Source organism: Oryctolagus cuniculus, chromosome 1 (assembly GCF_964237555.1).
Source record: "Oryctolagus cuniculus chromosome 1, mOryCun1.1, whole genome shotgun sequence".
In the NCBI taxonomy this organism is placed as follows: Eukaryota; Metazoa; Chordata; class Mammalia; order Lagomorpha; family Leporidae; genus Oryctolagus; species Oryctolagus cuniculus.
This window is the reverse complement of record NC_091432.1, coordinates 155,859,202-155,931,290: the sequence shown is the minus strand read 5'-3', so window position 1 is coordinate 155,931,290 and position 72,089 is coordinate 155,859,202.

Genomic DNA, 72,089 nt, shown 5'->3' with positions numbered 1-72,089 from the left:
TAGTTTATTTTATATCACTGCAACAAATACCTAGGGCTGGGTAAATTATAAATAATTTTATTTACCTCATGGGTTTGGAATTTGGAAGTCTCAATAGCATTGCACTTGATCTGATGAGCCTTCTCCTTGGTTGCATCGCACCTTAGCAGAGGACATTATGGAAGGTGTGTGTGTGAGGGGAAGAGATAGCATGGCAAGGCAAGAAGGCACAGAGAAGGGCCAGTCTACCTTAATCCTTCTTAAGGCAGTGCCCTCAGTGACATAATACCTCCTACTAGGCCACGACTCTTAGGACTCTCTCCACCTCTGCTTATCACCACACTGAGGACTGTGATTCCAACATATGAATTTTGGGAGAAAACACTTAAGGCATTTCAAAAAACAGCAATCTTCATTTCAAAAATTGCTAATTACCCTAAAAGATCCAGATGCTTTTTTCTCCTGTAGATATCATGAGCATAGAAAAGAGCCATGTTTCTTTTTCATGTTGGTGTCTGCAAAAGTTAAATCAAGTTTTCTGTTTTGGGGAAGGGTTATGTAATACATCTAATTTCCTTTATACTATTAGTCTCATGCCTGACTTTGTTTTGTTGTCTGTCCTTTGGCCAAAAGTTTATTATTCTTCAATATTTCTCTTATTTTCTTTATCCAGAGAAAACTCCCTCTACTTCAAGTTTTATCAGGGGATAGGTCTGATCAGCTAGATGTGAATAGGTGTGTCCTCTCTTGTGTTCCCTAGAACACAAAGAGTGATAAAAGGATGAAAGTGCAGAAGCTTTTGGAACGGGTGTAAGTCCATGGGATCAAGCCAAAGGATAAAGAGGAATGAGGTGTGCAATGTGTAAAATGCTATTTCAATAATACAAAGCTGTTTGCTTGGCAATTACATTTCTTCAATGCACAGAACTATCCAGACCAGATACAAGGAAACACTGGGCTATGAAGAATCTTATGAGGGATACAGTAGGGTACATTGAAGAAGAGCGAAAGTTGGGCTTCCTCAACTCTTCTATTTCTCCTTGCTACAAGTTGCCCTATAGAGAATTAACCATATATCTTTCAGGTAGGTATTTGGTCTAGTGCCCACATACCATATCACAGCACCTGGGTTCAAGTCCTGCCTCTACTCATGATTCCAGCTTCTTGCTGATTCATGCCTGGGAGACAGTAGACGATGGCTCAAGTAGTTGGGTCACTGCTATCCACTTGGGAGACCTGAGACTTGGGCTTATGACTTTATTCCCAAGTCTAGCCCCAGCCACTTTAGGAATTTGGGGAATAAGCCAGCAGATGGAAGCTATTTCCCCATCTCAAATAAATTTTTAAAAAGTAAGTTTTTCAAATAATAAATGCACATCTAGATTGCATTTGGCCTTATGGTCAGGAACTCAGGGCAGCAAATGCCAGGCCTGCTGGTGTTGTATTTCATCTAAGTTCAGATTTGGTGAGAGTAGAAAATGTACTTGTAAATCCTAGCTGATCAATACCGACCAGAGAGGGACCAGCTTTTTCAGGGCAAAGAACTCATCTGCCAGATACACATCTGCTTGAATTAACAATTGGTCAAAGTGAAGCAAAAAGCTAAAAATCACAAAACCTGAGAGAATATGCGTAGCTACAACAAATACATCATGACAGAGTGATGTGTGTAAGTATTAGTCACTTCCTTAGGAGGAAGCTGCTAGCCCTACACACTCTATTTGATCTTCCTACAGACCAAAATTTAAACAGCGATACTGAACAAAACAAAAATGCAGAAAGAACCAAGTCAGTTGATGCCCTCATAGAAGCTCACTACCCTAAACCACTTACCTATCAGTGATAAACAAATTTCCTTCTCTTTCAGGTATCTGTGTAATTGTGCCTTTTGGTTTTATTGACATCAGCTTTTTTAATTTTTTTCTTTCTGTATTTCATAACATTTTAACTTAAACTGCCTTGTGACATCATATGTATCTTTATAAATAGAGTATTGAATTTCTTTTGGGGACAATGTGTCTTTTGTCATCTGTTTGCACCCCACCCCTGCCTTCCTTGCCATTGACAGATGACATTCATTGGTTTCTTTGCTCTTTGGCTTCCAGATAGACTTGGCAGTGAGAGGGGCTAGAGTTGTGGCACACCAGATGCCGGTGATGCTGGCATCCCCTATGACACCAGTTCAAGTCCCTGATGCTCCAGTTCCAATCCACACCTGGATAATGCACCTGGGAAAGCAGCAGCAGCAGATAGCCCAACTACTTGGGCCCCTACCACCCACATGAGAGACCCAGATGGAGTTCCTGGCCCAGGCACAGCCACTGGGGCCTTTTGAGGAGTGAACCATCAGACAGAAAATTCTCCCTCTTTATGTCTCTCTCTCTCTCTTCTCTCTCTCTAACTCTACTTTTCAAATATTAATCTTTTATTTTAAAAAAATTCAACAATAAGGAGGCCAACAGGAAATCAGAGGTGGGTAGACAATGACAGTAAGACATTTGTCCCCTGGGATTACGTCTCAGTTTGGCTGTATTTCTTCACTGAAGGAACCACTCCTCTTAAGAAATCCCTCTGGCCAGCGCCTCGGCTCAATAGGCTAATCCTCCGCCTGCAGCGCCGGCACACAGGGTTCTAGTTCCACCTGGGGTGCTGTATTCTGTCCCGGTTGCCCCCTTCAAGTCCAGCTCTCTGCTGTGGCCCGGGAGTGCAGTGGAGGATGGCCCAGGTGCTTGGGCCCTGCACCCGCATGGGAGACCAGGAGAAGCACCTGGCTCCTGGCTTCGGATCAGCACAGTGCACCAGCCGCAGCGGCCATTGGAGGGTAAACCAACGGTAAAAGAAGACCTTTCTCTCTGTCTCTCTCTCTCTCACTGTCCACTCTGCCTGTCAAAAAAAAAAAAAAAAAAAAAAAAAAAAGAAAGAAAGAAAAGAAAAGAAATCCCTCTATAAAAATCAGCTTTCTGGGTTCTAGGAACCAACTCTCTACCCTTATTCCTCTAGGCTTGCAGGTGGTACTAGCTCCAAGGTAACTAACTCAGCATTACTATACTACTTCTTATAGTATTTCTATCAAACACTCATTCTGCATGCAAATAAATTTTTCTTAGAATATTCTCAATTTATACCTGACATGTGTTTCCTCTTGGAGCCTTAACTAGAACAAACAAATCAGTGTGAAAATGCTTAAAACCCCTAGATATCTCTTTCATTCCTTTCCCTTCCATCATCCTCTCTCTTTTTTCTTTAAAAAAAAAAGATTTATTTATTTATATTTGAAAGGCAACTTACAGAGAAGCAAAGGCAGAAAAAGAGAGGTCTTCCATTGGCTGATTCGTTCCCCAAGTGGCTACAAAGGCCAGAACTGTGCTGATCCAAAGCCAGGAGCCAGGAGCTTCTTCTGGGTCTCCGAAGTGGGTGCAGGGGCCCAAGCATTTGGGTCATCTTTCCCAGACACAGCAGAGAGCTGGATTGGAAGAGAAGCAGCCAGTACTAGAACCAGCACCCGTGTGGGATGCCGGCACCACAGGCAGAGGATTAACCTACTGTGCCATAACGCTGGCCCCATCCTCTCTCACTTTTATTAGCCCTTGATGGCTATCATGTTTTGTGGAAAATAGAATGAAAAGTAACATAAGCAGCATGGTCTCCTACTGCTTTTCTGACTCACCTCTGATTTCATATAGTTTTTGCCTTCTTCCCACATTTATATAAAGAAAACCCATAGTTAACATCACTGTAAGATATGCAGAAATGATGTTAGTTTCCATATATTTATTTGATAAAGTTATTCTTTAAATAATGAAGGCTTATAGCAGTTTTGACTTTACCCTGCCTTAGCTGCCATGCAATTTTTTTATATTTTCTAATTTTTAATTATTTTAACAGATATAATTTTGTGAATATTATGATATTTCTTCCCACCCTCTCTCCCTCTTTCCCCCTCTGTCCCTTCCAACCTTCCTTCCTTTACCATTCTTTCTTTTTTTATTATTTTTTGAAATAACGTATATTAAATTTACATTACAATATAAAGTTTAATGTTTCACCAAATTAGAAGTTTAACAAGTAAAAAGACCAAGTTTAGTGGGAATATAAGCAATGGCTAAAAACAGTGATTGGAAAAATGATCATTTCACCAATATACAGTAAATTTTAAAGTACTCACAGATCATTAAAACTACAGCAGTGAGGCTGGTGCTGTGGTGTAGCAGGTATAGCCTCCACCTGCAGTGCCAGCATCTCATATGGTCACCAGTTCGAATCCCAGCAGCTCCACTTGTGTTCCCCTTAGGAACAAATGACTACTGTCAGTTTTCAACTTGGTGCAGAGTGGAAAATAACTTAAGATTTAGATTATTACAAATAATAAAAATTTTATTTTGAAATTATCAGACAATACACTAATAAACTACTACCTTCCCTAAACCAGCTGGACAGTGTTAATAATCATTTCTAGATGACAGAACTGTTGGTTTGGGGCCAGTGCTGTCAAGTGGTAAGTTAAGCCTCTGTCTGTGGCACTGGCATGCCATCTGGGTGCTGATTCGCATTCTGGCTGCTCCTCTTCTGATCCAGCTCTCTGTTAATGGCCTGCGAAGGCAGTAGAGGATGGCCCAGGAGCTTGGGCCCCTGCCCTCACATGGGAGATCTGGAAGAAGCTCCTGGCTCCTCACTTCCTGGCTCCTGGTCCTTGTGGCCATTTGGAGAGTGAACCAATAGATGGAAGACGTGTGTGTGTGTGTGTATGTGTGTGTCCCTCTCTCCATCTGTAATTCTGTCTTTCAAATAAATAAATAGATAAATAAGTTGGTTTATCATTGTAACTTCAGTATCTAGCACTTGACAGTTGACCCATAATAGGCATTCAGGATATATTTGTCACATAAAAAATAATTAGATTTAAAAAGACCCCTTTCCACCATTTAGATCATATGCAGCATATGTTGATCTTCTGTCCTAAAAAATTTCTGGAAGTTTAAATTCAAGCTCTTATATAAATGAACATAAAATTAGTAAAATAATTTTCTAAAGTAAACACTTAATTGTCCCACTAAATGTATATCCAGATGCAAGTAAGTAATTGCATATGCAAAACAATAATTTGCAAGTGAAATGACTTACTTGCATATGCGAAGACATATTTTCCAGGTGCAATTTAGGTGCAAATGTTTGAAATTTTGAACCCAGGCATTCAACCAATCTAACACATTTTTACTGTGATGTGAAGAATAAACTAGAAACACTGCTTTGGTTCTATAAGTGTACTAGCACCTAGAATGCTTTATAAAGAAGCTTAATACATTAGAGTATTTGTGCAGGAGGAATTAAAAAGAATATCAGAGTTATTTCATTTGGGAATATGGTACTTAACCCAGAATTGCTTTAGTTTTGAATTCCAAGTAAGTTTTCTCAGCAACTCATCCTCTCTCCTTTTGAACTGCCTGCAAGTAAATCAAGGAGGATCATGCATATGTCCAGTTACTTGTATTTTGGTCTTTTATTCTTCTGATTTTTCTTTTTCCTAGTATCAAAGTCATACTTCCAACAAAATCTCCAGTATTTAGCTGACCTTATAAACTATTCAAATCCAAAGTACCTCCTATGAAAGATATTTCTGACTCTTCCTTCCCAGATCAAAATAAACTTCTATACATTGTCAATATAATGGCTAAATTTGGCATGAATAAAATTATAAGGTAAGCCTATTAGAAATACTGATTTTTCAGCCCACTTACTACAGATTATGATTCTGTAAGGCTGGGAAGGGGCCCAAGAATGAGTATTTTTAACAAGCCATCCAAGTAGTCCTGATATAGACCAAAATTTGAGTAAAATGGCCTTCAAAGTTCTAAATCACTTTCCAAAGTAATCTTTGTCAAAAATTATAAATAAAACTATTAAAAATTAGTACTCCAAGGCTGGCGCCGCGGCTCACTAGGCTAATTCTCCACCTAGCGGCACCAGCACACCGGGTTCTAGTCCCAGTCGGGGCGCCGCATTCTGTCCCGGTTGCTCCTCTTCCAGGCCAGCTCTCTGCTGTGGCCCAGGAGTGCAGTGGAGGATGGCCCAAGTCCTTGGGCTCTGCACCCCATGGGAGACCAGGAAAAGCACCTGGCTCCTGCCTTCTGATCAGCGCGATGCGCCGGCCGCAGCGTGCTGGCCGTGGCAGCCATTGGAGGGTGAACCAACAGCAAAGGAAGCCCTTTCTCTCTGTCTCTCTCTCTCTCACTGTACACTCTGCCTGTCAAAAATTTTTTTAAAAAAATTAGTACTCCAAGATAAATTTTAGTATGCAGATTAAAAGACCCCAATACTGTAACTCACATAAATGAGGCCATCCAGTATTCTAGAAGATAAATGAATTATGATGTTAGTTGAGTTTATTTTGAAAATGCACTGCAGGGCCAGTGTTGTGGCACAGGGAAGTAAGCTTTCCTTGTGATACCAGACTCCTCCGCTTCTGATCCAACTGGCTGTGAATGCAGCTGGAAAGGAAGGATATCCTGGCCCGAATCCCTGGGCCCCTGCCATCTACTCAGGAGGCAAGGATGGAGCTCCTGGATCCAGGCTTTGGTCTGACCCAGCCCTGGCTGTTGCAGCCATGTGGGAGTGAACCAGCAGATGGGAGACTGATTTCTCTCTCTCTCTCTCCTCCTCTCTCTCTCTCTGCCTTTTAAATAAACAAACAAACAAACAAATAAATAAATAAAAGAAAATGTGCTGCTTCCATATCCGACAATGGTTAAGTTCCAGAACTTTTCCTTATAAATGGATTTAACATTCCTTGCCAGATTGGTGAAGGCTGAATGGCAGTCAAGAAAGGAATCGAAGCAGCACAGGAAGCAGAGTTCTCTCCCTGATTGACAGTGAGCAGCTGACGATGTCCCGGGAGCCTGGAAGTGTCAGGATCTTGGCCTCAGAGATTCTACATGTAGAGATAAGGAACATATCAGTGGTGTCCTGGGTAGACCAACTCAGAACCAGACCGCTATAGGGTTCAGCAGATTTCAGTAAAAGGAATTCGGTCCAGTGCCAAGCAACTCCCAAGGTCCACTGAGTCTGAGTTAAAACAGACCCTGAAAATAAGAGTCCCAGTTTGACTGATGTCAGATGGATATAACTGACTGAATGAGGGTGGTTCAAAATCGAGATTAAATTCAGTTCCAGCAAGTATAAGAGTTTCATTTATTCCATATCTGGGGTTGGAGCTAAGTGGTGTCCCTTTCGTGGGAAATGTGTTGGGCAGCTTTCTTTCCACAGAAGATGTGTTTAAGAAGCCGTGGTCTGTGTTCCTAGCCACCGACAGCAGGCTGCTCAGGAAGTAAAAGCAAAGGTGGAATAGGGCATCAAGCCGGTCGTTCAGTGCCCTGGCTGACATGGAAGCATCAGACAAACTGTATCAAGAAAGAAAAGGAAAAATGAATGATTTTGTGCTGGCCACCTTGAGAGTTTTGTAAAACGTGGCCCTTGCTCTCTGAAAATGAATAAGGAAGACAGAGAAGAACAGACCTCATAGAAAGTAGCTGTTGATCAAAGCAGGCTTCAGAGGTAAATGATAGCCTGGAAGGAGTGACATTTTCAAAAGAAGAGAAAGACTAATAGGAGACTGGCCTGGTGTAACAGTTTAAGGATGATTAAAGTACTTTATCTAAAGTTATCTGCCACCCCCAGCAGAGCAACGCCATGGAGCAAAGCACCATTTCTATTCCTCTCCCAAATAGGTCAAAGGATAAAAGCACATGATTTTGAATGAGTCGTCCCTGCCCTAAGACAACATCTGGGGCACTGGATGGGCCTGGAAAGTCTGTGCCTGTTTTTCCTTTTTTTTTTTTTTTTTTTTATTCTTTCAATAGGCTGATGTTATTGTGTCTGCTTAATGCAAGGAACTCAAGGCTCAGAAATGTTAACAGACTTGCCCAAAGTCACAGAATCAGCTGGGTTCCATTGAGTCCAATTTGACTCTAGAAGCTATTATATTTTCTGTTGCTGGCCCATGATTTTGTATGAAGCCCATGAGCCAAAAAATAAGAATCAAGTTACCCGCCTCTCTGTGCAGCTTTTACCTCCTTTCTTCTCTCTCCATCCCAAAATAATCCCATCCCTTTTTCTACAAAGTAATGTATCCAAGTACACCTGGTATAGACAGATTATATATGATTATAGATAGATTGATTGGTGGTAGATAGATGTTAAAATGAATAAAAATTAATAAACTAAAAATAAGGAAATCAGGAAAAATTGCTTTATTGCAAATATCAGGTGTATTTGTTCTTGATTATTCTAAATTTTACTGGGAAGTAGCTTGTAGTCTGTGGGAAATATTTCCAATGTTACTTTCTTCAGCTTCTTTCATTTCCATCCTTAAAACATGAGACAGGCTTATATCTGTATCTTTTTTTCCAAAAATATTTACTTTCTTACACTAAGAACACAATTCCAAATATTTACCTTGAGCTGCTGCTGAAAACAGAAGCTTAAAAGTGAAAACAGCCACCACTAACCTCAAGAGTGTGGCATCTGCCAGTGGAAAATACGCTGAGTTCCATTCAGAACCTATCACTTCCTTTTAGTGTGTGATTTCCATTGACCTCCTTCCTACAGGTTTTGCTGGGAGTGAGAATTTAGTCCCGCATTATATAACAATGGGTAAATGTTACATTCCATGCCTTTCATCCCTTTACCTTTTACAAGTGTTTGCCTATCCCAACATGAATCACCTTTTTATAAATGAAAAACTGATGCTTGGACAATGCCATCCATCTCACTCAGGGCCACACAAAGCCAAGAGTGAACTACAAAGCTAATGGTGGAGTCAAGTATTCCTTTCCCTTGAGTTTACTCTTAGATATCTCTGATCTTAAAACTTATATATATTTTAAAAAGATACTTTATTTAGGGCATATTTTCTCCTAAGTTCACTATTTGGCTGTAAAATTCTTGAGGGTAAAAGAAATTATGCTGATTCTTGGTACCTAGCGCATATACCTAATGGGAATTATAGCTGTAAAATTAAACATTTGTTTGTATGTCTTTATTTCAGAAAGTATCTGGAAAATTTTTTGAGGGCAAATAAACATCACTACAGGCTTAAAACTGTACATATGAAATATATGAAATCTGTTCTTTTTATATAAATAAAAAAGAAAAAAGTGAAAGTCAAAAAAATGTAAAATGTAAGATATAGAAGCAAACTATAAGGATATGGTTAGAATATGTTTACCATCTTGCAAAATAGTATACTGATTTCCCACATTTACTTTTAAACTTACTAACTGCAGACAAGAAAAGAGAAATTTAATCAGTTACCCAATTCAGAGTCTCCTTAAGAAATCAACTACTGCCAAAAAGAAATAATCTTCACAATCCTGCAAACACATATAGGAACCTTACAATGGATGTTAAACATGTGTCCAGTAACTTACCATGACTGAATGTGCTTGGGTTTGTTTCTTTGCTTTCTACATATGCCTCTGCCTTTAGGAACCTGACAAGTCAACCTGCTAATAAATGTATAATCTAGTAATACCCTAAGCTGAACAGATTTTCTAACAATAAATTTCAATTAAACCATGCCAAACTTTGTCTCTTTATGCCTTGTGAAACATTAAAATAACAAATTTCCCATGATTAGACTCATTTCTAAGGTGTGATAAATAATAAATATTCTGTTATCTGTCTTACCTACTCATTCTGCCCTTGGAACACATAGCACCACAACCTTCACCTCCCCTTTCCTACAAAAATCTGTTTCTGGAATTGTCCCTGACATAAGTAGGCAACAGCCAGGCAAGAAAGCAGTAGTGCCACCTGGTGCTCAAAGAGATCAGAGCCCCATACATGCCTGCTCTCTCTACCTCCTACCCTACCCACCATTTCCTATAAATAGCATCCCTCTCTGGGCTTGTACACTTATCCCTCAATATACATTTTGCAATACCTCCTTCCAGGCTGCCTTTGAGGCTCATATTGCTAGTTTTCACTTGTAAACATATCCAATGGTGGGAGGGCAGTCACATGACATGAGTAACCCCAGAATCCTGGCTGATACCAACTCCAGTGTTAAAATAAGGATGTACCAAAGTAAAAATATTTATTGCATTTTTGGGCATTGAACATTGAAAGGATTCCAAATATCAAGGACCAGGGAGGAAATAAGCACAGATGCCGCCATGTGGTGGGTTGTTGTTGTTGAACATTTTAGACACAAAATATAGTAAATGTTTTACAGACATAGCTGCATTACTTTGCATCCCTTGACATACTGTGCTTGTCACTTTATTATTTAGCATTTATGTGGTATTTTAACTCTCCTATACTGTTTTTTTACAAGCCTGTCAAATAGACTAGATCTATCTGAATGTAGAATCTGGCCACAACTGACCAGAAATTAAACTTCCCTCTCATCACATGGAAAGTTCAAAGTTAAAGCTCGAGATAATTTCAATGCCTTATTCTTTGGCTTCTATAACTAAGCTCACCTATTCATACAAAGGCCACTGAAGTCCTAATATGTTTGAGAAGGGTACACGGAGATGATTCAAGCAGCCCTACCCCAACTGAGATTTCTACTCCAGTATAGCAAGTGAGTAGTAAAAGTAAAACAAAGGTTTGCATCACAACATGAGTGTTCTACCAAAGCTTATAGGGTGTAATCGTTTAACTTGCTCGAAATAAGCTATACAAGTATGGCATCCTATTGAGGGAAAGAAAAGAAAAAGCAACAATTTAAACAGTGCAGGTAACTCTCCACAATTTCTTTCAAAGAACATATACTGTAGAACACGCACATGACAGATGAAGAGGGCCGATGGTTCTCATGATGAGCCTCAGTTCACCTCTCCATGTGGATCACTAGAATGTGCCTAGTTTTAAAGATACACAATACCTTAAAGATGTATAATACCATGAAACATAAGATCATGAAACAGGGCCAGCACTGTGGCACAGTAGGTTAATCCTCTGCCTATGTTGCCGGCATCCCATACAGGCGCTGGTTCTAGTCCCAGTTGCTCCTCTTCCAATCCAGCTCTCTGCTGTGGCCTGGAAAAGCAGTGGAAGATGGCCCAAGTGCTTGGGCCCCTGCACCCGCATAGGAGACTGGGAAGAATCACCTTGCTCCTGGCTTTGGATTGGTGCAGCTCCAGCCGTTGCAGCCATTTGGGGAGTGAACCAACAGAAGGAAGACCTTTTTCTCTCTCTCCCTCTCACTGTCTGTAACTCTAACTCTCAAATAAAATAAATAAAATCTTTTAAAAAAATAAAGATCATGAAACAAAAGCTTAACATAAGCCAACTGCTTTACTTGTGCTTAATTAATGAAATAACAAACTGCCCCAACGTCGGAGGAAAAACGTTGCTGTGTAGCTACAGCTCAGAGAGCCATAGTATGTTGATCACTAAGATGGCTCACATGTTCAATCAATGGGCTTGTCGAGGGCAATTATAACTGTGTTGTCCACTTGGTACCCTCATTTCAGACTCTTATGCCCAAGGAGGTGTAACTCAAATGTCTAAGTTGGTCTGGGTTAAAGTAGGTCAAAGGAAGTCTGAGCCTTAGAGAACAACCAAGATTTCCATTTAAACTAGAAGTCATGTGCATGGGCAGAAATGTCCGAAATAAACGCACTTTCTAAATTTTCTAAATAACATAATATGCTCAAAGATTAAGGTACCTGTGGAAGAATGTGCTGAAACTTTGGATTTTACACAGCAAGACATTAGGGGTAGCTGTTAAACAGGGAAGTAGAATAATAATTGTTTACTGAAAAGGGACCATCTGGTGGTCGGTCCTGTAAAGATGGCATTTGAAGTGGCTAAGCAGGAACAATGATAAGTTTGGAAGTTGTTGCCAAGTTCATATGAGAAATTAAACTAAGGTAATGACAATAGGATGGAGGGGAATGATCGATTTTTGAAGAATATGAGAATCAGAAATGACAGGATTTGGATGCCAGATAGGATGCAGGTGATGGCATGATTCCCCATTCAAAGATATCCAAGAGTACTAATTTCGTCAAGCCCTGAATAAGTAAACGAAATTACGTATTTTTAAATTTGCTCCAATTCACAAAAGACATGTGTAAGTTAGAAACATACCCAAAAGCCCCTCACCAGTTACTGCTTCTGGAAGAAAATCCTTCATTGATTTTTCAGAGTGTTTACAAGAAAACATTTTCTTCATTTATTATAAAACAATAACTTTTATAAGCCTCACCTATAATGTAGGTCAAGTTCCAAAATATTGCATTGAGCAATATATAATATTTTAAAATTTCATATATATGGAAACATTGTCTCTACAAAGGAAATTTTCTTTTTTTCTTTTTTTTTTTTTTTTTTGACAGACAAAGTGGACAGTGAGAGAGAGAGACAGAGAGAAAGGTCTTCCTTTTGCCGTTGGTTCACCCTCCAATGGCCGCCGTGGCCGGCGCGCTGCGGCCGGCGCACCGCGCTGATCCGATGGCAGGAGCCAGGAGCCAGGTGCTTTTCCTGGTCTCCCATGGGGTGCAGGGCCCAAGCACCTGGGCCATCCTCCACTGCACTCCCTGGCCACAGCAGAGGGCTGGCCTGGAAGAGGGGCAACCGGGACAGAATCCAGCGCCCCAACCGGGACTAGAACCCGGTGTGCCGGCGCCGCTAGGTGGAGGATTAGCCTAGTGAGCCGCGGCGCCGGCCAGGAAATTTTCTTTCTTAATAAAAATACATGAAAGGGGCCGACACTGTGGCACAGCAGGATAATGCCTTGGTCTGAAGTGCTGGCATCCCATGTGGGTGCCGGTTCTAGTTCCGGCTGCTCCTCTTCCAATCCAGCTCTCTGCTGTGGCCTGGAAAAACAGTGGATGATGACCCAAGTCCTTGGGCCCCTGCACTTGCATGGGAGACCTGGAAGAAGCTCCTGGCTCCTGGCTTTGGATTGGTGCAGCTCCAGCTGTTGTGGCCAATTGGGGAGTGAACCATTGGATGGAAGACCTCTCTCTCTCTCTGCCTCTCCTGTACCTCTGACTTTCAAATAAATAAATTAATCTTAAAATAAAATAAAATAAAATTATATTATCTTTTTTCCTCTGGTCACTAGGAAATTCAAAATTAAATTTAAAATCACTCTTAATACAATGGTTATGAATGTTAACTTAGATAAGCCATGGTACCCAAATGTTTGCTCAAATATTATATTGGTTGCTTTCATGAAGATACTTTTAGATTGGATTTTCGAATAAATAAAGCAGATTACCCTCAATAATGTGGGAGAGTTTCACCCAATCAGTGAAAAGCCTTAATTGAAAAACACTGACTTCCCTCAAGGAAGAGAGAATTCTGCCAACTAAACATATTTGGACTTGAACTGCAAGGTCTCCAGCCTTCTAGCCTACCCTGCAGATACCTATATATACTTGTATAGATACACAGATTCATGTATCTATGAATATATATGATAATGGTGCTTCTTCTGTATAAAACCATGACTAACACACAAAGCGACTGCAGCAGTCTTGAGTTTACAAAATCTTAATTTTTTGTTCATGTTTATGTTTGTTGTATTTATCTTCTTGAAAACACATTATGTTTTGAGGATGTCTTTTAAAACTATAAAATGTGCCTTGAACTGTGAACACATTCAAATCTGGTTGTGCTAGTTTCTCTTATTTTTTATGTTAATCTTTAAAACAACTCTGCATAATACGTGATACATTCCCTTAATAAAGATGGGAAACTGACATTTAGAAAATTCAAATGACGTTTTCAACTTTTACAGCCTGCAGATAATGGAGCTGTGATGGAAACCAAGACTCAGCTGATTCCAAGGGACTTCCTGCTAAATAATGCAGCTTCTATACAGGAAAGTAACCCAACAGAACAGAATTACTGAGGGCTCCTGCTGGACTCATCTTACAGAAACCTCTCGTGCCTCAAGTTAGCGCTTTGCTGGAAATCAAAACTTCTAAATGAAGCATCGTGTCTCTGTCAGTTCTTTTTCTTACAAAGAGCAACAATCCATCACGAAATGGGTTAGACTTAAAGAAGACATTCTCATGAATCCTCAAGCAGAATCCATCCAGAACTCAGATACATCTGGAAGCAAGAATTCAAAGACTCTTAGACCTTTCTCTCTCTATTTCTCATTTTTGCTCCTCTAAAAATAGGTTTGCTTCTTCTCCCCTTCATACAAGGTTTCTGATTTTCTTAGACCACATGGCTGAAAGTGGCCAATGACAATAGTACGTGAGTTTATAACCCATCACTTTCAAGAGTTAGGTAGAACAAGATAGACTCTTTTTCTTTCCTGAAGTCAACTCCAAGACAGACATCAATTAGTCTACAACTAGTAGATTTAGTGGAACAATAGGATTTGGGTATGGAGTAGACATCAGATGTCATGTGATAAGCAAAAATAATCAAGCATGCTCCACAGAGCCTCTTAACATGTTTGGACAATGATCCAGTTTGGTAGAGAGGAGAGAGAGCAGGACAAGAGGGTAGAAAGAGAGAGGGGTGACATTGCTCTCTTCTCCCAGTGGAGGGTACTGCACTTGTTCTCAATTTCCAATGGAAGCAGCAGCCCTGCTAAATTTCTCTGTAGAAGAATGTCAGAAAGAAGAACAGGCCTTCTCAGTTACTCTTGGCCTTGTCACTTTTTCCTTTGCTTAATTAAGCCTATTCTTTGAACCAAGTTCTCAAAGTAGTATTCCTAGATCAACAGCATGACTTGGGAACTCATTAGAGTTATGATTATTTGCACCAAACTCTAGGCCAACTTAAATCAGAAACTTAGTGTGGAAGGAGGTAATGCCCAAGATCAGTTCCTGTGAAAGGAAAGACAGGCATCACAAAGGTCCTGCCAGTGTTATGTGTAAAAAGACCTGCACCTGTAGTGTAAGGTTTTTGTTCAATGGAATAATTAATGTGGTCTCAAATAAGCAAAAGTAGAACTTAAGGGAATTTAAGGAAGGGCAGTGAAGAGTTGAGCTTTATCAGGAAACATGAAAAAAACTGAATGTGGAGGGAGAGGAGCTCTGGAGAAGAGGAGGGAAGAAGCCAGCAGGATGTTACATTCCTAGGATACAAAAGACCAGAAAATTTGCACGTGTGGCAAATTTCCTTTGGATGACTGGGGAACTTGATACAGCAGGAGATATAAAATTGAATATTAAGCTACATACTTCCCTGAGGTGTAACCACCTATTTCTTCCAAGACGCCCCACAAAAAAAAAAAAAAAATCTGATAAAGAAAATCTGATAAAGCTGCCTTATTTATAATGTCTTGCAATGAGGTGGGGGGGGGGGGGGTAGTAGCCAAAGGCAACAAGTGGCTAGAATGAAGTAGCAGCTAAATCAACCTCATCTTACCTTTAGGTGGCACTGATACTGATGGTTCTCCACTGTCTAATCCCCCTTGGACTGATATAGGATATAGAAGAGCAACAGCCACCAGATGCAAGACTTTAATGAAAGAAAGAAATTCACATGGCAGAGACAGAGAATAGAAGAATAATTCTGGGGGCTTTGTTGGAATGTTGGCCTCCAAAGAGAAAAGGGAATTGCTATTTTATTTAAAAAGTAAAGAATTGTGGCCGGCGCCGCGGCTCACTAGGCTAATCCTCCACCTAGCGGCGCTGGCACACCGGGTTCTAGTCCTGGTCGGGGCGCCAGAGTCTGTCCCGGTTGCCCCTCTTCCAGGCCAGCTCTCTGCTGTGGCCCGGGAGTGCAGTGGAGGATGGTCCAAGTGCTTGGGCCCTGCACCCCATGGGAGACCAGGAGAAACACCTGGCTCCTGCCATCAGATCAGCGCGGTGCGCCAGCTGCAGCGCTCCAGCCATGGCGGCCACTGGAGGGTGAACCAACGGCAAAAGGAAGACCTTTCTCTCTGTCTCTCTCTCTCACTATCCACTCTGCCTGTCAAAAAAATAAATAAATAAAATAAATAAAATAAAAAAATAAAAAAAAGTAAAGAATTGTAAACATTAAAGAGCCCTAAAAGAATGAAGAAGTCAGGAAAGCACAGGCATCTAATTCTTGAGTCAGACTAATCCCAGAAAGTCTCCTTGAATCCTGAATCTTGTTTTCTTGCAGCACCACGTAGAACTGCAGAAGCTGCTAGAACTCTACTCCCTCAATTCTATCTTTACATCGACTAGGGAAATGTTCAGTGTTCACAGTTTTGTATTACACAGGTTTTGTTACAAGAGATTATTCTTGGTCCTATATAATTGTGTATAGGATAACCCCAAGTGTGTCCAATGATTTCAACAAAAATTAATTTTAAATTTTACTCATCCCTTAAGTTTGGTGGTACAAGACTGTGATCTTTTAGTGTTTCCACATCCTAAACACCAGGTTATATTATTAGTCTACAGATGACATGGCTTGTAGATTACAGAAACAAAGTTTAGAGATCAAACTAGATAAATCATTCTATACGGAAACCAGATGGATTTTGTTTACTCCATGGAGCTGCTAAAAAAAATGAAAGCCAACATGTACATATATCAGGAAACAGACATAAAAGTCTTGATTTCTTGCTTCTTTAGAAAAATCACAAAACCTGACAAACTCTCAGTGAAATATACACTGCTCATTTGCCTCAAGCAACCCACTTTGCTTATTTTGGGTTTACCTGCCCAGGAAGTCATTTAAATTTTTCTACTGATTTAACTTCTTGGACAAGTCCCATTTTGGAACCTTGTCTGTCTTATAAGGCAACTCAATCTGTTATTAGACTGTTCAAATTATTAGAAATATTGTCCTCATATTGAATAAAACTGTTTTCATGAAACTTTAATTTATGAAAGGTTCACCTTATGTTCTCAATTTTACCTCCAAAATTTAAATGGCATCACTTTAATTATTAACAGAGGGTAATCAGTTTTCCCCAAAGAATTCTCTAATACAGACTATATATTCACATTATTTTAACCATTCCAGTCAACATCATCCATGCCAGTGATTCTCAACCTTTTCCCCTTCCTGACCATTTTCTTCTAGAAATAATCCAGACTTTAATAACAAAAAGAGAGTTGCCACCATCCCTTGGCATGATAAATTGGAGTGGAAGTCATCATCTTCCATTATTTACATGAATTTTTCTTTCTTTTGTACACTTATCTCTGACGCAATTCCCTGCCAGATATGCTGATATTCCTAAGATATTATTACTGTCAGGGATAAGCTCCATGTACTTTTTTTGTCCATTCCATATCCATAATGGGTGTATCATAAGATGCCCTCTGAATGTGATTTATAAATAATTAAGCACATAAGCAAAGCTGGTAAAATGATATTTAAAGCAGAGTAAGTTGATAGAATCAATAATTGATATTAGATTAGTCAAGATAACATAAGTAGAAGTGCGTTTTGAGGCACAGTGGGTTACATTGCCACATGGGATGCCCTTACATCTCACAGTAGAGTGCATGGCTCTGCTGCCTATCTTACATCCTGCTAAGGCATATTCTGGGAGGCAGCAGATGTTGGTTCAAGTACTTGAGTCCCTGCCACCCTCATCAGAGGCTCAGGTTGAATACTCATCTCCTAGCTTCAGCATGGCCCAGCCTTAACTGCTGCAAGCATTTGGGGGAGTGAACCAGCAGAAAAAGATCTTCCTCTTTCTTTGTCCCCACCCTCTGTAGCTCTGCCATTCAAATAAATAAACATTGTTTAAAAAATATGGAAGGGTTTGTGTGTAAATACAAAAAGATTTTGTCTATCTTTGTATATAATTTGTGTAGGCTTATTGGGAAGTTAAATGTTAGAATCTTAAATGGGTTTAGGAAAATGACAGCTTGAAAGTATGAGTGACCCACCCATAGTCACAGAGATGATTACTCACAGAAGCATATCTAGAATCCAGATTTCTTGACTGGTATTGCCTCTCTTTCCAACATGCAATATCTGCTCTGAATTCCCTTCTGTAGTTTCTTGAGATAAATATATAATTAATGTACTCAAGTATTTTATAGGTTCAGAGATTCAAAATCTGCAATAAATTAAAGTTAACCAGTTTATAATGAGGCTGTGTACCCAAAATGATTTAAACCAACATCTTACAAGCCATCCTCATCTATCCAATGTTCCAAAGTTCAGCAGAGGGGCTGGTATCATGGTGTAGCAGGTAAAGCCGCCACCTGCAATGTTGGTATCCCACAAGGGCACAGTTCAAGTCCTGGCTGCTCCACTTCCAATCCAGCTCTTTGCTGTGGCCTGGGAAGGCAGTAGAAGATGGTCCAAGTCCTTGGACCCCTGCACCTATGTGGGCGACTTCGAGGAAGCTCCTGGCTCCTGGCTTCAGATCAACTCAGCTCTGGCCGTTGAGGCAATTTGGGGAGTAAACGAGCAGATGGAAGATCTCTCTCTCTCTCTCTCTCTACCTCTCTATGTAACTCTGATTTTCAAATGAATGAAATAAATATTAAAAAAAGAAAAATCGATCTTCCTGTTATATGTCACCACCTAAAGCTAAAATAAGATCGTTAACTACTATGTTAAGTTACTGCAAATACTTCATCGGCTACAATAGTGAATAAAGGTTTCCCAACAGCCAGTTGCAAAGAATGATGGGTAGAAGTCAGTACATTGGCCTCTGAGTTACAATCAGGTGCCACTACAGCATTTGATGTACAATGTAGATTTCACTACAAGTTGGCACTAAAAAAATCCCAGGAACTAAAAATAATTTCTTTGCTCTTGAAAATATAAATTATGTTAGTGAAGAATACTCCTTTGCTTACCTGATTGCATCATCAAAATTCTCCCACCTGTTAGTAAAAAAGTGAATCCTGATTTAGGGGGAGTCACTCTTAATTCAAATTTAATTCTGCTATCATATTTCTGGGTACATTTATGATGATGCATTCCCAAACTTAATTCTGATTGGATTAATGATACACCAAATTACTAACTAAAAAGCAGTGATTCCACAACCAACAGAGTTAAAAGGCAACACAGGGAAAGGGAGGAAAGATTTGCAAGTAACTGATCTGATAAGGGCTTGATATCTAGAATATATGAAGAATTGCAGCTCAACAACAACAAAAGAATCAGATTGAAAATAGACAAATGACTTGAATAGGTACTCATCCCAAAAAAAATAAAATCATCACTAAGTACTTTAAGAGATGCTCATCATTGTTAATCCTTAGAAAAATGCTCAAGATCACAAATTAAAACCACCATCCATTATGCTAGTTACTCTTTTTTAAAAAAATGACAAAAAATAGCCAGTGTTGACAAGGATATGGATAATCTGGGACTCTTATGCATTGTGTGGGAAAATGAAATGGAGCCAATGTGGAAAAAATATATTGATTCCCTCCACAATTAAAAATACAATTATCATATGATCCAACAATTCCACTTTGTTGTATATGACCAAAAAATTTGAAAGAAAGGTCTCTAAGAGATATACGTACAGCTATGTTCATAGCACCATTATTCATAATAGCTAAAGAGATAAGAAACCGAAGAGTCCATCAAAGAATGACTTAGTAAAGAAAATGCAGTATATGCACAATGAAATACTATTTAGTTTTAGAAAGGAAGGACATTTTTTGACACATGCTTCAGCGTGCATGAATCTTGATGACACCATGCTAAATTAAATAAGTCAATCACAAAAGATAAATACTGTATGATTCCACTTATATGAGATGACTACAGTAGGCAGATATACAGAGACAGAAAGTAGAAGTGTGGTTGCCAGATCCTGGAGGGATGGGGTGCTGGTGAAGTGTTGCTTACTGGGTACTGAGTTTCTTTTGCAAGAAGAGAAGAGTTCTGGAGATTGATTGCATGACAATATGAATATACTTAACAATACTGAACCGTACACTTAAAAATAATCAAGACAGTAAATTTATGCTGTGTGTATTCTGCCAGGACCTAAAAAAATGACAATAGTCTAACTAAAAACAGAATAATTTTTTTATTATTGTCTATTTTAGTAATAATGGCTACCACGGATTAAGACTTTACTCTTTGGGCACTACACACTGCGTTCTCTCTTCCAGTCCCCCTAAGAAAAGCCAGCAACAAGGGCATCATTACTGTTTTCTATTTATAGATGAAGCAAATGAAAACTAGAAATTAGATAAGCTGATCACATCTAAGAAGTTAATATAGTAATTAAAAGTATCCCAAGGGACAAGAGTTTTGGTATAGCAGGTAAAGACACCGTCACTGCCACCTGCGTTCCATATGGGTGTCAGTTTTAGTTCCAGCCACTCCACTTCCAAACCAGCTCCCCTGCTAATGTGCCTTGGAAAGTAGTGGAAGATGGCTCAAGTACTTGAGCCCCTGCACACATGTTGGAGACTTAGATGAAGCTTCTGGCTCCTGGCTTTGGACCAGCCCAATTCCAGCCTTTGTGCCATCTGGTGAGTGAACCAGCAGATGGATTACTCGCTATCTATCTACCTATCTGTCAATCATTTATCTATTTCTTCCTCCTCTCTCTGTAACTGTCTTTCAAATAAATAAATAAATATTTTTTAAAAAATCTGAAACTTAAAGGAATAAAATGAGTCTAGCAGGCCTGAAATCTTGATAGGTCAGAGAAGACACGGGTTGTCTCTGCCTCAGCATGTCCACAATCTCAGATAAATGACTGGAGCTGCAATACTCTAGAGGCCTCTTCACTAACACATCAGGCACCTATTATGGAGACAGACTGGGCTCACCAGCGCTGTCACTCAGAATGCCCACAAATGGCCTTTCTATGGAACTTCCACTTCCTCAAGCATGGCTTCCTTTGGATAACTGAGCACAGTGGCTCAAGAATCCAAGAGTCAGTGTTCCAAAAAACTGAAACAAAAGTTGCATGGTCTTTTATGACCTAGGGCTATGGTTTGAGATTGTTCCTAAAGTTCATGTGTTGGAAACTTAATCTCCTAGAACAATGCTGAGAAGCCAGACCTTCAAGAGGTGATTAGAGCCTGACAATTGGATTGATGCTATGATTGTGGGAGTGGGTTTTTACAGGGGAGTGGGTTTCTGATAAAGTAATGAGCTTAATTCCTATCCTTTTTTGCCCTTTGACCTTCTGCCATGACAGACTACAGAATCAGGGCTGCCACCAGTCACTCAGCACTCAGTGATGGACTCCCTAAGTCTCAAGAACCACAAGTCAAACATAGGTTCATCATAAATCATTCTGTCTGTGATATTCTGTTATACCAGCACAAAACAGACTAGGACATGTAGGATTCACAGTCACACTCACTGAGTATCTCTTTTATCATTCTCTCTTGATCAAAAGGCAGAAGCCTAAGCAGATTCAAGAGTAGAGGACCTAGAACACATATCTCTGTCTCTCTCTCTCCCTCTCTCTCTCTCAAGATTTATTTATTTATTTGAAAGTCAGAATTACACACAGAGAGAGGAGAGGCAGAGAGAAATTGAGGTCTTCCATCCACTGGTTCACTCCCCAATTGGCCACAACGGCCAGAGCTGCACCAATCCAAAGCCAGGAGCCAGGAGTTTCCTTGGGGTCTCCCACGTAGGTGCAGGGGCCCAAGGACTTGGGCCATTTTGTACTGCTTTCCCAGGCCATAGCAGAGAGCTGGATCAGAAGTGGAGCAGCCAAGACTTGAGCCTGCGCCCATATGGGATGCTGCTACGCCAGAGCGCCAGCCCCTAGAACACATCTCTTAATGGAAGAAGTGTTGAAGTGTTTGTGGCTATATTTTAATATTATAGACTTCAAAGCCCTCATTCCAATTTGGTATATTATTCTTAGTCCTGATGATTTATGGATTGTTATTACTTGAGAACATAGAAAAGAATGGATAGTTGATACAGAGATTTACTCTAATAAAGCAGTCTAAATAAATGAAAGCATACATAACTTAACAGCACTTTCATTTGAAACACAATATCAACTGAAGAATATTTTTTAACATTTGATTCATAGTAAAGCATAAAATATTTATGTATTTTGTTCTTAATGAGAAATGCACTTAGAATAAAGGAAAAACCACAGCAGGGATGAGTGCTGGGGTGTTGGTTTCTGACTAACAAAAGGACAAGAGATGATGGATTGCAGTATGTATACTAGCAAGTACCAAACACTGCTAATAGTCACTTGCCTGCTCTGAAGGGCAGCACTAAATTTATACCAAAGTCTTTACAAAGTAGAGAGACAGTAGATAAGCAAGCAGAACCCCTCAGGATTTATAAGAGAATAGCAGGGTTATAAACAGAGAAGCTGTAAACCCCTCAATAGGCAAAAGTACATCCATCAACAAAGCTAAAGATATGAAAATGCAATTCAAAAATCCCAGGAAAGAAAGTAGGATCCTAGATTACATGATGAAAAGAACCACAAAACGTTAGGCTATTCTTCCACATGAAGAAGACCACTGAAGAACCTATCTTCAGTCACGCAGAAGAGAAATGGAAAGGGTTTTGTTTCCATGGCCCACTGAGAATATCTTCTTTGAAATTTTAGAAAATAACTATAAAGACAAATGGATGAGCCGGCGCCGTGGCTCAATAGGCTAATCCTCCACCTTGCGGCGCCGGCACACCGGGTTCTAGTCCTGGTCGGGGTGCCGGATTCTGTCCCGGTTGCTCCTCTTCCAGGCCAGCTCTCTGCTATGGCCAGGGAGTGCAGTGGAGGATGGCCCAGGTGCTTGGGCCCTGCACCCCATGGGAGACCAGGAAAAGCACCTGGATCCTGGCTCCTGCCATCGGATCAGCACGGTGCGCCGGCTGCAGCGGCGGCCATTGGAGGGTGAACCAACGGCAAAGGAAGACCTTTCTCTCTCTGTCTCTCTCTCTCTCACTGTCCACTCTGCCTGTCAAAAATAAAAAAAAATAAAAAAATAAAAAAAATAAAAACAAATGGATGGATGATCACAAGGTGTTTTTGTTTGTTTTTACTTCAAACGGAAGAATGACATAGAATTATAAAGTTGCAATTAGTGATCAAATAATCTTAAAAATAATGATATAATGATTTATAAAGCAGGGTTAGGGATGAGTGTTTGGCATAGCAGGTCTAGTCACCATATCCCATGTCAGAGTGCCTGGTTCCAGTCCCAAGTACTCCATTTCTGACCCAGCTTCCTGCTAATGCATATCCTGGGAGGCAGTACATGATGACTAAAATACTTCAGTCCCTGCCACCAATGTGAGAAACATGATTGTTTTTGCCTCCTAGCTTTGGGCTGGTCCAGTCTTGGCTATTGTGGGCCAGTAGATGAGTTACCTCTCTCTATGTGGCTCTCTGCTTTTTAAATAAGATAAAAATAAATAAATAAAATTCTAAAAATTAAAACAGAGTCTTTTTGTCAGTAACACTGAGTAGAAAAATAAAAATCATAGCTTACTAAAAAATTCTGTTCTTTTCCAGATTGTTTATTTTCATATTGGAGCTATTTAACAACTGTTCTAAACTAGCCTGCCTGAAATTAATTTGTTCTTATGATCTACTCTGCAACTCAACTTAAGCAACAGGAAGGAAATAAATGTGAATAGATACATAAAACAGTGACATTATTTAGATTTTATCAACTACAAATCTGTACTGAGTCACTTCAGTATCCTAATACTCAGTTAAAGAAAAACAAATATCAAATGCATGCACAAAACACAGTGCGGTTACTCACAATGACTACAAAGTTCTAAAAGATAGTGAAGCAACTTATGAATCACCTAAAGAAAAATAAGAAAGGCAATCTAATGAAAGACTACCAAAGGCATCAAATGCCAGTCTACAGCATTTAAGTTTCATTTGATGGGCAAAGGGGAGGCATTGGAATTATTTGAACAAGGCCATGACAATATCAAAACAACTTTGTAGAAAACTTAATCTGGAAAACTTAATCTAGAAAACTTAATCACCTTATAACAGGTGATTTAGACTTTAATAAGGGAAGCCAGGAGACCAGGAAGAAAGCTGTTGAAATTATCCAGAATGAGGAAAAAGTTGCCTGAATTGGGTATTTTTATCATAAAAGGGCAAAATGAAGGAAAGGCAAAGTCATGTGGGGATATAGGATCATAAACCATCTAAGCTGATGGATGTGAGACGTGTGGTGCTTCAAGGAGAACAGTCCTGGGCAACTCAGGATGGTTGGTAATCTTAGTGGGATATTAGCGGCAGAGGAACAGTCATTATTTTGGGGGAGTACGGGGTGGGGACAATTATTTGAAAACCCCCTGATAAACCTTTTTTTTTTTTTTTTTGACAGGCAGAGTGGACAGTGAGAGAAAGAGACAGAGAGAAAGGTCTTCCTTTTGCTATTGGTTCACACTCCAATGGCCACCGCGGCCAGCACGCTGCGGCCCGCGCACCGCGCTGATCCGATGGCAGGAGCCAGGTACTTATCCTGGTCTCCCATGGGGTGCAGGGCCCAAGTACTTGAGCCATCTTCCACTGCACTCCCTGGACACAGCAGAGAGCTGGCCTGGAAGAGGGGCAACTGGGACAGAATCCGGCGCCCCGACCGGGACTAGAACCCGCTGTGCTGGCGCCGCAAGGCGGAGGATTAGCCTAGTGAGCCGCGGCGCCAGCCAGATAAACCTTTAAATTATCCAAAATGCCCCTGTTTAGAGCCTCAAAATCATCATCATCATCACCAAAAATGTGGAGTAAAAGGTATTAGTATGGCAAACTTACAGAAGCTTTTTTTTTTTTTTTTTTTGTATTTCAGCTACTGAGAGCAGTGACAGAAGACAGAAACCCAAATGAGGTAAGTTATAAAAGAATAAGAGAGCAAATATTATATACAATTCAAAAGATGAGACAGTAGTTTAAGGAATAAAGACAATATAAGCTAAATGTACCAAGATGGGCAGGCTAAGAGCTGAGGATGATTTGCGAGGCTGAGCCAGGGAAAATCAGGGAAGGTGTGCATTTGGCTCGGTAGTTAAGACATCTAAACCCCATATGGGTATCTGGCTCAATTCTCAGCTACTGCTCTAGCTCCTTATTCCATCCTTTCAATAATGTGCACTCTTGAGAGGCAGAAGATGATGCCTTAAGTACATGGGTTCCTTTCACCCATATAGAAGACCTGGATAGCATTCCTAGCTTCAACCCAGACGAGTTGTGGCCATTGTGAACCTTTAGAACACTTTGCTCTGTGTGAGTGCATGTCCTTTGCGCTCTCTCTCTCTCTCTCTCTGATTTCCAAATAAATAGAATTTTTTCAAAAGAGAAAAAAATGAACAAAGGCAAAAGGGCAGGAAAAAGCATTTCAGGAATAAATACATGCAGGGGTAGTCAGTGTTCAACCCGTTGTTGCAGGAGTGTGCAGTTCTTTCAATTCATGGTTTTCTCCACCAAGTTCATGTCTCAGGTTCTTGAAAAATGAGAAGTACAGACATGGAGAATATGTAAAGAAAAGCAGAAGTGGTTTCTTAATGAAAACGGAAGTGAAGGAGGAAAAAATTCAGCAACACTAAGTGGGATTCCTAAGGAAAGCAAAAATTGGAAAAAAATAAATAAAATACCTCCCAGCAACATTGAGAGGCATCCCTAAAGGGGGGGAGCCATTTGGAAGGCTGATTGTCTGGGGTTTTATAGGTTGTAAAAAGGTACGTTCTCGGCCGGCACCGTGGCTCACTTGGCTATTCCTCCACCTGCATCGGCGCCGGCACCACGGGTTCTAGTCCCGGCTGGGACGCCGGATTCTGTCCCAGTTGCTTCCCTTCCAGTCCAGCTCTCTGCTGTGGCCCGGGAGGGCAGTGGAGGATGGCCCAAGTCCTTGGGCCCTGCACCCGCATGGGAGACCAGGAGGAAGCACTGGCTCCTGGCTTCGGATCAGCGCAACACGCCAGCGCACTTTTAGCAGCCATTTGGGGGGGGGGGGGGGGATGTGAACCAACGGAAAGAGGAAGACCTTTCTCTGTTTCTCTCTCTCTCTCACTGGCTAACTCTGCCTATCAAAAAAAAAAAAGGGTATGTTCTCATGATTGGCCTGGGAAAGGGACAGTTTTCATTGGTTAACTGGATGATAGTTCCAATCAAGTTTCAACAGAAAACATGAAACTTTTTCCCAAAACAAATAGAATTGCCATTACCTAGATCAGTTACAACAGCACAAAAAAAACCTTTATTACAAGGACTAGCATAGGAAGTCAACATCTCAAATATAAGCTGGTTGCTTGAATTTTCTTATCTCCAGATAATGAGAAGGGGACCCCTGGTCCCTGCCTACCTAGCCAGGAGTCTAGTTCTCTATCATCTTCACCAAACTTCCTGGTATTCAAAGACAGCTTTGATTTGAACAAGGAATGACTTTAAACCAGCTAGGAGGTTACTGAAATAATCCAGAGTGAATAAATATCAATATTATCCCTTATTTACTTGATTAAATAAACTAGTTGTTTAACCATTCAGTTAGAACACTATTCTCTTTCCATTTCCTCAATAAGGAATTACAAAAAAGAATGGCAGAAGGTAGGAAGAGTGGACTTCTATGAATTACAAGCATCTAGATATCTGGAGGAAAACAGAGATTTTTAAAAAGCATAGATGATGGTAATGAATGAAAGACAGAGAGGGAGAGAGGGAGGAAGGGGGAAAGGCAAGATATAAGGAAGGAAGGAGGGTAAAGGAAAGGAGGAAGGGAGGAAAGGGAGGTAGAAGGAAGGGAGGGAAGTAAATCTAGATTTATAATCTCTCCTCTGTCCAGATTCTGGGGCATGAAGTTAAGAGAAATGATACTGTGAGGAACTAAGGAAGAGTAGAGGAAATTGGATGACTTGATGGGCTCAGTCTCAGGCCTGGAAAGATTACAACAAAGGAAAATGTTGCATTCAGAATCTTCTCTTTAGCACCAACTGAAGTGTGCACTGTTTCCAAGCAAGAGCTACCACCATCACCTACCTCTTATTCTAGCTAGAAATCTGGAGAAAATCCTTGACTATACCTTTGCCTCTTGCCACATCCTAACCTTGTTGACTCTATTTCTTAAATGCCTCTTAAGTTAGCCATCTTACTACCATCCTCACTATCACTGCCTAGTCCATTCACTCACTCTTGTTCAGTTCATGCCAGCTTGTGCAGTACCTATGCCATAGCAATTCTCCAACTGACTTGTCTGCTGTCATCAGTGTTTATAACCAATAAATTAATCTTGGTAATAGGCATTGTTGTTGACTGGCATATTGACTTTAGCTGAGACTGACCCACTTCCAATTTCAACTCAGTCTACTCATCTGTAAAAGAGGTTAATAGTAATACCTACTTTATCAGATGGTTTGGAGGGTTAAATGAGTTCATATGTGTAAAATGTGCTCCTGCTATATTTTGTTACCCAGTAAACCCTAAAAAAGGATGAACCATCATCACTGTTATTATTATTAAAATTATAAAGTGAAACTCTTTTCCTGTCACTTACTTGTCAAATATTACAGTGTGAAATTAGAAAATGATTTGTTTGAACCTAGGTAGCAAAAGATGAACTAACTTGCACCAAAGAGAACTGTTCCAGAACTCAAAGCCAAGAGTGCTGCTGGCTGCACAGGCTCTCAGAATGAGAGTCTGGGGAACATTATGAATCCAAGCCAGTTGCCTTCTTTTTTTAATCTAAGCCCACTTGGCTTTTGCTCCTGAAAGTCACCTGTATCTTTTACTTTTATTTAATGAATATAAATTTCCAAAGTACGATTTATGGATTACAATGGCTTCCCCCCCATACCGTCCCTCCCACCCACAACCCTCCCCTTTCCCACTCCCTCTCCCCTTCCATTCACATCAAGATTCATTTTCGATTATCTTAATATACAGAAGATCAGCTTAGTATACATTAAGTAAGGATTTCAACAGTTTTCTCCCACACAGAAACATAAAGTGAAAAATAATAGATGATTTTTTTAAATGATGATGAAATCAGATCAGATCTATTGTCATGTTTAATCCCAGTGAGAGTCAAGTTGGGAGTTGATAATTTCTTTTTTTTTTTTTAACAGAGGATCAGTTTAGTATGCATTAAGTAAAGATTTCAACAGTTTGCACCCCCATAGAAACACAAAGTGAAATATATTGTTTGAGTACTCGTTATAGCATTAAATCTCAATGCACAGCACATTAAGGACAGAGATCCTACATGAGGAGTAAGTGCACAGTGACTCCTGTTGTTGACTTTACCAATTGACACTCCTGTCTATGGCATCAGTAATCTCCCTATGCTCCAGTCATGAGTTTCCAAGGCTATGGAAGCCCTCTGAATTCTCCGATTCTTATCTTGTTTAGACAAGGTCATAGTCAAAGTGGAGGTTCTCTCCTCCCTTCAGAGAAAGGTACCTCCTTCTTTGAAGACCTGTTCTTTCCACTGGGATCTCACTGGCTTTCTCTGCTAATTTTTCAGACTTACAACATCAGGTAGGTATCCCAAGATTCTTGTAGATGGGTTTCATTTTTGAGACTGAAAATTATTGGCCATCTTGGGCATTTGAGCATCATTCCTTACACAGGAAGGGCAGACATCTGAATAATATGTCTGTTAACTCTGACCCCAAACCATTCTTCTAATCATGCCACTTATCACTTCCCTGAGAAATAGATTTCCCAGCCATTCTATATTACTCACCTCCCACAGTTGCTGTCATTTTTTATATGCCTATGTCCTTCCATATGGCTCCTTCTGTCTGAGTGTCCTTTACAAGCTTCTCCTAACTTCTACTCATGCTCCAGCTTCACCAAAACCCCACCTCACTGATGATTCTTTTACTTCCCTTGTTTGAAATGACTTGGTTTGATTTGTATTTTCTCCAATTACAGTTTCCATTATATTATAGAAAAACATCATATATTATATTTTTTCTATGAGCTTTTTCAGGGCAGGTTTTATTGGTTTATTTTCTTCATCTTTGTATTTTCAGCATCTATAAAATTTGCTGATTGAACATTTAAATGAAAATTGTGCATTTTTTAATTACAAATTTATACTAATCCAGTCTATTTGGGAGAATTAATCTAAGCCTGTGAAAAGTCTAAATTAATTAATATTCCAATATATTTGAAAAACATTTTTCTGAATAAAAAGTATGAAACTATAGCTCATAATTTATTAAAGAATGAGTATTCTGATATATCTATTTTAATTAACAGTCATTACATATAAGCATATTTGCTTCATGTACATAAATATTACCAAAATGGCTTTAATATTTTGTGGAAATTGTTTATTATATGCAAATTAATCATTTTCTTGACGTTCAATACACTATATATTTTGTTGTGTGAATGACATATCTTTTCCAGAGATGGTACAAGAGTTACTAGTTTGTGCATGAATAAGTCTGACTATTGAGCACTCAATGTCCATTTTAATAACAGGGCCTGTCTATTTGTAGTGACAACTAAACACACACGCTATTTCAAGGGTAACTGCTACCTTTAAAAGCATTTCTCTCCAGATTGTCTGACTCTTTAGTGTTGTTGCATATCAGTCCTCATAACTTCTCATTTTGCTCTCCTCTTTCTCATCTCACTCAATTTCTTTGTGTTATGACTAAAGTCTAGCAACATCCTCTGTTTGAGTCTTCTCTTCCTATGACCTAAGTTATTTTCCTTCTTTCATCCACCCCTTTCTTCTAAAATACAGTGGTTCTTTGAGTGTTCCACTAATATTTGCTTGTCTACAGATGCACTGTGAGCACATTTTCATACTTCAAGAGTTGACCTTATCAACTGGCTTCAGAATGAGGTATTAGCAGACGTATTTACATTGTCTGGCTGGTGTTCACACCTGGTAACACATCAGAGGAATAGTTCATCCAAGGTAGGTGCTGCTCCTTCCAAGAGGGCCAAAACATATTGAGTACACTTGAACCTTATGCCTAATCTTGAGCTTAGCCCAACTGATCTTGGATCTTAATTAGATATGCAAAGATGATCCTGTCCTAGATTAAAACTACCTGTTGTTCTAAAGACCTCAGAGAATAACCATAAATTTTTGGGTTGCTGTCATTACATTTTCAGGTGATTTGTTGCATGGCATTATTGTGACAATAGCTGACTAATATAAAATTCTTCCTAACTTTCTGACTCCAATACATAAGAAACAAAGTCCCCAAATTTAAAGAATTTAAATATGTCTCATATGTCAAGACCTACTTATATAATTAAAAGCTGGAAGAGCTGATCATGGTTATAACTGCACACTTAAAGTATGCCAGGCACTATTGACATGTATTATTTCTAACCCGCCATTTTCCAATTAAAATATCTGATTCAGAAGGTTTAGAGAACTTTCTAAAGATCATGATACTTTTTTTTGGCAGGAATTCAAACTTAGGTTTTCCCTCACCCAAAACATTTGTTCCTTCTCTTCTCTCACATGTTATAATTTATTCTGTGTATTAAGGTGATGATCAACAATATAATTATGATAATCATCATAATAAATCAATTCCCAGAATCAATGTTATAGTCAAATAGTTTTTGTTCACAATTGATAGTTGATGAGTAGAAAAAAGCTAAGACTCTTCACACGAAAAATTTTAAATATTTTAATTATGCATATAGCACAACTTGCCTTTTCATTTTAAAGTTTCCAGATACTACGAAAGTTGTCAGAGCAAGTCTTGATGATACTTTTTATTTGAATCATATCAAAGGTGCAGAGTGTTGAAAAATAAACTTATCATTCTGGGCCTTTCCCATAACATGTCCAGCAATTGTGTTTGTGCACAAAACAACTCATATTTTTTGAAAAAGACCAAATGACCGTTATTTTACCATTATAAAGAAAAAAATGTTTGAAAAACATGACATAAAAATGTTCCAAACAACAACTTAGTGAAATTACAGTTGAAAGATACCAATTTGAAGTAATTTACTCTTTGATTTTTAGTCCTTTTTACCATCCAAACAAAAACTTCTGCTTGCAACACTTTGTTTTGTTCTGTTTTTCATTCAGGCATGCTTTATATATATCATGGCTTTCTTAACACAGAAAGTATCTGAAGAAAACAGAAGACAATAACTTTTCTAATTCACACAGCAGGCTGTTATGATAGGCCACAGAGTAGTTGAGTATCAAAATATCAAATATATATTTACTCTAAGCAACAATCTGAAGATATGCTTAACAAGAATCATGCAATAATATTGTAATGATCTGGCTTCAGCCTGGCCTCTCATGCCAAAAGGTAGATCATCTTAAAGTACCAGTGCATCTTAAAGTGCCACTGAGTTTGGTAACGTTGAGATATCAGAATTTAGATATGTAAAGTGTCAAAAGTTGAAATTTGAAATATGAATGAAAAACAAAATTAGCCAGTGGCATCTTGAGTTAGACTTGATATTGAAAGGACCTCAAGCCTGCTAAAGGCTGTGGGAAATCTAAGACAAAAGAATGAAAATGGGGATTGTTTTAGTTAGGCAATTGATAACCATTGTAACAAATAAACCCCAGAGTTTCAATACTTAACTCAGTAAGAGTTTCTTTCTCTATTACAGTTAATGTGAATGGTCATAGAGGTGAAGAAGGCTCATGTTGTCCTTTCTCATGTTGACTTTGAAGTGGCACAATCCTTTCTATTCACATTCCAGAGGGAGAAACAGTCACATGCCCCCACCTGACTACAAAGGAATAGGGGAAATGTAGTCCCCCTGAGGAATCATAGCAATGTCAACCAGTGTAAATCTGTATTATGTAAAGTGCAACACAAAAATTAGTGGAGAGTTTACTATATTCCTTCAAAAAAGATTTACTAAATTTTATTGTGTGTTTACTATAGATTAAGCATCATGAAGTTATAACTATTACTTCCTTCATGTAGCTTATAAACTAAATGCATAAACATTAATGCTATGTGCATATAAGTATTTATTTAGTCAATTCTCAATTACTCAAAGGATCATTTTGGATGTGTAGATTTCGTTTCATTTATTTTCCTCTTAACTATATTTTAAAACACTTATTTATTTCCTTGTTTGTTTTTATTTATTTAAAAAGCAGAGCAAGAGAGAAAGGACTTCGGTCAGCTGGGATTGGTCCAGGCCAGTCAGAAACTTAGAGCTTAGGGTCCAGGTGGTGGCAGGAGTCCAAGCACTTGAGCCATACTTTGATACTTTCCCAGTAATGGTAGCAGCAATCTGGGTCAGAAGTGGAGCAAAGAGGATTCAAACCATCATTTCCCTCATATAGGATGTTCACATTGCAGGGCAGCTTAGCTCACTACATCACAATGCCAGTGACTTAACTATATTTTTGAAACAATTTTTTTCTGCTTGAGGAAGAGTACCATGTTCAAACACAGACACACACACACATTCACACAAATGACAAACAGAAAAACTGTGAAATTCAAATCAATCACTTGTTGCTTGCCCTCAATCCTTACAAAATGCTTGGTTGGGAAAATCATATGATTTCATCCTTCAAATGTCCATGCTTATCCTACCCTTACAAGTATTCAAAATTTGATAAGATAATAAGTGAGGTTTTCACAGGCATAGTGATTAAAGGAAAACATGTTTGAGATACAAACTAGGGTTAGCACCAATCATCATAGCACCTACCACTTATCAAGTGTCCATTACAGTACAAGCACTGCACTTCTGCTAAACCATATTCATCCATGTGTGATCCTAATACTGCTTATAAAGTAGATTTTATTATTGCATTTTAGAAAATCATTGAAAATAATAAATAACATGAACCTCTTAATTTTTCAAAATAAGCGTGAAGGTGTTATTAACTGATGAAAAGAATAGTTCAAATTATTATCCAGCATTTATATCAAGAGTTTTTTTAGTTTTTATAATAATGTATTTGTTTATTTTCTTGTTGTTTTATAAATTCTCTGCTGTACAGAAATTTGTTCACAAATTCTGTCTTAATTTTGAAGAATCATAGAATATAAGGTAGAAAACTATAAAGAAAATATACATAAGAAGAGTGAATATAAACTTTTGGAAGGAGGTGTTCAATGCTAAACAGAATTATTTTACCACTTACTCAATACAGCTCAAAATTCTTGTATGGGTAAGACAAAGACTTTCACTCAAGAATTGAAAAATATATTTGTAATATTCCTATACATGTTAATATGCTATCTTAAAAGTATTGTGTTATACAACCACAGACCATTTCCTAAAAACAGGTTTTGATACTGTGGGAAGGGCCATGCAGAAGAAAAAGGAAAATAGTTCATATGGAGGTAAGCTTCACACCACAAGGAACATGCTTAGCCTACTCCATAATTTTACCCAGGGAGAACCATGAGCGCAGACAGCAAAGTTAAAGCTGCTAGATCACAAATGTTATCAATCCAAATACATAAGTATGTGCAAACAGAATTCAAAGATGAATGCACAATTTGGATGAGAAGAAAATAGTATGAAATAAAGACACAGCAGATAAGACATTGGGATACCTCCAACCTACATCAGATTGACTGGTTCAAGTCTCAGTTTCTCTACTCTGATCTGCTTCCTGCTAATGTGCATCCTGGGAGGGAGCAAATGATGGCTCAAGTACTTAGATCCCTGCCACCCACATGGGAGACCTGGACTGAGTGCTAATCTCCTGGCTCTGGCCAGGCTCAGCTCTGGCTATTGTTGAGTATTGGGGGAGTCAACCAGCAAATGAAAGATCTCTTTCTCTCTCTATCTCACTCTCGATCTCGCTCTCTCACTGTTGTTTTCTCTTTCTGCTTTTCAAATAAAGTGAAAATACATATTTTAAAAAAAAAAGTATGGGCCATAGATGTGGCACAGCGGGTTAAAGCCTTGGGTTAAAGCATCCCATTTGGCTGCTGGTTCTAGCCTCGGCTGTTCCTCTTCTGATCCAGCTCTCTGCTATGGGATAACAGTAGAGGATGGCCCAGGTTCTTGGGCCCCTGCATCCGCATGGGAGACCCAGAAGAAGCTCCTGGGTTGTGGCCATCTGGAGAGTGAAATAGCAGATGGAAGAACTCTCTATGTCTACCTCTCTCTGTAACTTTGTCTTTCAAATAAATTAAATCTTAAAAAAATTAAAAATTAAAAAAGAAGCACATGTATGGGCATTCTATTTGTGTGAGACCCAGAAACCACTAATTTAATCCAGCCCATTCAAGAAGTAGTTTCTGAACTGAGGGGCAGAAGTTGGAAGATTAGGATGAAAATGAGCCTGCATTTTCTTGATGCATAGAAAGAATGTACAATAAAATAGTATTTCATTCATCTATGTAGCAAACATTTATCATGTGCAAAACTGTTATAGGCACTTCCTTAACTACAAGCACAGGGGTAGTAAATACTTGGTCATAGAGCTATTCTTTCCTTATATGTGCTTTGTAAGCATTGCTAATCAAACTAGACCATTGTTCCCACTAGTAGCAATGGTAGCCTCAGATTTTTTCTCAGTACATCGCTCCAAGCAAGCATAGCAATCTACTACAGTCAACAAAGAGATGAAATTTATTTATTGCTCCAGCATCAGGTAACCAAAACTGACAAAGATGGCCTTATCCTTCAACAAGCACACCTTTTAGTATTAATGGGGGAAGATAATATTAAGAGAGTTTTGGGGATGATTGATCCAATGGCTATAGCTCAAAAAAAGTGCAGTCAAGTGTACTTTAAAAATACCAAAACTCAAGTAAAAATAAACATAAGAAAGAAAAGCTTCATATGAATATTTCTACCTGTACATCCGAGATTGGAAAAGAGACTTGTTAGATGGAGCTAGGGTTTTTAGATTTAACAAAAGCAATTGTAGCTAAACTAAATCAAGTACCCTATAAGATAAATTAATGGGATAAACATTTAGGATTTCAACATGGCAGATTAAGGGATGACATACTAGACCAGGCTAGAGATAAATAGTGAAAAAAAAAAGTGCAGGATGTGTACTCCCAGGGGAGAATTGGACAGAAAACCACACTAGAATCCTTGTTGTGGACCTGTGTGTAAGGTATAGACATGCAGCACGAATATGGTCACAACACAGGACTTCAGCAGCTGAGAGCTGGAGTGGACGGCAGCTTGAAGATGGAGGTGAGATCGGACTGCAGCAACCCATGGTGATACAGCTAGAGGGAGAGCATGGGATGACTCTGGACAGAAGCCCTAGGGACTAGAGGAAGCTAGCGGCCACCCGCAGACCCAGTGGAAGTAGAGAGGAGCCATGCTTATCTTGCCCCAACTTCCCCACAACAGCACTCACTGCTGGGCTGAGAAAGGGCAGGTGCCATTTTAGGTTTGGGCAGGAGCTGGGGGAGGCTTTGTGCACTTGTACAGCAACTGGCTGAGACAGGACATGATCTCCTCAGCAGTACTGGCGGCAGTGGTGGCAAGAGAAACATTCAGCCAGTGGCACTTGTGTACACGTGTGATCCAGAAATTCAAGAGGAGGTAAAAATCTGCAGTCCCTCCTGGCTGGGAAATTGCTTGGCACCCACGCAGGACTGTGGGGCACTCCAGCCTTGCAGGCTCAAGATGCCTAGAAAGAGCAGCTCAGGAAATGCCTGCCTCTCTGTTGACTGGACAGGCTGGCAGGGCTGAGGAAAACCTCTGCACCTAGCAACTGTGGAAGCCTTGTGTGCTGAGGCTGTGGAGATCTGGTGGCTACACGAGAGGTGCAGAGTGTAGCTGGGTCTCTGGGCAATCACCGGGTGCTGCTCCACATGTTCAGAGCTCCTTGATGGCCAGAGGTGGGACCCATGATCAGGGTGAGAACTGTGCAGATCATTTGCACGGTTCATACAGCAGCACGGATGATTGTTGAACACTCTCGAGTTAACACCCAGGCATTGCTCAGCTGGCAGGAGAGGCGGGGGTGTGTGTGGGGGTGTGATAACATGAACAGAGGTGACCACTCTCTCTCTTCTGTAAACAAGAGTAGAGCTACCATGCCCAACTTGGGTGTTACCCTGGATACTTGCGCCACCCTGGAGCAATGACTAGAGATCCCTGGCCACATCCACCACACACTTTTTGGTATTTACTGGAAGTGTAGACATTCCACTAAGCCACAGAGGCATAACTCAGAGATAAAAGCCATCAGAGGAAAAAACAACAATTAACTCCACAAATGCCTAAAAATTAACGTAGACATTCAAGAAACAAGATTAAGGATGACAAAATGACTCCCCCAAAGAAATACAACATTTCAATATTAGAATGTGAAGAAGAGGATATTGATGAAATGACAGAAATGAAATGTAAAAAATTAATTATAGGATTACTCAAAATCCAACAGAACCAAATCCACAAACAAAAGAAAACCATACACGACATGAATGAAAACCTTCCCAAGAAATTGAGATTTTAGAGAGAAATCAAAATGAAATATTAGAAATGATTAATTCAACAGTTTGCATCCACACAGAAACACAAAGTGTAAAATACTGTTTGAAGCCGGCGCCGCAGCTCAACAGGCTAATCCTCCGCCTTGCGGCGCCAGCACACCGGGTTCTATTCCCGGTCAGGGCGCCGGATTCTGTCCCAGTTGCCCCTCTTCCAGTCCAGCTCTCTGCTGTGGCCCGGGAAGGCAGTGGAGGATGGCCCAAGTGCTTGGGCCCTGCACCCCATGGGAGACCAGGAGAAGCACCTGGATCCTGCCATCAGATCAGCACGGTGTGCCGGCCGCAGCATGCCGGCCGCAGCGGCCATTGGAGGGTGAACCAATGGCAAAAGGAAGACCTTTCTCTCTGTCTCTCTCTCTCTCTCACTGTCCACTCTGCCTGTCAAAAAAAAATACTGTTTGAGTACTAGTTATAGCATTAATTCACAATGTACAACACATTAAGGACAGAGATCCTACATGAGGAGTAAGTGCACAGTGACTCCTGTTGTTGACTTAACAAATTGACACTCTTGTTTATGGCATCCGTAATCACCCTAAAATCTTGATTTAGTATATGCTAAATTGATCTTCTGTATATAAAGATAATTGAAAATGAATCTTGATGTGAATGGAATGGGAGAGGGAGCGGGAGAGGGGAGGGTGGCGTGTGAGAGGGAAGTTATGGGGGGGGGAAAAGCCATTGTAATCCATAAGCTGTACTTTGGAAATTTATATTCATTAAATAACAGTTAAAAAAAAGAAAATGAGAAAAAAAAGAAATGATTAATTCTAAAAATCAAATAAAATGTAGTGGAAAGCCTTAACAGCAGACTTGGTGAGGCAGAAGAAAGAATACCCAAGTTAGAAGACAAACCTTAGGAATCTTTCAGTAGGACCAAGATAAAAAGAAGAAGAAATAAGAAAATTTAAAAACAATGTTGGAGATTCATGGGATACTATCATACGATCCAACATATGGGTCATGGAAGTTCTTGAAGGTGAGGAAAGAGAGAATGGACCGCAAGGCCTATGTTATGAAATAATTACAGAAAACATCCCCATTTTGGGGAAAGAAAACGGTGTCCAAGTACAAGAATCACATAGAACTTCTAACAGACATGACCAGAAAAGGTCTTTACCAAGACACATTGTAATCAAAATTTGAACAGTAAAACATAAAGAAAAGATTCCAGCATGTGCACAAGGGAAACACCAGATTACTTTCCGAGGATTTCCAATTAGACTCACAGCTGACCTTTCATCCAAAACTGAACAGACTACAAGAGAATGGTGAGACATAGTCCAAAACTTAAAAGAAACGAACTAGGGGCCAGTGCTGTGGCTCAGTAGGTTAATCATCAACCTGTGGCATTGGCATCCCATCTGGGCACTGGTTCCAGTCCCTGCTGCTCCTCTTCCAGTCCAGCTCTCTGTTTGTGGTCTGGAAAAGTGGTAGAAAATGGCCCAAGTGCCCATGTGGGAGACACAGAGTAAGATCCTGGCTCCTGGCTTCAGATCAGCTCAGCTCTGGCCATTGCGGCCATTTGGAGAATGAAAGACATTTCTCTGTCCTGCCCTCCAACTGTCTGTAACTCTACCTCTCAAATAAATAAATAAAATCTTTTTAAAAAAACAGAGAGAAATGAACTGTAAACCCAGAGTACTGTACCCTGCAAAGCTTCCATTTATGAATGCAGGTGAAATAAAGACTTTCCATAACAAACACAAATTGAAACAATTTGTCAGCATTCATCCAACTTTACAAAAGATTCTTAAGGATGTACTACACACAGAAACACAGAAAGATAGCCATCATTATGAAAGAATGTGAAGTCAGAAAATCCCCCAGTAAAAGTACAAAAGAAAACCAAAGTAAATAATAGAAATATTTATGGAAAAATGTCAGAGCCAAGTCATTACTTACCAATAGTCATCTTGAATGTAAATGCCCTCAACCCTCCAGTTAAAAGATACAGACTGGCAGAATGGATTAAAAAATAACACACATCTATTTGCTGTCCATAGGAAACACATCTCACCAACCAGGATACATGCAGACTGAAAGTGAAAGGATGGAAAAAGATATTCCATGTAATGGAAAGCAAAAAGGGGCAGATGTTGCCATTCTAATATCAGGAAAAATAGACTTTGAAACAAAACTATTAAAAGAGATGGATAAGGGAAAAATGTAATGCCTAAAGGATCAACTCAACAGGAAGATGAACTATAATAAATGTACATGCACCTAATTCCAAGGCATCTGACTATTTAAAAGAAATGTTAATGGATCTAAAGGGAGACATATACTTTAATACAATAGTAATGGGAAACCTCAACACCCTACTTTCATCAATGTACAGAATAACTAGACAGAAAATCAACAAATAAGCAAACAATCTAATCAACACTATGAACTAAATGGACCTAACTGATATCTACAGAATTTTTCATCCCACAGTTGCAGAATCTCATTCTTCTGATCAGTGCATGGAACTTTCTCTAGGATGGATCACAAGCTAGTCTCAGCAAATTCAAAAAAAAATCATACCCTGCATCTTCTCTGACCACAATGGAATGAAGCTGGAAATCAATAACACAAGAATCTCTAGATCATATGCAAACACATGGAGACCAAGCAACATGTTCCTGAAAGAACAATGGGTCATAGAAGAAATAAAAAAAAAATTTCAGGAAAATGATGAAGATAATACATTATATCAAAACTTATGGGGAGACGGCACTGGGGCGTAGCAGGTAAAGCTGCTGCCTGCAGTGCTGGCACCCCATGTTGTCACTGATACAAATCTCAGCTGCTCCACTTCCTGTCCAGATCTCTGCTATAGCCTGGGAAAGCAGTAGAAGATGGCCCAAGTCCTTGGGCCCCTGCACCCTCGTGGGAGATTCAGAAGAAGCTACTGGCTCTTGGCTTCAGATCAGCACAGCTCTGGCCATTGTGAGCAACTGGGGAGTGAATGAATCAGCAGAAGGAAGACCTCTCTCTCTCTCTCTCTGCAATTGGTGCCTATGTGAAGAAATTAAAAAGGTACCAAATAAATGAGCTATCAAGGTATCTCAAGGACCTAGAAAAGCAAGAACAAACCAAATTCCAAATTAGTAGGAGGAAATAATTAAAATTAGAGGAGAAATAAAAAAATTGAAATCAAAAGAAAAATGATACAAATATTCAGTCAAAGGAAGAGCTAGTATTTTTGAAAAAAATAAACAATAATGATACACCATTGGCCCAACTAACAAAAAAGAGGGAGAAGCCACAAATCAGTAAAATAAGAGATGAAAAAGAAAATGTAACAGGCACCACAGAAATAAAAAATAATCGTTGGGAATTACTACAAAGGCCTATATGCTAACAAAATGGGAAACCTAGAAGAAATGGATAGATCCCTGGACATATACAACCTACCAAAATTGAGTCATGAAGACATGGAAAATCTAAACAGTCCAAAAACCAAGAGAAATTGGATCAGTCGTAAAGACCCTCTCTATAAAGAAAAACCCATGACTGGATGGCTTCACTGCTGAATTCTACCAGACATTTAAGAACTAATTCCAATTATTCTCAAGCTATTCAAAACAATTGGAATGTAGGGAATTCTCCCCAACTCCTTCTATGAATCCAGCTTCACCTTAATTCCTAAGCCTGAAAAAGATACAACAGAGAAAGAGAACTATAGACCAATATCCCTGATGGACATAGATGCAAAAATCCACAACAAAATACTAGCTAATCGAATCCAGCAACACATAAGAAAGATCTTTTACCTAGACCAAGTGGGATTTATCACTAGTATGCAGAGATGTTTCAACATTTGCAAATCAAGAAATGTGATACATCACATTAACAAACCAAAGAACAAAAAACTTATGTTTTATCTCAACAGATGTAGAGAAAGCATTTGGTAAAATACATCAGCCTTTCATGATGAAAACCTTAAGCAAATTGGATATAGAAGGAAGATTTGTCAATACAATCAAGGCAATTTATGACAAACCCATGGTCATCATCCTATTGAATGGGGAAAAGCTGGAAGCATTCCCCCTAAGATCTGGAACCAGACAAGGATGCCTACTCTCACCATTGCTGTTTAATACAGTCCTGGAAGATTTAGACAGATGAATTAGGCAAGAAAAAGCCATCAAAGGGATACAAATTGGCAAGGAGGAAATCAAACTATCCCTATTTGCAGATGACATGGTTCTGTATACAGGGGATCCTAAAGACTCAACTGAGACACTATTTGAACTCATAAAAGAGTTTGGTAAAGTGGCAAGATATAAAACACAGAAAAGCCAATAGCCTTTGTATGTACAGACAATACCTTGGCTGAGAAAGAACGTTTAAGATTAGTCCCATTCACAATACCTCACAAAAGAATTAAATACCTTAGAATAAATTTAACCAAGCATGTCAAAGATCTCTATGATGAAAATTACGAAACACTAAAGGAGATATAAGAAGACATTAAAAATGTAAAACTCTTCCATGTTCATGGATTAAAAGAATCAACATCATCAAAATGTCCATACTACCAAAAGCAATTTGCAGACTCAATGTGATCCCAATCAAAATACCAGTGACATTCTTGGCAAATCTAGATAAAATAAGGCTAAAATTCATATGGAAACACAAGATCCATATAATATGGCTAAAACCATATTATACAACAAACACAAAGCCAGAGGCATCACAATACCTGATTTCAAGATATACTACAGGCAGTTATAATCAAAACAGCTGGTACTGACACAAAAACAGATGGGTAGACCAATGAAACAGAATAGAAACTCCAGAAATCAATTCATGCATTTACAACCAATTTATCTCTAACAAATGAGCTAAAATCAATCCCTGGAGCAAGGACAGTCTCTTTAACAAAGGATGCTGGGAAAACTGGATCTCTGCAGAAGTATAAAACTAGACCCATACCTTACACCTTACCCAAAAATCCCCTCAAAATGGATCAAAGACTTAAATCTGTGACATGATACCATCAAGTTTCTAGAGAACATTGGGGAAACTGCAAGACATTGGCATAAGCAAAGACTTCTTGGGAAAGATCCTATAAGCACGGGTAATCAAAGCCAAAATTGACAAATGAGTTTACATCAAGCTGAGAAGCTTCTGCACTGCAAAAGAAACACTCAGCTAAGTGTAGAGGCAACTGACAGAACAGAAGAAAATATTTACAAACTTTATAGCTGATAAAGGATTAACATCTAAAATCTATAAAGAACTCAAGGAATTGAACAACAACAAAACAGACAATTCAGTTAAGATGGGCAAAGGTGTTGAACATGACAGGAAACTCAAATGGCGAACAGACACTTGAAAAAGTGTTCATTATCACTAGCTATTAGGGAAATGGAAATCAAAAGCTCAATGAGGTTTCATCTTACTCCAGTTAGAATTGCTCTCATACAGAAATCAATATACAACAAATATTGGTGAGGATGTGGGGGAAAAGGTACCCTAATCCACTGTTGGTGAGAATGTAATTTTGTGCAGCCACCATGGAAGACAGTAGGGAGATACCTCAGAAATCTTAATATAGATCTACCGTATTACCCAGCCATCCTGCTCCTGGGAATTTACCCAAACCAAAAGAAATGAGCACCTGAAAGAGTTATCTGTACCAAAATGTTCATTGCAGCACAGTTTACAATAGCTAAGATATGGAATCAACCCAGATGTCCATCAACTGTTGACTGGATAAAGAAATTATGGTATATATACACAATGGAGTACTACTCAGCTATTAAAAAAAAATGAAGTCCTATGTTTTGCAACAAGATGGACACAACTGGAAACCAAAATAAGCCAGTCCCAAAAAGACAGATAAAATATACTTTCTCTTTTCAAATTAACTAATAGAGTATCTAAAATGTAATGTATTGATTGAAATAGACATTTTAAGATTTGATGATTGGTTACAGCCCTGCCCTGTCTCCTCTTGCTGAGGAACAATTTTTTTTCTTCATACTATTTGTTGAACTCTTTTACTTAGTGTAAGGTTAACTTTATGATCATTAACTAAACTGAAAAATTAAGAGAAAGGGAGAAGGAGGAGAAAGACGGTTTGAAGCATGTGCAAGAGGGAGGGCAGGGTGGAAGCATCACTATCTTCCTGAATCTATATCTATATATCTATATCTATATCTATATATATATATATGGAATATATGACACTTGTATAAAAATAAAATTTTTAACAAAACTAGTCACTACTGCTTGCTACTGAAAAGTTAAAGTTAGTGAAACTAACTTTTGGAGTCAACTATATGGGATTAAAGGACAAAGATTCTGGGGCCAGCACTGTGGCACAGTGAGTTAAAGCCCCAGCCTGCAGCAAAAGCATCCCAAAGGGGTGCCCGTTCAAGTCCCAGCTGCTCCACTTCCAATCAAGTTCTCTGCGATGTCCTGGGAAAGGAGGAGAAGATGGACCAAGTGCTTGGGCCCCTGTACCCACATGGAAGATTCAGAAGAAGCTACTGGCTCTTGGTTCCAGATCAGCTCAACTCTGGCTGTTGTGGACATTTGGGGAGTAACCAACAGATAGGAGACCTCTCTCTCTCTCTCTCTCTCTCTCTCTCTCTCTCTTTCTCTCTCTTTCTCTCTGGCTCTACCTCTCTATGTAACTCTGTCTTTCAAATAAATAAAACAAATCTTTTTAAAAAAGGACAAAGATTATTCTTACATTATAAAAAGAAAATATTTTGTGATTTTTACATCTTTACTCCTGATATCAGAGAGCAAGCTATTCCTAAGGTGACCAGCAACAGGAAATGTAAAACCCTAAAATCTTAAAGGTAGCTTTTAAAAGTAATTGTATCTTATCAACAGATACCTGTTATTCTTCTGTTACTTCTTTTTACAAAGTAAGTCTCTGTATTGCAAGCATACCAAATCCTAGCTACACTTAATAAAATTTATGTTAACTATTGAATGTTATCAAATATGCTGTGTTTAAGCTAAGTTAATTATTAAGCCTTACATTATTTCTATTTATTCAAACCTACTCATTCATCTTACACTATGGAACAGTTTGAGACTATACCTTGAAATCAGAGAGACTAACCCATTTTAAGAAAAAAAATCAGTATTTTAACATTTTAGTATATCACTTTTCCAAGGCCTAGCCCTAAAATTCAAATGAAAATTTTAACTATTTAATTTATTATTCTCTGAGCATAAACAACACGTACTTAATAAAATACTATTTCTATTTAGTTAAAATTGAAAAAAAAAATAAGCAAGAAAGGACATCATTCTGGGACCACTAATGTCATTTGCCTTTATATTCACCACCTTAGAAAGGAAACATTCATCTGAAATCTATAACTGAAATTAACAGAAAGGTGGCTGGGGATGGGAGCCAAGAAGTACCCACTAATGTTAAAGTATGTTACTAAGCTACTCAGCAGATGACCCAAAAATAATAAGACTTACAAAATTGGCTGAAGCATGGTACAGTGGTTTTGTGATCTATACAATAATTGTTTAAAAACTGACATCTGTAAAATTGATTTTATTCAACAGTTTTCTTATACTTTGAATTTCATAACTCTTACTGAGTAAAATTTAGTTACAGCTTGGTTATTATCAATACTAGGAAATGTTTGTCATAGGTACAAATGATAAATATCTATCAATACACTGTGACTTGCTTCTTGAGAATCTGATCTTCATAGTGGAAAATACTATAGATTGTACCCAAAACAGAACACTATAACAAAATGTAACCCATAGCTGCAATCTCAAACTTTACTCAGAGTAATTGCTGAAAAAGGCCAAACAGGAAATGAGATACTGTTCCCTGTCCAATACCAGTTCAGATCATTGTTTTCAGTTCTGGCACCTTCTCCACTAGAAATTCCAAGCCACTGGAGACAGAGCTTCATACAAGAAGATGTTCCAGCAAAAATGATAATGTGATGATTTACTGGAATTTTCAGATCAATTGCCAAATTCAGATATAAAGAAGGGAAATCCAGACCTTAAAGTTTGTGTTTATATTTACGTTTCTGTGCTGCCATCTATTAGCCAGCTCATATTTTCCAAGTTTACTGATCAATGAGCCACATATTTCCCATCAAGCCAATTTTGCTGTGCACAAGTTAATCAGTTTTTAAGACTTAAAACAAACTGCACAATACAAAGGGAAAAAATGCCCATGATTAATTTGGCAGGAAAAACCTGAGAGAGAAGCATATCAGAAGATTTGTTTAGTTAGTTGTCAACAAATATTTATTATGCACTTACTATATACTGCTCTAGAATACCAATTGCAATTGCATAATGTACAGGGCTAGTTTTTTTTTTTTTTTAGGTTTTTTTAATGAAGTTGCAACACACAAGAAGGAGAAAATAGTAAGTAAAGAAATTATTACACAAGAAAAATTCTAAAAATGGATATTACGAAAGTAACTCCTTTGTGACATACAATAGGGTAGAGAGTAGTGAAAACAGGAAGGGGTTGGCAAACAGGAAACATACAGAAAGAGGAGCAGCAGTGAGAGAGCAAGAATCAAGACAGGAGCTCGGAGATGAGGTCAATGTGAGAGGCAAGAGCCATCTAGGTAATTGCAGGAAGTTCATTAACTATCCCAGTACAAAGGGAAGCCATGAAAGGTTTTCAATATGAGGTAAATCAAAGGACCTAATCTATAATTTTATATGATCTCCCTGACTACCAGGAAATATAAATTTTTAAGAGCTACAGTGGAAACAGACAATAAGCATGAGGTTTCCATAGTATATTTGAATCATGTGGGTCTTTCTTCAGATCTTTGTCTGATGAGACAAAGTCTAAATGGCCCAAATACTGGCCAAATTTTATGAAAGAATTTACATGAGCATATTCATTTAACTTTTTTATTTTCAAAGCATCCTCATTGACCAGTCCAAATTGCTTTATAAGTTTATGGGTTCCTGATGATCAAAAGAAGCTGTTTAGAATAAGAGATATCTTTGTTCTTTTCCTACTGAAAGCAGAAAAATTTTTCCCCTGTGAGGTTTGAAAAGAGCTTAAATAAGGGATTTTATAATTGTTCATAAGTGCCTTTTTTTTCCACATTGACCTCAGAATTTCTTATTTGATGTACTTTTCATTATTGAGAAGCTTTTAATTTGGGGATGAAATAACTCAATAAGTATCTTCCTATAATTGACTTGTGGGGACCGACTCATTAAACAAAACAAAACAAAAAGTATGAGAAAGAGCACTAAATTACATAGAAGGTATAGTGAAAAAGGACACTAAATTATACAAAAGGTTTCTGGAATAACCTCTAACTATGGTTTCTGTCTTCATTATTTTTGTTGCTAAATGTTCTTTCTCTTGAAATCTTGTATTAGAACATCAATGAATGGGTTAGCCATCAATATAGATGGCATCAAAGCAGTTAGCCACATTATAATGGATCCAAATCTTTATCTTTTCTGATTCCCAGTGGTAGAGTTTAGCCTATATCGCAAATCTCTTAGGCTTCAGGCTAATGTTCTTTCCAATAAACTAGAAATCTGAAAAAAAAAAAAGACCTGTGTTCTTTCCAAAAAAAAAAAAAAACTATAAAGCTGAAAAAAAAAAAGCATGATCAGGAAGGAATAAAAAAACTTTCAGGGACTAAGTTTAAAGTACTATGTTGATTCTCTTTTCTTTTTTTTTTTTTAACTTTTATTTAATGAATATAAATTTCCAAAGTACGGCTTATGGATTACAATGGGTTCCCCCCATATCGTCTCTCCCACCCACATCCCTCCCCTTTCCCACTCCCTCTCCCCTTCCATTCACATCAAGATTCATTTCGATTCTCTTTATATACAGAAGATCAGTTTAGCATACATTAAGTAAAGATTTCAACAGTTTGCTCCCACACAAACATAAAGTGAAAAATAATAGATGATTTTTTAAATGATGATGAAATCAGATCAGACCTATTGTCATGTTTAATCCCAGTGAGAGTCAAGTTGGGAATTGATAATTTCTTCTTTTTTTTTTTTTTACAGAAGATCAGTTTAGTATACATTAAGTAAAGATTTCAACAGTTTGCACCCCCATAGAAACACAAAGTGAAATATACTGTTTGAGTACTCATTATAGCATTAAGTCTCAATGTACAGCACATTAAGGACAGAGATCCTACATGAGGAGTAAGTGCACAGTGACTCCTGTTGTTGACTTTACAAATTGACACTCCTGTTTATGGCATCAGTGATCTCCCTATGCACCAGTCATGAGTTTCCAAGGCTATGGAAGCCTTTTGAGTTCACCGACTCTTATCTTGTTTAGACAAGGTCATAGTCAAAGTGGAGGTTCTCTCCTCCCTTCAGAGAAAGGTACCTCCTTCTTTGAAGACCTGTTCTTTCCACTGGGATCTCACTCACAGAGATCTTTCATTTAGGGTTTTTGTTTTTGTTTTTTGTTTTTTGCCAGAGTGTCTTGGCTTTCCATGCCTGAAATACTCTCATGGGCTTTTCAGCCAGATCGGAATGCCTTTAGGGCTGATTCTGAGGCCAGAGTGCTGTTTAGGACATCCACCATTCTATGAGCCTGCTGAGTATCTCACTTCCCATGTTGAATCACTCTCCCCTTTATTTATTCTATCAGTTAGTATTAGCAGGTACTAGACTTGTATGTGTGCTTCCTTTGACTCTTAGTCCTTTCATTATGATCAATTGTGAATTGAAATTGATCACTTGGACTGGTGAGATGGCATGATTCTCTTTTCATACCTTCCTTTTCACAAGCACCAGCCTCCCCTTTACAAATAGATGGTGTAATTACCAACCATAACTAATTTTACTTTGGTACATTTTTCTTGGAAGGAAAGTATCCCAGAAACAGTGGAAAACACTGACTTTATATTGAGAAGAAATGGCCCAAATGACCATTCATTCACTTTCTTAAAACAGCAACGTCAACCAAAAAATTATGTGACATTGCTGATACAAAACCCCTTCCATTTCATTTTTTTAGTCACATCAACAAATTTTCTTAACGCACAATTAAAGATAAAAATGAAAGCAGGAATAAAACTTATTCTTAACTCCATCTCATCTGACCAAATCAATAAGCTTCACCTTTGATGCACTTTTTGGAAAAATAAATTTCCATATATTTCATAAAGAGGTATACTTCTAAAATAAGTATACTTTTTATATGTAATGATTATTACCAAAATACATAATATATGTATATATGTATTTATGTTCTGATCCATTCATAGCTAATAATAACTAATAACAACCCAGAAGTCTTTTTTTAATTAATTTTATTATGGCAAAATAAATATAACCTGAATTTGCCATGTATACAATTGAGCTGCATTAATTGCATTCACCATATTGTACAACCACCACCCTTATGTATTGCCAAAACTTTTCCAACACTCAAACAGAAATTTAGTAACCAGTAAGTCCACATTTTCCTTACCTCAGATTTGATGACCTCTATCTACTTCCTGTCTGTAACCTTGCCTAGAATATATATTTCTGTATAAGTGAAATCATACAATGTTTGTCCTTTTGCGTGTTTGGCTTATTTCACTTAGTGTAGTTTTTCAAGGTTTATTCATGTTTAATGTATAACAGAATTGTGACCCTTTTATAGCTGAATAAAATTCCATTGTATGTACATACATTTGGTTTTGATCTTTTGAGAATTGGATTATAATGTCTTAGCATGAGTTTTTTTTATTTTATCTTAGTTGGAATTCATTGAGCTAGTCAGCTATATGGATTCAAGTATTTTATCAAATTTGCATAGCTGTCAGCCACTAATTCTTTAGACGTTCTTCCTGTCCCTTTTTCTCCATTCTCCCTCCGAGAATCCCAAGATAAGCATGTTAGACTACTCTATGTATCCCACAGATCCCTCAGACTCTCTCTAACTTTACTCTATTTTTCTTTCTGAATCCCTTACTCAATGATTTCAAATGCACTACTGTCAAGTTCACTGATTCTTTCCATTTATCAACTTTTCATTTCAATTATATTACTTCTAGCACTAAAGTCTTCAGTTGGTACATTTTATAATTTCTAACTCATTATTGATATTTTCATTTTATTTATGCATTTTCTTGTTTCTTTTATTTATTTGTCAGGGTTTTCTGTAGCTTTTTAACCATATTTAAGACAATTATTTTAAAGTCTTTACTGGTGGATCTGATTTCTAGGCTTCTTCAGGAAGAGTTTCTTTGAATGGGTCATTCTTTCTTGTTTCTTTATATACCTTGTGATTTTCTTTGTTGAAAACTAGACATTTAGGGGCCGGCACTGTGGTGCAGAGGGTTAATGCCCTGGCCTGAAGCGCCAGTATCCCATATGGGTGCCGGTTCAGGTCCCGGCTGCTCCACTTGTGATCCAGCTCCCTGCTGTGGCCTGGGAAAGCAGTGGAAGATGGCCCAAGTCCTTGGGCCCCTGCACCCACACGGGAGACCCAGAGGAGGCTCCTGGCTCTTGGCTCCTGGCTTTGGATCGGCGCAGCTCCTGCAGTTGTGGCCAATTGGGGAGTGAACCAGTGGATGGAGGACCTCTCTCTCTCTCTCTCTCTCTCTGCCTCTCCTCTCTCTGTATAACTCTGACTTTCAAATAAATAATAAATATCTAAAAAAAAGAAAACTAGACATTTCAATAATGTAATATGGTAATACAAGAAGTCAGATTTTTTTCTCTTCCTTTCTTTCTTTCTTTTTTTCTTTCTGTCTCCCTGTATCTGTCTTTCTTTCTGTTATTGTTGAAAGCTGCTACTATCTATTGGTGACTGTCCCAATCTGATTATGCAAAGATACTACTTCTTAACATGTGTGTTTACTAAAGTCTCTGTTCTTCAGCTTATGTTCACCTAATGCTTTGACACCAATTTACTGCAACACCAGGAACTGAAATAAAACAATCAGCTAGCTTTTGCATATTGCCTCTGTGCCAGAGCACTCCTTCAACACTCAACCAAGGGGGCTGGCACTGTGGTGTAGGTTAAGCCTCGACCTGTGGTGGCACCAGTTTGTGTCCTGGCTGCTCTTCTTCCTATCCAGCTTGCTGGTTATGGCCTGCGAAAGCAGTGGAAGATGGCCCAAGGTCTTGTGCCCCTGTGCCCATGTCAGAGACGGAGAATAAGTTTCAGGCTCCTGGCCTCAATTTCGCTGTTCTGGCTGTTACAAGCATTTGTGGCGTGAACCTGTGGATGGAAGCTCTCTCTCTCTCACCTTCTCATTCTGTGACTATACCTTTCCAATAAATAAGTAAATCCTAAAAAAAAAAAAAAGAAGAAGAAGAAGAAGTCAGGCTTGCAGTCAGTTTGATGTGAAATCATAGGGTTTCTCTAGTCTAATATGTATATGCATGATTTCCTGGGCATGTGCATGGCTTTCTAGATTCCTCTAAATTTGCAATGCTCTATAAGCAGTGTAGCTCTCTAAGGAAACAATCCCCAGATTTTGCTTCCGGGGAGTAGGTGATCTATTGCATGTTTCACATGCAATCTTTTACCTAAGTTGTCTTCAGTTGTTAATTCACCATGCAGGGATTCTGAGTAGTGCCCATCACTTTTACAGCCCATGCTCTAAATTAGGTGAAACAAAGATAAACACCCTGCATCTGCCCTGAGGCAACCCACAAATGGGTTAGAACAGACATACACAGCAATTTGCAAATAAATCACCTTTGCTTCTTCCAGAACAGGGAACAAAATACCACACTGGGCATGTAAGTTTCCTTCTTCAAGACTTCCGGTCACACCAGGGCTGAGGGAGGCAAGCACAAGGCAAACTTTCCTCCTGTTCCTGCTTTGAGTTCACTCCTTACTTGACTCAGCGTTTTCCTGTGTTGGCTTTTTTTGGGGGGAGGAGGCAAAAATCAACCATTTTCAATAATTCTCATAAAGTTAGTACTGATAGTTTCTGCTTAATTTTTGATGTTTCTGGGGGTTGAGAGGCAATATAAAGAGACCTTGAAGCTTCCTACTCTGTCAATTTTGCTGACACCACTCCAGAAGAACTATATTAACACTTAAAGGTCCCAGTATTTTTTAATTTAAACTTAAATGTATGCTGTCATTGCATTACATATGATCAGAAAAATATTTTTATAATAAAACTATATTATTAAGATAAAGTCTGATAGAGGAAGTGGAATGAAAACATAAAATCAAAGAGAATTTTTTTAAAATTTCAACTGGTAGAAAACACGTTCATATGTCGCTCCCCCATTCGTGGAGGAATGACACTAGACCCTGCACTGTTCTTTCGTCTGCTCGGCCCTTCCCAGGTTAGCTGCCGGTCCCTCACTCGCGGAGGAACAACGCCGTCCCAGGTTAGCTGCCGGCCCCTCCACCTCCGTGGAGGGGCAGCACCCCCCGCCGCTTTCCCTGCTTCCGCAGAGGAGCGGCACACTGCCAGCCAGCTCTCTCGGGGGCTGCTCAGATGTTCCTCAGGTGTTCCTTCAGATGTTCCTGGTGCATGTTGTCTCTCTCCTCCTTTATAGTCCTCTTCCACCAATCCCAACTCTGCTACCCACACGCCAAGCACGCTGCTCTCCTCCAGTCAGGAGCAGGATCAGCTCCTGCAGCTTATCAAACTGATGAGGCAGCTGCATAGAGGTTGTTTGGTCTTTCTCTCAGTGCCATATTGTGGGAAAGCAGATGCATAGAATAAGTCTTAATTCCAGTAACTCAGTCTGGTCTCAGTTGCTCCCCACATTCATATTCATTTTATTTTATTTTTTTAAAGATTTATTTGTTTATTTGAAAGTCAGAGTTACACAGAGAGAGAAGGAGATGAAGAGGCAGAGAAAAAGGTCTTCCATTCTCTGGCTCACTCCCCAGTTGGCCACAAAGGCCAGAGCTGCGCCAATCCAAAGCCAGCTTCTTTCAGGTCTCCCATACGGGTGCAGGGGCCCAAGGACTTGAGCCATCTTCCACTGCTTTACCAGATCATAGCAGAGGGCTGGATTGGAAGTGGAGCAGCTGGGCCTCAAACCAGTGCCCGTATGGGATTCTGGCACTGCAGGCAGCGGCTTTACCCACTACATCACAGTGCCAACCCCTCATGTATATTTTAAATGAGTAGTGGACTATGGTATTAGTATTTCACTGAGCACAATAAATCTTAGAAATTATAATTTTATCCTAAATAAATATATTTACAAAGTTCTGAAGTCAGAATGGCTTAGAAAATCTATTCAGTGAAATAAAAGTAGAAAATGTTCCTAATTTGGAATGAGAAATGGACATCAAGTACAGGAGACATAGAGAGCCTCAAATAGATAAGATCAGAGACCTTCACCATGACACATTATATTCACACTTTCAAAAGAAGAACATAAAGAAAAGTCCCTAAATTGTGCAAAAGAGAAATGCCAAATAGCCTTTAAAGGATTTCCAATTAGACTGACAACAGATTTCTCATCGGAAACCTTACAGGCTAGGTGAGAATGAAGAGATATGCTCCAAGTACTTAAAGAAAAATGAAAAACTGCCAGCACAGAATACTGTACCCACTGGAGTTCTCATTTATAAATGCACGTAAAATAAAGATCTTCCAAAATGAACAAAAACTGAAGAATTTGTCACCACCCAATCTGCCTTACAAATGATAATTAAGGATACATTACTCAGAGAGACAGAGAAAGATAATCAGCAGCATGGAAAGAAGTGAAAGCAGAAAACTTCCTAGCAATGATACTACAAAGGAGATCTAAAACAAACAACAGGGATATTTACAGAAAAATGGCAAGACCAATTCATTACATAACACTGATAACACTGAATGTAAGCAGACTAAACTCTCCAATTGAAAGATACAGACTGGAAGATGGACAAATAGGGAGGGAGCTTACTGATAGTCTGGGAGAAGACAGATTAATAAAAGGGAAGATAGTGTAGTCTCAGGAAAGAATCAGGGAAAAATTAGAGGCACAAGGTGGATCTACGTGGAGGATACGGGCATTCATGCTCGGGACCCCAGCTGCTGAGAGTCTCCACACCAGCACTGGAAAGAGAGTGCTGGTAGCCCAAGACACTGGCAGAAAAACAGCAGGAAGAGCCTAGGGGGAATGAGGCTTGAATCCCTGTGGGGGAAAGTACACCAACCTAACTAGAGGAGAGAAAAAAATAAATGGGACGGTACAGACACGATTCTCTTTCCAATCACTTTACAAAAGCCTATGAGCTGATAAAGCAGGTGCCATTTTGAACATACATAACAGCTGCACCAGCTCAGAGCTGCACCTGGCAATCAGCCAAACAGAAAAACCCAACTCTTGTGGGGAGTAATAACAGGAGATTAAGACAGAGTGAATGTGTGGAACTTATGAACTGGGACTGTGAAAAAAAAAAACAAACTGAGGGTGTGTGGGAGAACTCACTGTGTGGCTGAGACTTGAGTAGTCTTGGTAGGAGAGGCCACAAGCTTGAGCGGCCCTGGCTACCTGGTGAGAGACATAACAGCAGAATCTGAGCTTACATTGAGGACTGCACAGATCCTTTGTGTGGTCCTTGGGACAGAGCAGACGAATATTGTACCCACTGGAGCTAGTGCTCAGGCATTGATCACCATCAAGGAGAAGAGCTCAGCCGAGCAGAATTACTTCCCTTCTGAATAAAAGAAAAAAGAAAGAGAGAGAGAGAGAGAGAGAGAGAGAGAGAGAGAGAGAGAGAGAAGATTTACCATGCCAAACCTGGGTGTGTCATCTTAGGCATATCCTTAACCCTGAAGAACTGAACAGAACTCTAGGCCACATCCACCACAAGCCCCAGAGAGTCACTGAAAGCAGACAGTCCAATTACAGGTGCCAAACAACAAACCCAACAACCGAGAAAACAAGAAAAAGGAAGACAACATGATGCTCCCAAAAGAACATGACACATCAATACAAGATTATGAAGACAACGAGATAGAAGAAATGCAAGAAATGGAACTCAAAAAATTTATGATAAGAATATTTAGAAGTAACCAAAACAAATGCATGAACTACTGAAATCCATGCAGGACATGAAAGAAAATCTCTTGCATAGAAACGAAATCTTAAGGAGGGATCAAAATGAAGTGAGGAATTTAATAAAACATGAAATTGAGATATTGAATAGAAATCAAAATGAAATGAAGAATTCAATAGAACAAATAAAAAACACAGTTGAGAGCCTTAAAAACAGAATCAATGAGGCAGAAAAGATAATATCAGACTTAGAAGACAGAGCACAGGAAAGTATAGTCAAACCGAAGACAAGAAGAGGAAATTAGAAATCTAAAAAATATTGTTGGGAATCTGCAGGATACTATTAAAAAACCCAGCACTTGGGTTCTAGGAGTTCATACAGGCATGGAAAGAGAGAAAGGAGTAGAAGGCCTTTTTAGTGAGATACTAGCAGAAAACTTCCTGGGTTTGGAGAAGAAAAGAGACATCCAAGTACAGGAAGCACATAGAACCCCCAATAAACATGACCAGAAGATATCTTCTCTATAACACATTGTAGTCAAACTCATCACAGTGAAACATAAAGAAAAGAATCTGAAATGTGCAAGAGAGAAACATCAGATTACTCTCAGAGGATCTCCAATTAGACTCACAGGTGACTTCTCATCAGAAACCCTACAGGCTAGGAGGGAATGGTGAGATGTAGTCCAAGTACTAAGAGAAAAAAACTGCCAGCCTAGAATATTATAGCATGCAAAGCTCTCATTTGTGAATGAAGGTGAAATAAAGACTTTTCATAGCAAACATAAATTGAAAGAATTTGTCGCCACTCATCCAGCCCTGCAAAAGATGCTTAAAGATGTGTTACACACAGAAACACAGAAACATGGTCATCAATATGAAAGAAGGTAAAGGAAGAAAATCTCCCAGCAAAAGATCACAGGAAGTTCCAAGCAAATATTAGAAATATCTTTGGAAAAATGGCAGGGCAAAGTCACTACTTATCAATAGTCACATTGAATTTAAATGGCCACAACTCTCCAGTTAAAAGACACAGACTGGCTGAATGGATTAAGGAACAAAATCCATCTATTTGCTGCTTACAAGAAACACATCTCTCCAACAAAGATGCATGCAGCCTGAAAGTAAAAGGTTGGAGAAAGATATTCCGTGCCAACAGAAACCAAAAAATATCTGGCATAGCCATCTTAATATCATACAAAATAAACTTTAACACAAAAACTGTTAAGAGAGACAAAGAGGAGCACTATTTAATGATTAAGGGATCAATTCAACAGGAAGATATAACTATTATAAACATATATGCACCTAAATACAGGGCACTGGGTTATTTAAAAGATATGTTAAGAAACTTAAAGGGAGACTTAGACTCCAATACAATAGAATTGGGGGACTTCAATACTCCACTTTCAGCAATGGACAGATCAACCAGACAGAAAAATCAACAAGGAAACAGCAGATTTAATTGACATTATAGATCAAATGGATTTAACAGATATCTACAGAACTTTTCATCCTACACTTGAAGAATACACATTCTTCTCAGCAGTGCATGGAACCTATGCTAGGATTGACCACATAATAGGCCATAAAGCAAGTCTCAGCAAATTCAAAAGAATTAAAATCATACCATGCATCTTCTCAGACCACAATGGAATGAAGCTGGAAATTAACCACTCAGAGCATATGCAAACACATGGAGACTGAACAACATGCTCCTGAACAAACAGTGGGTCATAAAAGAAATCAAAAGAGAAATCAAAAACATTCTGGAAGCAAATGAAGATGCCACAACATATCAAAACTTATGGGATACAGCAAAAGCAGTATTAAGAGGAAATTTTATAACAATAGGTGCCTACATCAAGAAATTGGAAAGGCACCAAATAAATTAGTTATCAATGCATCTCAAGGATCTAGAAAAAAACACATCAAACCAAACCCAAAACTAGTAGAAGAGAAATAATTAAAATTAAAGAAGAAATTAACAGAATTGAATCAAAAAAATTACAAAAGATCAGCAAAACGAAGAGCTAGTTTTTTGGAAAAAATAAGGAAAATTGACACACCATTGGCCCAACTAAGAAATAGAGAGAAAAGACCCAAATCAATAAAATCAGAGATGAAAAGGGGAATGTAACAACAGACACCACAGAAATAAAAGGAGTAATCAGAAATTACTACAAAGAGTTGTATGCCAGCAAATGGAAATCTATCATAAATGGATAGATTCCTGAACACATACAACCTAAATTGAACCATGAAGACATAGAAAATCTTAACAGACCCATAACCAAGTCAGAAATTGAATCAGTAATAAAGGCCTTCCCAACAAAGAAAAGCCCAGGACCAGATGGAGTCACTGCTGAATTCTACCACACATTTAAAGAAGAATTAACTCCAATTCTTCTCAAACTATTCAAACCAATTGAAAGAGAGGGACTCCTCTTTCTATGAAGCCAGCATCACCTTAATTCCTAAACCTGAAAAAGATGCAGCAGAGAAAGAGAATTACACACCAGTTTCCCTGATGAACATCAATGCAAAAATCCTCAATAAAATTCTGGCTAATAGAATGCAACAACATGCTGGCACTGCAGCTCAATATGCTAATCCTCCGCCTGAGGCACTGGCGCACCGGGTTCTAGTCCCGGCTGGGGCGCCGATTCTATCCCAGTTGCCCCTCTTCCAGTACAGCTCTCTGCTGTGGCCCGGGAGAGCAGTGGAGGATGGCCCAAGTCCTTGGGCCCTGCACCCACATGGGAGACGAGGAGAAGCACCTGGCTCCTGGTTTCAGATCCGTGCAGCACACCATATGTAGTGGCCATTTGGGAGATGAACCAACAGAAGGAAGACCTTTTTCTCTGTATCTCTCTCACTGTCCACTCTGCCTGTCCAAAAAAAAAAAAAAAGAATGCAACAACACATCAAAAATATCATCCACCCAGACCAAGTGAGATTTATCCCTGGTATGCAGGGATGGTTCAATGTTCACAAATCAATCAAAGTGATACACCACATTAACAAACTGCAGAAGAAAAACCATATGATTATCTCAATAGATGCCGAGAAAGCATTTGATAAAATACAATACCCTTTCATGATGAAAACTCTAAGCAAATTGGGTATAGAATGAACATTCCTCAACACAATAAAGGCAATTTATGAAAAACCCACAGCCAGCATCCTATTGAATGGGGAAAAGTTGGAAGCATTTCCACTGAGATCTTGTACCAGACAGGGATGACCATTCTCTCCACTGATATTCAATATAGTTCTGGAAGTTTTAGCCAGAGCCATCAGGCAAGAAAAACAAATTAAAGGGATACAAATTGGGAAGGAAGAAGTCAAACGATCCCTCTTTGCAGATGATAAGATTCTTTATTTAGGGGATCCAAAGAACTCTACTTAGAGACTATTGGAACTCATAGAAGAGTTTGGCAAAGTAGCAGGATATAAAATCAATGCACAAAAATCAACAGCCTTTGTATACACAGGCAATGCCATGGCTGAGAAAGAACTTCTAAGATCAATCCCATTCACATTAGCTACAAAAACAATCAAATACCTTGGAATCAACTTAAACAAGGATATCAAAGATCTCTATGATGAGAATTACAAAATCTTAAAGAAAGAAATAGAAGAGGATACCAAAAAATGGAAAAATCCTCCATGCTCATGGATTGGAAGAAGCAATATCATCAAAATGTCCATTCTCCCAAAAGCAATTTATAGATTCAATATGATACCAATCAAAATAACAAAGACATTCTTCTCAGATCTGGAAAAAAATGATGCTGAAATTCATATGGAGGCACAGGAGACCTCAAATAGCTAAAGCAATCTTGTACAACAAAAAAATCCAGAGGCATCACAATATCAGATTTCAAGACACACTACAGGGCAATTATAATCAAAACAGCATGGTACTGGTACAGAAACAGATGGATAGACCAATGGAACAGAATATAAACACCAGAAATCAATCCAAACATCTATAACCAACTTATATTTGATCAAGGATCTAAAACCAATTCCTGGAGCAAGGACAGTCTATTCAATAAATGGTGCTGGGAAAACTGGATTTCCACGTGCAGAAGCATGAAGCAAGACCCCTACCTTACACCTTACACAAAAATCCACTCAACATGGATTAAAGATTTAAATATACGACCCAAAACCATCAAATTGTTAGAGAACATTGGAGAAACCCTGCAAGATATAGGCACAGGCAAAGACTTCTTGGAAAAAGAAGCCAAAATTGACATTTGGGATTGCCTCAAATTGAGAAGTTTCTGTACTGCAAAAGAAACAGTCAGGAAAGTGATGAGGCATCCAACAGAATGGGAAAAAAATGTTTGCAAATTATGCAACTGATTAAAGTTTAATAACCAGAATCTACAAAGAGATCAAGAAACACCACAACAACAAAACAAACAACCCACTTAAGAGATGGGCCAAGGACCTCAATAGACATTTTTCAAAAGAAGAAATCCCAATGGCCAACAGACTCATGAAAAAATGTTCAGGATCACTAGCCATCAAGGGAATGCAAATCAAAACCACAATGAGATTTCACCTCACCCCGGTTAGAATGGCTTACATAAAGAAATCTGCCTTCCAGCGCCATGACTCACTAGGCTAATCCTCCATCTGCGGCACCAGCACACCAGGATCTAGTCCCGGCCGGGGCACCAGATTCTGTCCCGGTCGCTCCTCTTCCTGTCCAGCTCTCTGCTGTGGCCTGGGAGTGCAGTGGAGGATGGCACAAGTCCTTGGGTCCAGCACCAGCATGGGAGACCAGGAGAAGCACCTGGCTCCTGGCTTCGGATCAGCACAGTACGCCAGGCACAGTGCACCGGCCATAGTGGCCATTGGAGGGTGAACCAATGGCAAAGGAAGACCTTTCTCTCTGTCTCTGTCTCTCTCTTCGTACACTCTGTCTGTCAAAAAAGAAAGAAAGAAAGAAAGAAAGAAAGAAAGAAAGAAAGAAAGAAAGAAAGAAAGAAAGAAAGAAACCTACCAACAACAGGTGCTGGCGAGGATGTGGGGAAAAAGGGACACTAATCCATTGTTGGTGGGAATGCATACTGGTAAAGCCATTATGGAAGTCAATTTGGAGATACCTCAGAAACCTGAATATAGCCCTACCATACAACCCAGCCATACCACTCCTTGGAATTTACCCAAAGGAATTTAAATTGGCAAATAAAAGAGCTGTCTGCACCTCAATGTTTATTGCAGCTCAATTCAATTCTCAATTGATCCTGAACAATTAGCTAAGACCTGGAATCAACCTAAATGTCCAACAGTAGACTGGATAAAGAAATTATGGAATATGTACTCTATAGAGTATATACAGCAGTAGAAAAAAGTGAAACCCAGTCATTTGCAACAAAATGGAGGAATCTGGAAAACATCATGCTGAGTGAAATAAGCTAGTCACAAAGGGACAAATATCATATGTTCTCCCTGATCAGTGACAACCAACTGGGCACCTAAAAGGAAACCTGTTGAAGTGAAATGTACACTATGAGAAACAATGACTTGATTAGTCCTTGTCCTGACTATCGAGGAACAACTTACTATTTTATTCCTTTTAGTATTTTTTGTTCTACTTAATACCATTGGTTGAACTCTTTAATTAACACACAATTATTCTTAACTGAAAAGTGGTCCCTGTTAAATATAAGAGTGGGAATAAGAGAGGGAGGAGATGTACAGTTCGGCACATGCTCACTCGGACTTACCCCTAATGGTAGATCTAGAAACGTTCCAACGGATTCCAAATCAATCCCATCAATGTGGCATGTACCAATGGTATCTTACTAGTCAAACTAATCAGTTTAAGTTGAAAAACATAGGATTAAGTATCAAATGGATCACATAAACAAGACTAATGTCTGCTAGCAGTAACTGATAGAATTAAAAAGGAGAGAATGACCCAACATGGCAAGCAGGATACACAGCAGACTCATAGAATGGCAGATGCCCTAAACAGCACTCTGGCCTCAGAATTAGCCCCTAAGGCATTCTGATCCAGCTAAAAAGCCCATGAGAGTTTCACAGGCATGGAAAGCTAAGACATTGTGGCAAAAAAAAAGACCTAAATGAAAGTTCTCTGTGAGTGAAATCCCAGTGGAAAAAATAGGCCATCAAAGAAGGAGGTACCTTTCTCTGAAGGGAGGAGAGAACTTCCACTTTGACTATGGCCTTGTCTAATTAAGATCAGAGTTTGTGAACTCCAAAGGCTTCCATAGCCTTGGTAGCTCAAGACAAGAGCCTCGGGTGATTACTGACATCATAAATAAGAGTGTAAATTGTTAAAATAACAACGGAGTCACTGTACACTTGCTCCCCATGTAGGATCTCTGTCCTTCATGTGTTGTACAATGTGAATTAATGGTAAAACTACTACTCAAATAGTACTTTATACTTTTTTTATCTGTGTGAGTGAAAACTGTTGAAATCTTTACTTAGTATATACCAAGATGATCTTCTGTATACAAAGATAATTGAAAATGAATCTTGATGAAGAATAGGATGGGAGAGTGAGTGGGAGATGGAGTGGTTACAGGTGAGAGGTAGGTTATGGTGGGAAAAGCCACTATAATCCAAAAGTTGTACTTTCAAAATTTATATTTATTAAATAAAAGTTCAAAAAGAATTTTTTTAAAAAGGATACACACTGGCTGAATGGCTTAAAAAGCAAGACCCACATATGCACTGCCTATGAGAAACACGCCTCACCAGCAAAGATGTCCATACACTGAAAGTGAAAAGATGAAAAAAGATATTCCAATGCAATTAAAAATAAGCAGGAGTAGCTATCTGAATGTCAGACAAAATAGACTTTAAGACAAAAACAGTTTAAAAAAGGACAAAGAAGGTCTTAATGGATCTACTCAACAGGAAGATGTGACTATAATAAACGTATATGCCCACAATACTAGAACACCCAGCTATTTTAAAAAAGTATTGATATATCAAAAGGGATACATATGCTCCAATACAATAATAATGGGAGACTTCAACTCCCCACTTTCATCAATGAACAGTTTAACAAAGCAAAAAATCAACAAAGAGACAACAGAGCTAATCTATACTATTGACGAAATCAATCTAAGTGGTATCTACAGAACATTTCACCCCACATCCACAGAATACACATGCTTTTCATTAGTGCATGGAGCATTCTCTAGGACAGACCATATGCTAGGACATAAAATGTCCCCACAAATAAAAAGAAATTGAAATCATACAATGTATCTTTTCTGACCACAAATGAATGAGGCTGGTTTTTCTACTTTTACTTGTTGAATATTATGATTAGTAGTGAGTTAAGCCTTTGAATATAGAGCAGATTAAAATTATGTCTTTGTAAAAACTGATGATGAGAGGAGATGGAAGCAGGGAAATGGAGGGGATCAGGAGAGCGAGAGAAGTGTGCTGGCCTTCTTGGAACTATACCTACAGAACACATGAAATTCATTCCCTCTATATCAATTTTAAAAATTAAAAAGAGACTCTAGAAAATATACAAACACATGGAGACTGAACAACATGCTCCTGAAGAAATCAAAAGGAAAATATAAAATCTCTTGAAACAAATGAAGATAACAATATAACATATCAAAATTTATGGGATGCAGCAAAAGCTGTATTAAGAGGAAAGTTTATTGCAATTAGCACCTACATCAATAAATTTTAAAGATACCAAATAAATTATCTAACAATGCATCTCAAGGACCTAGAAAAACAAGAACCAACTAAACCCAAGATTAGGAGGAGAAAATAATAAAAAAATTAGAGATTAACAAAATGGAAATTTAAAAAAACATTCAAAAGAACAGTGAAATAAAAAGCTAGCTTTTTGAAGAAATCAAAAAAATTGATAAACCATTGGTCCAATTAACCAAAAAAAAAAGGAAGAAGCCCCATAATAATAAAATCAGAGGTTAAAAAGGAGATTCTACAAATGATGCCACAGAAATATAAAGAATCACCAGGAATTACTGCAGATAGTTATATACCAACAAATTAGAAAGTCTAGAAGAAATGGATATATTTCTGAACGCAAACAATTTACCAAAATTGAGGCACAAAGACCTAGAAACCTAAATAGACCAATAACCAAGACAGAGATTGAATCATTAATAAAGACTCTCCCAACAAAGAAAAACCCAGGATTCAGTGACTTCACTGCTGAATTCTACCAAACTTTTTAAAATTTATTTATTTACTTGTTTTGAAATTCAGAATTACATAGAGAGAGGAAGAGACTGAGAGAGGGTATTCTAGTGGCACAATCGGTAGTGCACGGTACTTATAGGGCAGTGCTTGTGCGGGGGATGCCGAGGTTGAGACTGAGAGAAAAGAAGATCTTTCATCAGCTGGTTCACTCTTCAGATGGCCACAATGGCCAAGAGCTGGGCCAGGCCAAAGACAGGAGTCAGGAGCTTAATCCAGGTCTCTTACCTGGGTGGCATGGGCCAAAACACTTGGGCCATCTTCTACTGCTTTTCCCAGACCATTAGCAAGGACCTGGATCAGAAGTGGAACAGCTAGGACTCAAACTAGCACCTGTTAGGGATGCAAGCAGAAGCTTTACTTGTCCTCCATGATCAGGTCCTTAGTAACGTCTCCTAGCTGGTCCTATCTCCACCACACTCATGGCGAAAATGGGCTTCAGTGTTTCTCCAGTATTTCAATACTTCTATTGACTTCATATATTGGCAAGTAATGATTTTGTTTACCAGTGCAATGTCTATTTTCCTTCAAGTCCTGATTATTGTGTTATCTCTCAGTTTGACTTGATTATTTATGTATATGGAATGAACAGGTCTGAACTCCTTGTGCTCTTTTGCACATCTCTACTTAAAGATGCATATTTCAGTCAGCATTCCATATCCACGGGTTCCACATCTGTGGATCAACTAATCACATCTTGAAAATACTGGGGAAGGGACCAGCGCCGTGGCATAGCAGGTAAAGCCACCACCTATAGTGCCATTGTCCCATATAGGCGCCAGTTCCAGACCCAGTTGTTCCACTTCTGATACAGCTCTCTGCTATGGCCTGAGAATGCAGTGGAAGATGGCCCAAGTCCTTAGGCCCCTGCACCTGTGTGGAAGACCTAGAAGAAGCTCCTGGCTCCTGGCTTCAAATCAGCATAGTTCTGACCATTGCGGCCAACTGGGGAGTGAACCAGCAGATTGAAGACCACTCTCTCTCTCTCTCTGCCTCTCCTTCTCTCTCTCTGTAACTCTGACTTTCAAGTAAAATAAATAAATATTTTTAAAAAATACTGGGGAAACAAAACTGCCTCTGTTCCGAACATATACAGATTTTTTGTCATAACTCCCTAAACAATACAGCTGTGTATATAACATTTACATTATATTAGGTATTAAGCAACCTAGAGATAACTAAAAGTATAGAAAATGTGTATTGGTTGCAAGCAAATACTATGCCATTTTATGCAAGGGACTTGAAAATTGAATTGTGATATCCTTGAAAGAGTCCAGGAACAAATTCCCCTTGATAGCAAGGGACAACTTTTGCTTAGCATTATGCATGCCCATGAGAGAATTTCTAAAACAAGAAAACATTAATTGATTAATGAATGACTATCACTTGCTACATTACACTGGATTTATAGCCTTATTTTTTTTTTCTGTTTCTCCCATTAGATAACATGTTCCTTAAAAATGGGGACTATGTAATACCATCATTGAATTAGTTTCTGTCATAGCAGTCTGCACAAAGAAAATACTCTGTAAATATCTGCCAAGCCAAATCTAAATTACACAGATATTCCAAGAACTTAGGGCTCTTAATTTATGAAATCTTCACAGTAATGCTTAAGAAGGAATACAGTTGAACCAAAGCAAATCTAAAAGCCATTAGTGAAGCAAAACATTCGGTTCAGCAAGGGAACTGAACAATTCAAATATGTTTTGAGCTGAAATGTTTGCTTTACTAACAGGAATTTCTAAAATGTGTTTGTGCTGTTGAGGCTGAAAAAAACTTGTTTTAAAGGCATTAGGACACAGAATGTTAAAAACATATCTTGCGCTTACTTAAACTAGAAAAGTGATTGTCAGTAGAAATGCTTACAGACAAGGTTTCAGCTTCACGTGCTTTCAAAATGTTTCCTTGGTTGAAATGTACTTAGAGACACTGTAAATGGAAGGGATTTTGTTTGTCAGTTTAGCTACCAATATCATTCCTTTAACACAGAATCCAGTGCATTGTTAGAAAGTAAAAATAATATTGACTCTACATAACAGAACAAAGAACTAAAATTAGCTAAATCTAAAAATGAAAACAACAAAAAAGAATTTTCTTCTCTAGTCTTGAAGCTTAATTATCAATCATAAGATGCTAAGGAGGTGGTGTTAAAATTAGACTCTCAAATGTTACTTGATAAAGCAACATGTAGAATAATATATATAATAAGATATACAATAATTGCTAAACACAGGTATAAGGACATACTTATATGAAATAAAGGACTTGAAAATATACAAAAGATACACAATGTCACATACCAATACACAAACAAATAATCACGGATCCCTCTGGGAGACAGAAAAGGAAATCAAACTGTCCCTATTAGCAGATGACATGATTTTATATATAGGAGATCTAAAAGACTACACTAAGACACTATTGGAACTCATGAAAGAGTTTGGTAAAGTGGCAGAATATAAAATCAATACAGAAAAATCAGTAGCCTTTCTATATACAGAGAAAGTCATGGCTGAGAGAGAACTTTCAAGATCAGTTCATTCACAATAGCTCAAAAGAGAAATAACTACCTTGGAATAAATTTAACTAAGTATATCAAAGATCTCTATGATGAAAATTACAAAATTCTAAAGAAGGAAATAGAAAAAGACATTAAAAAAAGGAAAATTCTTCCATGTTCATGGATTGGAAGAATCAACATCATCAAAATGACCATACTACCAAAAGCAATGTACAGAGTCAATGTGATCCAAGCCAAAATATCAATGACATTCTTCACAGATGAAAAAATGATGTTAAAATTCATATGGGAACACAAGACCCCAAATAGCTAAAGCTATATGATTCAACAAACACAAAGCCGGAGGCATGATACCTGATTTCAAGACTTACTATAGGGCAGTTATAATCAAACAGCCTGGTACTGGCACAAAAACAGAAGGAAACTCCAGAAATCAATTCACATATCTACAACCAATTTATCTTTGACAAATGAGCTAAAATCAATCCCTGGAGCAAGGACAATCTCTTTAACAAATGGTGCTAGGGAAACCTGATCTCCATGTGCAGAAGTATGAAACTAGACCTATACCTTACACCTCACACAAAAATCCACTCATAATGGGTCAAAGACCTAAATCTGTGACCTGATACCATCAAATTTCTAGAGAACAATGGGGAAACTCTGCAACACATTGGCATAAGAAAAGACTTCTTGGAAAAGACCCCATAAGCACAGGCAATCAAATCCAAAATTGAAAAATGGAATTACATCAAGCTGAGAAGCTTGTGCACTGCAAAAGAAACACTTAAAGTGAAGAAGCAGCAATAGAAGGCAGAAAATATTTACAACCTACACAACTGATAAAGAAATCTATAAAGAGCTCAAGGAGTTGAGCAACAATAAAACAAACAATCAAAGTAAAAAATGGGCGAAAGAGTTTAACAGACATTTTTCAAGACAGGAAATTCAAATGGCCAACAGAGACTTGAAAAAAATGCTCAGGATCACTAGCCATCAGGAAAATGCAAATCAAAACCACAATGATGTTTCACCTCACTCCATTACAATGGCTCACATACAGAAATCAACAAATGACAAATGCTGGTGAGAATGGGGTTGGGGAAGGTACCCTGGTCAACTCTTGTTATGAATATAAACTGGTGCAGCCACTGTGGAAAACAGAATGGAGATACCTCAGAAATCTTAATATAGACCTACCATATTACCCAACCATCCCACTCTTGGGAATTTATCCAAACCAAAAAAATCAGCATATGATTACTGTATTCCTAAAGTTGTATTTATGAAATGCACGAAGTTTTTAGACCTTAAAGAAATGGTTTCTGGGAGGAAAAATGTTATCTGTATCCCCATGTTCATTGTAGCACAATTTACAATAGCTAAGATATGGAATCAACCCAGATGTCCATCAACTGTTGACTGGATAAAGAAAATATGGTATGTATACACACTATGGAGTACTACTCAACTGTTATTTTAAAAAAGTGAATTCCTGTGTTTTGCAACAAGATGGACACAACTGGAAACCATTATACTTAGTGAAATAAGCCAGTCCTGAAAAGACAGATATCATATGTTTTCCCTTATCTGAGTAACTAACAGAGTACCTGAAATGTAATGCATTGTAGTGAAATAGACATTCGAGATTCGATGATTGTTTATGGCCCTTGTGTCCTCTGCTGAGGAACAGTGGTTTTTTTATACTAATTGTTGAGCTCTTTGACTAAGTGCAGGGTTAACTGTACAATCATTAATAAAACTGTAAATATAATTTGTAAAAAATAAGAGTGGGAATGAAAGAGGGAGGAGGAGGAAGTGTTGGAGCTTGGGTAAGAGAGAGAGTAGGAGGGGAAGTATCATTATGCTCCTAAATCTGTATTTATGAAATATATGAAATTTGTATAACTTAAGTAAAATTTTTAACAATTCTATTAAAAAAGAAATATGTAGTTGGTAGTTTTCTTACTGAAAACCAAACTCTTAGATGATAGAACACTATACTTGGTTAAACAATTCATGTTTTTTCCTAGTCAGTGAAGAGTCTTCAAGGGAGTCCATTAAGGGTCTGGTGTCCCATGATCACTCAAGGTTCATTATTATTTATCAGCTTCAGCTGGTTGTACCTTCTCATGTTGAAACACAACATTCAGTTTTGCTCTCTTGAGTAGCCTGTAAAGGAAATGTTTTCGCCTTTTTTCAAGAAAAAAGAAGCAAGTTGCATAGCAATGTGGGCAGCATGATTGTATTTCAGAAAGAAAAATTAGAAAATACACACTTGTAGTTTGCTGTAGTTATGGTTGTATATGCTGTAGAGAGCCATGGAAGTGCTGGAAGGAAACTAGTTTAAATTACTATTTTTTGAAAATTTTATTGTGTTTGCATCTACACTGTGTTGTTTTCTGGCAAGATGACAAACTGTCCGCGTTTACCTAGGACTGAAAAACTTGATAAAGACAAGCATGTGTGACTTTGGTACTCTGAAACAACAAATAAAGAAATAAAAGCTGTCTTGGTCTGGATTTGGTGATCTTGGGATAATTTGAGAAAAGAGTTATAGCTCCTTTTAAAAATGTGGGGCCAGCACTGTGGCGCAGCGGGTTAAAGCCCTGTCCTGAAATGCCAGCATCCCCTATGGGAGCCGGTTCGAGTCCTGGCTGCCCCTCTTCCGATCCAGCTTTCTGCTATGGCCTGAGATAGCAGTAGAAGATGGCCCAATCTGATGAATTATTAATATTCAGAATATATAAGGAACTCAAAAACCTCAATAATAATAAAAATCCAGCTTAAATTGGGCAAAGGAAAATACATATTTCTAGAAAGAAGAAATTAAAATGGCCAACAGTTAAATGAAAAAAGTGTCCAGTATCATTAGCTATAAAGGAGCTGTAAATGAAAACCACAATTAGATAGCATCTTATTCCAATGAGAAAGACAAATACTAGCAAATGTTGATGAGGATGTGGAGGAAATTATTACAATCAGGAAGAACATGATGGAGGCTCCAAAAATACTGAAAACAGACATCCCACGTACTACAGATATCCCACCTCTGGACATACATCCAAAGGAAATAGAATCAGCACATAAAAAGAAATATCTGAACTCCCACATTCATAGCAGAACTAGTCAAAATAACCAAAATATTACACTAACAAAGTTACCCATGGATGACTGAATGGATAAGGAAAATTTGATACACACACACAATGGAATATTATTCAGACAGAAAAATTGATGAAATCCTGAGATTTGCAGCAAAATGGATGGAACTAGAGGTCATTATGTTAAATGAAATAACAAAGATGTAGAAAGAGAAATATCACATATTCTTTCATATGTGGAAGATAAACAAACAGTCCATCTGAACTTAGAATAACAATTACTAGAAGCTGTGAAGGATATAAAGATGGGAAGTATAGAAAAAGGTTAGATTATGTATATTTGCACAGATAAAAGTAATATGTTCTAGTATTCTATAACACAATGGGATAAATATAGAATAAAATAATGTATTACATACAGAATAAAGAAATAGAAAAAGGTGCTGATAGGCCCTAAACATAAAGAAAGATGAGAAAATACTAATTACCTGACTGGATCAGTTTATACTGTACCAGGTATTGAAGTATTATACTGTATGTAATAAAAATGTACAAGTATTACATGTTAATCAAAGAAATAGAAAAATGCTATCCAGTGGTGGTGTCCTGTGGAAGTTCTTTTCTAATAAGAACAGGGAACAGAGTCTTTTGCTGAGTATGAGGATGGTGGAGCAGCAGAGCCAGTTTGGAAAAGAGGGAGGAGAATGAAAACTGAGTTGGGGAAAGAAGTGGGGTAGGTTTTCAAGCTGTATGCAATCCAAATGTGGTTCAATGTGGTGACTCTAAAAGGAGACCAAAATGAATAGATGTGTGCATTTCCCCAGATCTGTCCAGCTGGTGGTACATCTCTCCAAGCACAACACCTGGGAAATTTGTGTTGGGTTTGGCTCAAGTTTGGCTAGAAGGGTGATATGGAAAGGGAGGGCAAGGTGGATAAGAATATTTTCAGGCCGGCGCCGCGGCTCAATGGCTAATCCTCCACCTGCAGCGCCAGCACACCGGGTTCTAGTCCCAGTCGGGGCGCCAGATTCTGTCCCAGTTGCTCCTCTTCCAGTCCAGCTCTCTGCTGTGGCCTGGGAGTGCAGTGAAGGATGGCCCAAGTCCTTGGGGCCTGTACCCGCATGAGAGACCAGGAGAAGCACCTGGTTCCTGGCTTTGGATCAGCGCAGTGCACCGGACGCAGTGCGCCGGCTGTGGCGGCCATTGGAAGGTGAACCAATGGCAAAAGGAAGACCTTTCTCCCTGTCCACTCTGCCTGTCAAAACTAAAAAAAAAAAAAAAAAAAAGAGAGAGAGAGAGAGAAATATATTCAGAGGAAGGAGAGTGGTGATAGCTCATGGAGTATAAACCTGATCTGCAGGGAAATGAGAGTGCCAAGTGGAGTTGAGCAACAGTGAAAAGGTGGTGGAATCAAAACAAGTGGAGTGGCAGAATTTGTGGATGTAGACAGCAGAGGGAGTAGGCACCAAGACGCAACTGTGATCACAGAGGGAGAGCAACAAACAGAACACTGGTTAACGGTTTCCAGATAATTCAGCCAGGATTCCACATGATAGGCATTCTATCATCACAAACAATAACAGCAACTCTCAACCCTGTCAATCCCAGTGCTAATTGAGAAGTTATGCAGTGAATGCGGTTATTGTCAATAAAAAAGACTCAGATATGGAGATATGAAGGAACTCACAGGCTAGTTCTCTGCAACAGCCTTAAAACCATGAAAAATTATGGTAATTGTGACAAGGAAACAAAAAGGGAATGCACTTTGACTGGAGCTTTTCAAAACACAAATCACATTACAAACCACAAATATGGATTTTGAAATGTGGTACTTATAGATATAATGGAATACAATTCAACTATTTAAAAAAGGAATGAATTCTTATCACTTGCAGCAACATGGATAGAACTGGAAGTCATGTTAAATGAAATAAGCCAAGCACACACAAAAAAATAAATAAATAAACAAGTACCTAATGACCTCTACTCATACGCAGAATATAAAAAATTGATCTCAGGGTAGGCATTTAGCCTAGCAGCTAAGACACTGTTTAAAATGCCCAGCTCTGACTCTTGACTTTTGCTTCCTGCAAATGTGGACCTTCATAGGGAGACAAGGTGATGGCTCAAGTGATTGGGTTCCTGACACCCAAATGGGAGACTTTGATTGAGTTCTGAGCTTCCAGATTTGATTAGGCCCAACCCCAGCCACTACAAACAAGCATCTGAGAGCAAGCAGCAGATAGGAAGTCCCTTTCTCTCTCTCTCTCTCTCTCTCTCTCTCTCTCTCTCCATCTCTCATATATATATATACACATTTATATCACTATATATATATATATATATATATCACTCCCTCTCAAAATAAATTAATATGTGCTTTAACCTGTTCTTGTAGAACGTAAGGGCATAAATGTTGTTAGCAGAAGAGGAAGGGAAAAGAATGATTATCAAATACTATGTTATAAGTTAGAAAGCAGTAAGAAGTTCTAGTGTCCTATTACATAGTAGGGGAACTATGGAAAATTATAAGGTACTGTATATTTCCCTTTGAAACACTAGATGAAAGGAGTCTGAATGTTTTCACCATAAACAAAAATCAAATGTTTGAGGAAATACATATGTTTACCCTGATTGTGCGTTACACAGCATATACATGTATAGAAACATGACATATACATGTATAGAAACATGTACAATGTGCTGTGTGTCAGTTAAATTGTTTTTTTTTAAAAAAAAGAAGAAATCACAAACAGAAAGGAATGCGATAAAGTGACTAGGGACTAGGTGACTCAGGAATGACACAAGACGCCATTCGGAAAGAGCACCTTCTAAACACTAGAAAAACAAAGAGGTTACTTACACCCTTCTCCTAAGTTTCTGTAGGACAATGAATCTGGATCAGAAACTGGAAGGAATTAAGAAGAAATAGATGCCTCTTTAGATGACAGTAGCCACAGTCACAAGTGGCACGAAGACCATCAGTTAAGCAACGTCATCAAGTGTGTCCTCAATGATATCCTTTTTCCTTCTTAAAATCATGATCTACTTGGTATAGAATAACAATAAATGCACCCAATACATAACAAGTGATATGCAGACATCTTGGTGAAGTATAATTTCTTAGGGAAAGCACATTTGGGTTTTTTCTTGCTGGCTGAAGAAACTGTTTCTCTATACTTATCCATATCTAAAGAAAATCTAAGTCTTAAGGGGGCCTTCCCAACTACTGCTTACTCTAAATGCAACTTTGAATTTAAAAATATACCTCTGGCAGTCCATTGCACAATTTACCTTCTCTTGTCTTGAAACAGCACAGAACTATTGGCCAAATTCTCTAATTTGAAAATATTTAAAAACAAAAAAAGTCTGGTATCTTGAAACAAAATGCTTGTTTGGGCTTCTTTCCTGCTAAATCCAGCAGGAACTCTAGGTTGCAGCCATCCTGACAGATGTACAAATAAAATCAGAGCCGCTCCTTACCCTGTCAAACCACTAGCACTGGCTTTAGAGACCCAGATTTCCTACAATGAGCATTCAAAGACCCCACAACATTTGAAGGCTTTCTGTAACATCTTATTTTTCTTAAAAGATACAAAAAAGAAGGATACATTAACCAAGAAAAAATAATAAAGTGCTTGAAAGAATACAAATTATTACTCAACCAGTGGGTAGAAATCTCCAAGGAAGCCCCTTAAAGAAAATGTTTACATTCATTATATATATATAAAAGGATTCATCTAACAATGTATTACAAACAAAACTCACAAAACTGTTTATAAGCTCAGCTGGAGTGAAAGGATAAAATGCAGACCAATTTATTGCCAACTGGTTTAAATAAATTATAGGCCCAGATCCAAGGAAAAAGCAGGGTAGAGGTTTAGGGCACAAAAGGTAGGCAACTCACATTTTCTGATCATCAAATATGAACAAGCTTTGTGCTCAGAACTTTACAGAAATTTTTTAATTTAATCCTGAAACTAACTTTATGGTAAATAAACAGCATGTCCTGTGAAGCAAAGTGGGGTTCGATGAGTTTGCATATAGTCCAAGGTGACACAGCCCATAAAAGGTGTTCAGATTATTTGACTTCAATGAAAGACATGTAAAGAAATCCATTGTAGTAATTTTATATCTTTTAAAAAATAAAATATAAAAGTCCAAATGAAAGTAATTCTAAGGCTCCTTCCCTTGCCCCTTCATATGCACCTAACTAATAATTGACAAAGTATAAATACACAGCTCTGTGATGTAACAGAGTCACTCTCAGCTTGTTAGACTAGGTGACTCTCGGGACTCATTCTAACCCTGCTGTTTTACAATGGCATTCCAAATCTTGAAAAAATGATATGTGCAGGATTAAATGTACTAATAATTAAAATTAAAGGATTAACTTCTCTGTTTATAAACTGATAGCTGGCGGACCAAATGGAGCCCTCAAACTTGTTTTCTGATCAGAATCAGGTTTGAATGGGACAGATTATACAGTATCTAGTTTGCTAAAGGCTTAGCTTTCCTCTTCCCTATAATCTTAAACCCAGCCAAATTCACATATTTATGTTAACTGCCTGACCCTTGGAGGCATTTGAGCTTGTAATCACCAGACAGGATGCTACAGAAAGTTCCTTCTAGCTCCCATACTCTGTGGCTATTTAATTCAGAATAATTGAAGTATGTACCTAGATCCACCCAGATTTCAAAGAAAAAAAATTTCAGCTCAAAATTTTGTATAAGGAAAAGGAATCCTAATTAAAAGATGTTCAGATGATATCCGTATTTATGGGAAGGAAAATGGGAATATGATATTTGCTTAGCATTTAAATAAAGTAAAATATTTAGATTATAATCCTCTGTCAGGAAATCGACAGATATCTATTAGACATCCACACTGTGCATGGCATGAAGTTAGACACTGGAAAAACTCAGGGGGTTAACATATATCTTTTATCATCCAAGAGGAAGCTTCCATGTATTTTATAAATTAACAATATATCAGCCTCTATATAATTCATTATATGTCTTGGTTCCTGAAAAGTGGCAGCTACATTTAAAATAAA